The 72,089-nt window shown below is 37.8% G+C and overlaps 1 protein-coding gene across 1 annotated transcript; it reads right to left on the bottom strand.

Moving 5' to 3' along the window:
* Positions 1-26,383: 26,383 nt before the first annotated feature.
* Positions 26,384-69,370, bottom strand: AADACL2 (arylacetamide deacetylase like 2). Its single transcript, XM_066365883.1, has 5 exons — positions 69,233-69,370; positions 58,722-58,944; positions 52,547-52,616; positions 47,778-47,949; positions 26,384-28,050 (listed from the first exon to the last, which is right to left on the bottom strand). The coding sequence occupies exons 1-5, from the start codon at positions 69,368-69,370 to the stop codon at positions 27,448-27,450; spliced, it is 1,206 nt and encodes a 401-aa protein (XP_066221980.1). The 3' UTR covers positions 26,384-27,447.
* Positions 69,371-72,089: the final 2,719 nt, after the last annotated feature.

Raw genomic sequence — 72,089 nt, 5'->3', positions numbered from 1 at the left:
GAATTTTAAAACATTGATAAAAAAAAATTAAGGAAGATACAAACAAGTGGTGGCATATACATGTCTGTGAATAGGAAGAATAAACATCATTAAAATGTCCATATTACCCAAAGCAATTTATATATTCAATGCAATTTCTATCAAAATACTAATGACATACTTCAAAGATATAGAAAAAATATTCCAAAAATTTATATGAACAAAAAAAAAACCACACAAAAAAACCCACAGATATTCTCAGCAATGTTGAAAAATAAAAATAAAGTGGGTGGTGTCACACTTCCTGATATCAAGTTATACTACAAGGCCATTGTACTCAAAACAGCTTTGTACTGGGTTAAGATCAGGCATATAGATCAATGGAACAGTACAGAGAACCCAGAAATAAACTCGCACTTTTTTGGACAACTGATATTTAATAAAGGTGGTAATAGCATACAATGGAGTCAACACAGTCTCTTTAACAAGTGATGTTTGGAAAATTGGACAGCAACCTGCAAAAAAAATGAAACGAGACAATCAACTTACACCATGCACAAAAATAAACTCAAAATGGATAAAAAAATGGAATGAAAGTCATGAAACCATAAGCATCCTAGAGGAAAACATAGGCAATAAGCTCTCTGACATCAGTTGCAGCAATATATTTGCTGATTTATCTCCATGGGTAAGGGAAATAAAGGACAAGATGAACAAATGGGACTATATCAAACTAAAAAGTTTTTGCACAGCTAAAGACAATAAGAACAAAATAAAAAGGCAAACCACACAATGAAAGAACATATTCAACAATACATCTGATAAGGGATTAATAACCAAATTTATAAAAATCTTGTAAAACTCAACACCTGGAAGATAAACAATTCAATCAAAAAATGGGCAAAAGCAATGAATAGACAGTTCTCCAAAGAGGACATACAGATGGCCAATAGGCAGATAAAAAAAATGTTCAAAGCTCTGGTCAGTTGGCTCAGTGGTAGAGCATCGGCCTGGCGTGCAGGAGTCTCGGGATCGATTCCCGGCCAGGGCACACAGGAGAAGTGCCCATCTGCTTCTCTACCCCTCCCTCTCTCCTTCCTCTCTGTCTCTCTCTTCCCTTCCTGCAGCCAAGGCTCCATTGGAGCAAAGTTGGCCCAGATGCTGAGGATGGCTCTGTGGCCTCTGCCTCAGGTGCTAGAATGGCTCTGGTTGCAACAGAGCAATGCCCCAGATGTGCCGAGCCATCTGACTGCCTCCCCATTTTCAACTTCAGAAAAATACAAAAAAAAAATGTTCAACATCACTAATCATTAGAGAAATACAAATTAAAACCACAATGAGATACCACCTCACATCAGTCAGACTGGTGCTCATTAACAAAACAACACATAATAAGTGCTGGAGAGGATGTGGAGAAAAGGGAACCCCCTCCTGCATTGCTGGTGGGAATGCATACTGTTATAGCCACTGTGGAAAACAGTATGGAGATTCCTCAAAAAGTTAAAAATGTATCTGCCTTTGACCCAGCCATCCCACATTTAGGAATATATCACAAGAACACCACATCAATGATTTAAAAAGATAAATGCACTCCTATGTTTATGGCAGCATTGTTTACAATAGCCAAGATCTGGAAACAGCCCAAGTGTTTGTCAGTGGACGAGTGGATTAAAAAGCAGTGGTACATATACACAATGGAATATTATGGGGCCATGAAAAAGAAAGAAATCTACTTTTTGTGACAACATGGATGGACCTGGAAACTATTATGTTAAGTAAAATAAGCCAGGAAGAGAAATAAAAATACTATATAACTTCACTCATTTGAGGAATCCAATGAACAATATGAACTGAGGAACAGAATAGAGACAGAGGTGGGATCAAAGGGTCCAGAGGGAAAGTGGACAGAGGGAAAAGAGATGATAGGATGAGATGAGAACAGAAAAGCAAAACTGGGGGGAGGGTGTTGTGAGAAGGAGGGCAAGGGGGATGTGGTGAGGAACAAGGGGGAGGAGGAGAAGTATTCCAATGGACACTAGAATCTATGTACACCCAATAAATTAAAATAAAATTTATATAAAAAAAGATGCTAAAGCAAGGTTGCTTTTTGATGCCTTTACAAGCTAATGCCAATACCCCCTCATTTAATCCTCATACAATGCCCCCATTTATGACCCAGCTTTGTCACAGGGTCTTAGTTTTTCATTCTAGTGTGAGTTTATTCAGAATCTGATTTGGAAGGAATGTGTGCATGTGACATCCCTCCTCCTGCCAGGTATTTTTAATGTTTAATATACAATTAGAGTTGACTTTTTAATTCATCAATAAAGTAAATAAAGTTTCATAAAGTAAATAATAATAATAATAATAATAATAATAATAAATACAGGTATTTAATGAGTATATACTACATAATTCCATTTGTATGATAATCTAGAAAAGGTAAATTCACAGAGGTAAAAAACAGATCTGTAGCTCTCAAAGGTGAGGGGAAGGAGGTAGCTGTGGTTTTGAGTTCTGGAGCTGTTGTGTGCCTTCATTGTTGAGGAATTTACTTGATGGTATGCATTTTTCAAAACACATAGGATGTACACCAAATATAACAAACTTTATAGTATGTAAGTAAAAAAAGTGAATGTGAAGAAGACATTAGAAACAATATTAATCTGATTTTTAAAACCAACAAATAATGAACACCAGGAAAGAACATCAAGCATAGGTATAATGAAATTTTTCATAGAAGAAAAACTTGAACAAGGGAATGTGTTTTTACTTGCCCGCCGGGTGCAAGCTAGAATTAAAGATGACAGCCCATCTGCTTTTGGCTCCTTTGTTTCTTTACCGACTGTCCGAATCCAGTGCGAACCTGCATGAGCCAGGCTGCTGTGATAATGGCCCTAGCCCTGACTACTGGCTTTACATTTGGCGTAGTCTGTGGCAGGATTCGATACAGATTGGCAAGGAGCCTTTGAGCGGTGGAGTAGAGGACTGGCTAGTGTTAGGGTTCCCCATGGCTGTCCTTTTGGGGATTGTAGGCTGGCTGACTTTTACAGCCATTCATGAGGAAACTGAGAGCTCTGTGGAAGAGGCTGCCTGGGACCTGCAAACCGAGCAGTGGAAGGAGCTGGAGCAAATTTGGGAGAAACAGATGCTGACCCTGGAGCTGGAGGAAGCGCTGGAGGAGGAGGCCGACCAGGTTTGCGAGATTCGCCTGGAAATGGAGCAGCAGCTGGAGGAGGATTCAGAGGTTCGTGAGTTGCAGATTGCCCTGGATGTTGTAGAGAGCCAGCAGCAGCAGGAGGCCAGGGCTGAGGCTGAGGCTGAGGTTGAGGCTGGGTCCAGAGCTGCAAGGTCTGTGGAGCAGAAGGCTGCGGCAGCCCAGGACTCGAGCCCTGCAGTGGGAGCTGGTGTTTTCAGTTCCTCTTTGGAAGATGAGGAGAATCGGACTGGAGTTATGATCCGCAGTCTCCGGAAGGTGAAAGCCCAGCTGGAAGGATCACCTACTACGGCCCTGGTAGGTCTGCTATTTTGGGACATAGGGCTGGACATGTTCTCCGGAGCAGAGATGGAAATGCTGACTGCCATTGCCATGTGCCCCTCTTTGGGACAGTGTAAGACCTGCGAGGACGGCAGGGATGAAGGGGGTAGCTGACGCCCCATGTGCGTGGACTGATTTCCTGGACTACGACCGAAGTGGGCATTGACTCCTTTGTTGGATGGATTTACGGATTACGGATTTTGGACAATGTGAAATACCCTGATGGGGGTGGGGGGTGGCTTTGCTGGAAGCACTCCCCTGCCCCAGGAAGTTTTTCCCGTGGCTAGAAAGAAAGCCAAGGACATTTTGTGCTAAATGCTGAGAGACTGGTGAAATGTACCTTTGTAATTGTTGAAACTGTATGATTTTTGCTGTTGTAATCTGTGTAATATTCTAATTTCCTTGCACAGGAATGCTGGTGATATAAATTGTGGGTAGTAAAGTGAGCATAGGGGTGGATTGTTGGGCAGATAAAATGTATTATGCTCACTTTGTTAAAGATAACACGAGGAGGCCATTGCCCAGGTGATATTAATGTGTGTTGAGAATCCTTGTAGCCTGGGGCTTCGTTTTGGGATTAAGCCTTTCCCACCTGTTTTGATGTAGGGCGGTACAATCCAATCATGCCTCAGAGAAGTGATTTTGTATTAGAGACTTCCCTGTTTTGTATATTGGATTAAAGGTTTGGATTTCTACACTATAAAATAGGGGCAGAATAGGAGCTTGCCCTCTTGGTTCCTGAGATTATCATTAGAGGAGAGAACAGAGCAGAGAGCAGAAGGAGGCCACGTGGAGTAGGCCAGGAGAAGCAGCTAAGATGGTGGAGTGCTGAGTGAGATGCCAGTTTGTGTAGAGTTTGTATCTGGGATAAGGAAGGAGATGGGGAACTGAGGAGAATAGGCTGGTGAGCTGGAAATCTTTGATTCTAGGAAATTCGGATAAATCAGTAGCTTTGTGAGCACTGAATGTGAGTGGGTTTTGGAGCTCAGTGAGTGTTTTTACTTGCCTGCTGGGTGCAAGCTAGAATTTAAGATGACAGCCCATCTTCTTTTGGCTCCTTTGTTTCTTTACCGACTGTCCGAATCCAATGTGAACCTGCATGGGCCAGGCGGCTGCTGTGTTGGTAGCCCTGGCCTTGTATACTGGCTTTACAGAATGGAACAATTACTAAAGACCATAATTCAAGCATATGTACCTGAAATTAAAAATAAAAGATTTGAAACTAGATATTGATAAAGTATATGAGAATACTTTGAGAAAATCAGGCCAGAATAATCAATACTGAAACCCACTTTAGTAAAATGAATAGACTTTAAAGAAAAAAATTAAAATCTCTTATAAATGAAGAACATGACTGTAAAGCCAGTAGCCAGGGCTGCCATCACCGCAGCCTGGCCCATGCAGGTTTGCATTGGATTCAGACAGTCGGTAAAGAAACAATGGAGCCAAAAACTGGTGGGCCATCTTCTTTAATCCTAGCTTGCACCTGGCGGGCAAGTAAAAACACACACTGGGCTCCAAAACCCACTCACATTCAGTGCTCACAAAGCTACTGACTTATCCGAATTTCCTAGAATCAAAGGTTTCTAGCTCACCAGACTTATTCACCTCTGTTCTCCATCTTTTTCCTTCTCCCTGCACAAACTCTGCACAAACTGGCTTCTCACTCAACACTCCACCATCTTGGCTGCTTCTCCTGACCCCCTCCATGTGGCCTCTTCTGCTCTCCTCTCTGCTCTCTCCTCTACAGTTAATCTCAGGAACCAAGTGAGCAAGCTCCCGGGCTGCCCCCATTTTATAGTGTAAAAATCAAAACATTTAATCCAATATACAAAATAGGGAAGTCTCTAGTACAGTCACTTATCTGGGGCATAATGGGATTGCACCACCCCACATCAAAAAAGGTGGGAAAGGCTTAATCCCAAAACCAATCCCCAGACTCCAAGGATCCTGCCTGCCCACAGCCCGCCCCCAACACACATTAATATCACCTGGGCAACGGCTTCCATGTGGGCAGCACCATCTTTAATAAAGTGAGCATAATATATTTTATCTGCCCAACAATGACCAAATCACTTAGACCTTTCCTTCAATCTTTCTGAAAATATTTTACATATTGTGATAGATTTAATGCAAAAATATTCACATTAATGGAAGCAGGTAGTATGATAAGTAGCCCAAAAGGTGATGGAATATAAAACCATATACTTTGACCCTATTTTGCATTCTATGTTTTGTGACAATTTATGTGATAAAAACAAATAGGAAAGACTACATCACCAAATACTTTTTGGAAGTAATACAGCAGTTCAGCACTGAGTCTGAATACTGTCCCCCTATCCTGGGCAAGCTGGAAGGAAATGACTGAAAACAATGTGGTTTGCAATGAAGCAAAACCATCAAGCAAAAGCATGGTCCTACAATTGAAAACAGAATTTCTCACTGAGCTTGCATAAAATCTGAAGATACACTGACAGCAGTCACCTGGACTGTTTCAGATTCATAAATAGACTGGAAATATAGAAAAATGCTGCCCTTCTTGTAATTATCATGGTAGCCTGAAAAAAAAGAGATACCAATAGCTTTGTGGCTAAACTGTTATAAAGTACCACACCCCAGATTCTGAAAGGCACTGTTTCTCATTTCATCGAGTTCACGTGGAGACATACAGTCCAGATGAATTTTGAAGAGTTTTATTATAGGAGGAGAGTTATTAAATATGCTAGCCACATATGGCTGACACGGGGCATCAGACCCAAATTGTGCAGTGCCAAAAATAGTTCAGGGCCTGCTTATATACCCTTGATCACACACGGGTGGGGGAGAGCATGACATCATGGTATAGGCTGACAACATTTGTTTAGGAGATACACAGAAACATTAAGACTTTGAAGGTAACACAATCAAAGATGTTTACAAATCTTTCAGGTTTATCTTCCCTTCCCTCATTAGCCTAGAGGTATTTTACCCTCAAGATTTCAGGAAGGAGGAGGAACTACAATCAATGCAAGGTGATATGTAAATTTTGCCTCCTATTGAAAAAGAAGTTTCTCTGTTAACCTTTATTTTAGATTTAAAAATGAATGACCCATTGTTCTTGCAAGCCAGAAAATTCTACATTCTTCTCCCTCCCCTCCCCACAGGAGGAATAGGACAGGAAAGCCTGATAGGAAAGCCTGTCCTTTCCTCCCAGAATATCAATATCAATTTTCAGCTTTTTGGTACTGTAAAGCCAGGAGCCAAGGCCAGGGCCACTATCACAGCAGCCCGGCCTATGCAGGTTCCCATTGGATTCGGACAGTCGGTAAAGAAACAACGGAGCCACAAACTGGTGGGCCATAGTCTTTAATCCTAGCTTGCACCCAGTGGGCAAGTAAAAACACACACTGGGGGGCAAGTAAAAACACACACTGGGCTCCAAAACCCAATCACATTCAGTGCTCACAAAGCCACTGACTTATCCGAGTTTCCTAGAATCAAAGGTTTCTAGCTCACCAGCTTTATTCTCCTCAGTTCCCCATCTTCTTCCTTATCCCAGATACAAACTCTACACAAACTGGCATCTCACTCAGCACCCCACCATCTTGGCTGCTTCTCCTGGCCACATGGCCTCTTTCTGCTGCTCTCTGCTCTGCTCCCTCTGCTCTCTCATGCTAATCATCCCAGGAACCAAGAGCGCAAACTCTCGTTCCGCCCCCATTTTATATTGTAGCTTCACAACCTCTAATTCAATATACAAAATAGGGAAGTCTCTAATACAAAGTCACTTCTCTGAGGCATGATTGGATTGTACCACCCCACATCAAAACAGGTGGGAAAGGCTTAATCCCAAAACCAAGCCCCAGGCTACAAGGATTCTCAACACACATTAATATCACCTGGGCAATGGCCTCTTTAACAAAGTGAGCATAATACATTTTATCTGCCCAACAATCCACCCCTATGCTCACTTTACTACCCACCAATTTACATCACCAGCATCCCCGTGCAAGGAAATTAGGCACATTACACAAATTACAACATGACAAATCATACAGTTTCAACAATCACAAAGGTACACTTCACCAGTCTCTGAGCCCTTTGCCCAAAGCGCAAAATGTCCTCAGCCCTCCCTCCAGCCACGGGAAAAGCTTCCCGGGGCAGAGGAGTGCCTCCAGCAAAGCCACCCCCACCCCAACAGGTTACCTCACATTGTCCAAAATCCGTAATCCGTAAGTCCATCCAACAAAGGAGCCAATGCCCACTCCAGTCGTAGCCCAGGAAATCAGTCCACGCACATGGGGCGTCAGTCACCCCCCTCATCCCTGCTGTCCTGGCAGGTCTTACACTGTCCCAAAGAGGAGCACGTGGCAATGGCAGTCAGCATTTCCATCTCTGCTCCGAAAAGCATGTCCAGCCCTATGTCCCAAAATCGCAGACCTACCGGGGCCATAGTAGGTGCTCCTTCCAGCTGGGCTCCCATCTTATGGAGACTGCAGATTGCAACTCCAGCTCGATTCTCCTCATCTTCCAAAGAGGAACTGAAAACACCAGCTCGCACTGCCAGGCTCGAGTCCTGGGCCGCTGATGCCCTCTGCTCCGCAGACCCTGCAGCTCCAGACCTGGCCTCAGCTTCAGCCTCAGCCTCAGCCCCGGCCTCCTGCCGCTGCTGGCTCTCCGCAACATCCAGGGCAATCTGCAACTCACGAACCTCTGAATCCTCCTCCAGCTGCTGCTCCATTTCCAGGCGAATCTCGCAAACCTGGTCGGCCTCCTCCAGCTCCAGGGTAAGCATCTCTTTCTCCCACGTTTGCTCCAGCTCCTTCTGCGGCTCAGTTGGCAGGTCCTGGGCAGCCTCTTCCACGGAGCTCTCAGTTTCCTCATGCATGGCTGTAAAAGTCAGCCAGCCTACAATCCCCAAAAGGACAGCCATGGGGAACCCTAACAGCAGCCAGTCCTCTACTCCACCACTCAAAGGCTCCTTGCCGATCTGTATCGAATCCTGCCCACTACGCCAAATGTAAAGCCAGGAGCCAAGGCCAGGGCCACTATCACAGCAGCCCAGCCTATGCAGGTTCATATTGGATTCGGACAGTCGGTAAAGAAACAACAGAGCCACAAACTGGTGGGCCATAGTCTTTAATCCTAGCTTGCACCCTGCGGGCAAGTAAAAACACACACTGGGCTCCAAAACACAATCACATTCAGTGCTCACAAAGCCACTGACTTATCCGAGTTTCCTAGAATCAAAGGTTTCTAGCTCACCAGCCTTATTCTCCTCAGTTCCCCATCTCCTTCCTTATCCCAGATACAAACTCTACACAAACTGGCATCTCACTCAGTACTCCGCCATCTTGGCTGCTTCTCCTGGCCACATGGCCTCTTTCCGCTGCTCTCTGCTCTGCTCCCTCTGCTCTCTCATGCTAATCATCCCAGGAATCAAGAGCGCAAACTCTCGTTCCACCCCCATTTTATATTGTAGCTTCACAACCTCTAATTCAATATACAAAATAGGGAAGTCTCTAATACAAAGTCACTTCTCTGAGGCGTGATTGGATTGTACCACCCCACATCAAAATGGGTGGGAAAGGCTTAATCCCAAAACCAAGCCCCAGGCTACAAGGATTCTCAACACACATTAATATCACCTGGGCAATGGCCTCTTTAATAAAGTGAGCATAATACATTTTATCTGCCCAACAAGTACCTTAAAACAAAACAGGCCCCCATGCCCATTGCAAGAATCTTGCCCAGGTTGCCCACGCAGGTGGAAGGTAGGGCATGCTCAGTGTAGGATGGGGTCAGGCCTGGCCTGACCACCTTACCCCAGAAGTTGCACAAAGCTGAGGTTGAGGAGGCAACATTGCTGATAGCACCCTAGGATCATTGACCTTTGGTCCCTGTTATGAAGCTGATTTCTGATGCAAGTGAATTAAAAAAAAATTCAATGATAATATTTGTATATTTATATATATTTTCATGCCTCTTTATATATGTATATATAAATATACAAATTTTATATCTGAATTAAAATGCCATGAATAATTTGCATACTGAGAGTTGGACCCGGCCTCATTTATTTGGGTCTTCTTGGACACGCTGCTGCTGTTTTACAGGCAGAGAATACAACAAATGTGATGTGAAGGAGAGAAGATATCCTATTGGAATTGGTATCAAACAAAAGTGTATCCAGATAATCTTCCTACAAGTTTGGTGATTGGTTCTGATAGATATGTGAATTCCAAACTGCCCTCTTGATGTTCCGCTTATCTGTCAGACCTCACCCTTACTGGACTAATGACCCTGAGACAGAGGAATTCCAAAAAAAGCTGAGAAGCCACCCCAAGGAGGGGCTCTGGACATACCAGGACTATTGATTCAACACCCACATGCTCAAAGCCCCCCAAGGAGAAGCATTCCGGACATACCAGGACTTTTGCCTCAGTATCCCCTCAGGCTCTCCCAAACACTACATAACTTGCCCCTAGTCTGTAACTGGTGCTCTTCTCCCCCAGGAGAAGTGCCCAGCAGGGTTTCTTTCTTCCTTTCAATAAAGCCTGTTACTCTGGTCTTTCGGACTCCCATGGATTCCAACATTTGGTGCCGAAACCCGGGACAGGGTACTAACTGCCTGGACGATCCCTCTTTGCCGTTCAAACTTACAACCAGGGAAGCGATGGGCAGCGGCAGCTCGTCCCGGGCTTACTCCCTGATTCTGTATGGACATGTAATTGTGGGTTGATTGGCCGGCAGTCTAACCCTGTCCTGAACCCCTGCTGGACCAGAAGGTAAGGAGTTTCTCCCTTCCCCTTCCCCGGTTGGCCTCTAAATTTCTCTCTAAAAACACCCCTTTCTGGTCGGACGGTTTTCTCTGACACACCTCACGTTTTGAGGGGTTTGACTTTCAGTCTCAGTGGACTGCACGGAAGACTAGGCGCCTAGCCAAACCTCTCCACTCTCTCGGACTTCTCGTCCTCGGAGCTCCCTGACAGGTGGTGACGACCTCTATCAGGGATGACTCCCCCACATGGAGATTCTCTCCTCTTGGGACAGTGACAAAAGGTGAGGATGCCCCCTCTTGCTCACCTATCTCTATGATGGGCTCTTCAGAGTCTAAGCCTTTGGACCAGACCCCTCTAGGATGTCTCATAAAAATCCTCACCAAACTCGGTTTCTCAGACCTCAAACTGAAGAAATTAATCTTCTTCTCTAACATGGCATGGTCTCAGTACAGACTAGACAATGACTCCCATTGGCCTGAAAACAGGACATTCAATTACAATATCCTAAGACATCTTGACAATTTCTGCCACCGGACGGGGAGGGCATCAGAAATTCCTTACGTGCAGGCTTTCTTCTCCCTTCTCTTCTGTCCTTAATTTCTGTACCTTCTGTTCCACACTCAGGCCATTTTTAGCCAAAGAAACCTCCCTGAAACCTCTGCTCCTAATCTTTCCTTCTCCGCGGACTCCCAAACTCTCTCCTTCTCCTGCCTGACCCCCGGGGCACCCCTCTCTTGGGACCCCTCTCTAGTCTCTCAGAAAATCTTTTTGCTGGAGTCTCTTCCCTCCAGAAAGCCCTTCCCTTCACTAAATCCTGTTTTCTCATTTCACCAGTCTCTCTTTCTCCTCCCCTGCTGGCCAGGGGCCTCTCCCTTCTCCACTGTGTTCTTTGTCCCCTCCCCCCTCCTTAGAAGCTGTGCCTATCTCATCTCTGAAATCTCTTCCCTCCTTACAAACTGCAGTTCTGTCTGTCTCCTCTCCGACCCCTCCTCCTTCCTTACAAACTGTGATGTGCCTCTTTCCTCCTTGCCCTCTCCTCTCTCCTCAGAGCTCTAAATCCTTTTGACTCCTCTGACCATGTGGCACCACACCAATACTTTAACCTCCTTCTCTCCTCCTGCAGATTCTGACTTTCCTTCTTTCCATCCAGCTGCTCACACTGTCCATCCATCTGCTTTCTCTCTTCCTCCCCTCTTTGCTGGCAACTCCCTGCCATCTTGAAAAACTTAAAAAACAGAATTGTATATTAACCTATGTGAGTAAGTAATCTGTCTTGTTTCATTGTTTGTCAGAAAATATTTCTAGTGAATTGAAACAAGTAAAGCACACTCATTTAAATTCCTTTATTCATAATATGTGAAGTCTTTGTTTAATGTGTAACTGTGTCTGTTTCTAAGGCCTTAAACCAGTAATTACCCACCTCATAAACCAGGTTTACTCATCCCCATGGAATCTCCCTGCAATACCCCCATCTTTCCTGTTCGAAAACCTTCAGGAGCTTATCACCTTGTACAAGCCTTATACCTAATCAATGAGGCAGTAATCCCCCTCCATCCAGTAGTCCCTAATCTCTGTAAATTACTGTCACACATTTTCTCAAACACCACTCATTCACAATCCTAGCCCTCAAGAATGCCTTCTTTACCATTCCTCTACACCCTGACTCTTACTTTCTGTTTGCCTTTACCCAGACACTAATGCAGCCCAGCAATTTACATGGACTATTTTACCCCAGGGGATCAAAAACAGCCCACACCTGTTTCGGCAGGCACTAGCTCAGGATTTAACAGCACGCAATCTCAAAACTAGTACTCTCTTACAATATGTAGATAACCTACTCCTCTGCAGCCCCTCCCTGCCTGCCTCAAGGAGACTCACCACCACCCTTCTTAACTTCCTCGCTATGAAGTGTTATCCTGTCTTCTCTGCTAAGGCTCAACTTTATCCTCAGTCCCTAGTCTATCTAGGCATTACTTTAACCCCACCACCTGAAGTCTCACCCTAGATCAAACTCAGATCTCCACAGTCTCCAACCACCTACCACCACAGATCAAATCTTTCCTCAGTCTAATAGGCTCTTTAAACACTGAATTTCCAATTTTGCTCTTAGTCAAGCCCCTCAGTGAGATCTTCTGAGCATGGCTTTTAAGGTCTATAATGACCAAGGAAGTAACAGAAAAGGCAAATAAGGCCCAAAAGAAGTCAGGAAATACCAGCTTTTGGCTCCAGCGCCCTAAGGGGCTTCATAGCATTTCATCAAGGCCCTGCTCCAGAGTGGAAAGAGAGGTCATTGAACTGAATGAAGCCTGCCAGGCTTCCTGGCCCCACTGGTTGACACAACTGTGCTGTGGAAAGAGGGACATGAGAAGGTAAGCTGCCCCCTTGCTCCAAGGAGGGAGGGCTCAGTCTCTTCTAGCCCTGATCTAGCTACCTGTGACCTGACCTTGCCCAGCATGCTGGGAATTGCCACTGAAGGCCCAAAGGACATCATTCATGAACCTAAGGTATTTCTTCCAAGTAGCAGATAAAATGATCTCATTTCTTGTAAACAAAAGGGCCATCTACTATGCCTTGCCTGAATATTTAAGTTTTATTTATCCCTCAAATATCTCTACTGTGGTTATTGACAGTCTGATTTTATTGCTTTATTTAATGTTTAGTATCTCCTTTGTTCCTCTTATCTCAATGCCCAGCTAGAAGCAGTGGTCACTAGGACTTAAACTCTAACTGTAAAGTGTAGAAATGTAACACCCTTTCCCTAAGTACTTGCAGGTTTTATAGGTCACTCAGCAAACTGTTCAAACACTGTCCATGAGGCACTTCCAGCATTACATCACCCAAGGATTGACTTTCACATGGACAGGTCCACACACCATGATCCTGACAACTCACTCCCACTGCACCTTTCAACCTACCTCACCAATCAGGAACTTTCTACTCATGTGGGACCAACACCTATCTGCATCTCCATACTAATTAGACAAAAACCTATACCCTAATCTATCTCACCCTAAATATCAACCTAATCCCACCCCATGAGCCTCTTCCAGTTCCTAATACACTATCCATTAATGTAAGGACCAAACGAGCTATACAGGTAATCTCTCCTCTTATTGCTTTAGAAATCTCTACAAAAGTAGATCTAGGGACAGGAGGACTAGCCACACTACCCTGTCTTATTCCTATTCTCTCTTTCTCTCTCTCTCTCTCTCTCTCTGAAGCCCAGTGAATTCGTAAACATGGAATCAGTGGTTTCACACAAACTGGGCATCTTGACTATTACCTTTCATTGCTCCACTCACTCTCCTATTTATTTTTCTAACTTTTAGACCCTGCCTCTTATGTTTGTTCACTAGTTTCTTACAGAACCGCATGCAGACCTTCGCCAATCAGAAAACTGGAAAAATCTACCTAACCCTACACACCAACCCTGAAACCTGCCCTCGCGAAACAGAAATATCTGAAACCCTATATCAGCAAACCTCCTAAATCCTATCTTTCAACTCTTACAGGTCCCCTAACCCTAAAGCTCTCCCATATCCCTGAAGAACTAGGAGAATGAATAGCATTCACCTCTTAATGCTTTTCAGTCTTTTTACCCTTCACATAGTAAGAGGACAAGATCACTGGGTTTTCTTGGCTGAAGAAGAGCCTACAAACAGGCATGAAACATTTCTTTTAGCTCAAGCTAACTACTCTCTCCAGGGCTGCCAGGAAAAAATATCTCTAACTTTACCATGGAAGAACTTTCACATACACACCCCTATACAACCCTCCTTATCTCTGCATTGCTAATCTCCAAATACCTGCCTCTTTCTTTATTAAGTTCCTACAGGCCGGGATGAGAGAAATCTCTAGGATTACCTACAATCAAATGCTCCTACACTCCTATTCCCCAGTACCCCAAGGAGAACTTCATGAGGGAAATATCAAATAGGTAGGGATGACAGCAGGAAGAAGCCACCCCTCAGCCCAAGAAGTTTCCTCCTGAATGTTCTCCAAACCCTCTTCCTCTTTACCACACATATTCAATCCTTCTAAAAAAAACTTACACCAACAGGTTTTCTGTATCTTAAAATCTCCACATGTTCTCTCATTTGAGAGTGTAACCGTGAGTGGAAAAATTCTGCTTGACCTTTTGACTAAAATTAAAGAAAGCAGGAATTGACCGCTCCCTACCATAAACCACTGAGAAATTTGCTTAGAGCTAGTTCACAGGAGGCAGCTTGACCACAACCGAAACTGCTTACGCAAATAGGTATGTGTTCCTGATAAAGATAGGATAAGGGTTAACGACTAACTGCCAACTCAGCTTCTGTAAACGGTTGCTTGCTTGCCTACCAAAGTATAAAAGCCCTTGCAAAAGACTGAGAGGGCTCTTGGCTATCTCCTTGCCTTGAGCCCGCTCGCGAGTGTAATAAACTTTTTCTTCTGTTTTACCCACACACTTGGGTCTAGAGTCTTCGTGGTGCACCCTCGGTCAACAAGAGGAACCAGACCAGCACGTCTTATGAGGCTCATCCAGGAGACCATGCATCACCATGTCACTTTGTCCACTTGGCACTCACAGCAAGCAACTAACAATTATTACCTCACAAAATTTTTTTACTTCCTCACTCAGGTTTTTGGAGACATTCCTGGTTCAGACCTTACAGCATGGAAATTGATGACCTCCTTAACTGGATGAGGAACTTGGCTTGGCAAGGTTCCCTTCTCGAGTTCTCTCCAGAAGAAGCAATAATTTTCCAATTTTTTCTCCTCTTTCTCCTCATTACCCCTTACCATATATTATAAAATTAATAACTGCCTTTCTTTTATATGTAACCACAGAGTTGAGTAATGATAGATACGTGAATTACAAACTGCCCTCTTGATGTTCCGCTTATCTGTCAGACCTCACCCTTACTGGCCTAATGACCCTGAGACAGAGGAATTTCAAAAAAGCTGAGAAGCCGCCCCAAGGAGGGGCTCCGGACATACCAGGACTATTGATTCAACACCCACATGCTCAAAGCCCCCCAAGGAGAAGCATTCCAGACATACCAGGACTTTTGCCTCAGTATCCCCTCAGGCTCTCCCAAACACTATATAACTCGCCTCTAGTCTGTAACTGGTGCTCTTCTCCCCCAGGAGAAGTGCCCGGCAGGGTTCCTTTCTTCCTTTCAATAAAGCCTGTTACTCTGGTCTTTCGGACTCCCATGGATTCCAATAGGTTCCACAAAGAGGCTTGCTGCACCCTCCTGTGAGCTGTCCTGTCCACAGGGTTGTTACTCCCCAATGCATATAGTTAGTTAAGTCCCTGTGATTTTAATGCCCCTGGTACTTTTGGCAACTAGAATTAAATAATTTAATTTTTAATTAGGCCTTTGTTCACGTGTTAACTACTCTTCTTGCTCAATGCATTTTGTTCTCACTAATGCAGTAATAAGTTGCTGATGTCTCTTTGTCAAGCAGGATGAGATAACTTCAGGGTTGCAGAAAGATTTATGAGTTTGTTTTGCAGAAGGAAAGAATGTCTTCAGGTAGTTGCGACCAGCTGCTGACACCCAGGAGTCTGATAAGAATGTTAGATTAGCTATTATAAACAAAACAAGTAATAAGTGCTGGAGAGGCTGTGGAGAAAAAGGAACTCTCATTCACTGTTGGTGGGAATGTAAATTACTGCAACCATTATGGAAGAAAGTAGGGTGGTTCTTCAAAAAAATTAAGAATAGAACTACCATATGACCCAGAAATCCCTCTACTGGGAATATATTCACAAAACTTGAAAACATGGTGTTGGGCAGATAAAATATATTATGCTCACTTTGTTAAAGATGACGCTGCCCACTTGAGGCCATCACCCAGGTGATATTAATGTGTGTTGGGGATCGTTGTAGCCTGGGGCTTGGTTTTGGGATTAAGCCTTTCCCACCCTTTTTGATGTGGGGCAGTACAATCCTATCATGCCTCAGAAGTTGACTTTGTAGTAGAGACTTCCCTATTTTGTATATTGGATTAAAGGTTTGGATTTCCACACTATAAAATAGGGGCAGAACGGGAGCTTGCTCTCTTGGTTCCTGGATGATTAGCATGAGAGAGCAGAGGGAGCAGAGCAGAGAGCAGAAAGAGGTCGTGTGGCCAGGAGAAGCAGCCAAGATGGTGGAGTGCTGAGTGAGATGCCAGTTTGTGCAGTTTGTATCTGGGATAAGGAAGGAGATGGGGAACTGAGGAGAATAAGCCTGGTGAGCTAGAAACCTTTGATTCTAGGAAACTTGGATAAGTCAGTGGCTTTGTGAGCACTGAATGTGAGTGGATTTTGGAGCCCAGTGTGTATTTTTTACTTGCTGCTGGGTGCAAGCTAGGATTAAAGACTATGGCCCACCAGTTTGTGGCTCCATTGTTTCTTTACCGACTGTCCGAATCCAATGCGAACCTGCATGGGCCAGGAGGCGGCTGTGATGGTGGCCTTGGCTACTGGCTTTACATTTGGCGTAGTCTGTGGCAGGATTCAATACAGATCGGCAAGGAGTCTTTGAGTGGTGGAGTAGAGGACTGGCTGCTATGGTTCCCTATGGCTGTCCTTTTGGGGACCGTAGGCTGGCTGACTTTTACAGTCATGCACGAGGAAACTGAGAGCTCTGTGGAAGAGGCTGCCCGAGACCTGCAAACGGAGCAGTGGAAGGAGCTGGAGCAAACGCCGGAGAAACAGATGCTGACCCTGGAGCTGGAGGAAGCGCTGGAGGAGGAGGCCGACCAGGTTTGCAAGATTCGCCTGGAAATGGAGCAGCTGCTGGAGGAGGATTCAGAGGTTCGTGAGTTGCAGATTGCCCTGGATGTTGTGGAGAGCCAGCAGCAGCAGGAGGCCGGGGCTGAGGCTGAAGCTGAGGCTGGGGCTGAGGCCTGGGCTGAGGCTGGGCCCAGGGCTGCGAGCCCAGCAGTGGGAGCTGGTGTTTGCAGTTCCTTTTTGGAGGATGAGCAGAATTGGGCTGGAGTTGTGATCTGCAGTCTCCAGAAGATGGAAGCCCAGCTGGAAGGAGCACCTACTACGGCCCTGGTAGGTCTGCAATTTTGGGACATAGGGCTGGACAAGCTTGCTGGAGCAGAGATGGAAATGCTGACTGCCATTGCCACATGCTCCTTTTTGGGACAGTGTAAGACCTGCCAGGACGGCAGGGATGAGGGGGGTGGCTGATGCCCCATATGCGTGGACTGATTTCCCAGACTACAACCGGAGCGGGCATTGGCTCCTTTGTTGGATGAACTTATGGATTATGGATTTTGGACAATGTGAAATACCCTGATGAGGGTGGGGGGTGGATTTGCTGGAGGCCCTTCCCTTGCCCCGGGAATCTTTTCCCGTGGCTAGAAAGAAGGCCGAGGACATTTTGCGCTTTGGGCAAAGTGCTCAGAGACTGGTGAAGTATACCTTTGTGATTGTTGAAACTGTATGATTTGTCATGTTGTAATTTGTGTAATGTGCCTAATTTCCTTGCACGGGGATGCTGGTGATGTAAATTGTGGGTAGTAAAGTGAGCATAGGGGTGGATTGTTGGGCAGATAAAATGTATTATGCTCACTTTGTTAAAGATGACGCTGCCCACTTGAGGCCATCGCCCAGGTGATATTAATGTGTGTTGGGGATTGTTGTAGCCTGGGGCTTGGTTTTGGGATTAAGCCTTTCCCACCCTTTTTGATGTGGGGCAGTACAATCCTATCATGCCTCAGAAGGTGACTTTGTAGTAGAGACTTCCCTATTTTGTATATTAGATTAAAAGTTTGGATTTCTACACTATAAAATAGGGGCAGAACGGGAGCTTGCTCTCTTGGTTCCTGGGATGATTAGCATGAGAGAGCAGAGGGAGCAGAGCAGAGAGCAGAAAGAGGTCGTGTGGCCAGGAGAAGCAGCCAAGATGGTGGAGTGCTGAGTGAGATGCCAGTTTGTGCAGTTTGTATCTGGGATAAGGAAGGAGATGGGGAACTGAGGAGAATAAGGCTGGTGAGCTAGAAACCTTTGATTCTAGGAAACTCGGATAAGTCAGTGGCTTTGTGAGCACTGAATGTGAATGGGTTTTGGAGCCCAGTGTGTATTTTTTACTTGCTGCTGGGTGCAAGCTAGGATTAAAGACTATGGCCCACCAGTTTGTGGCTCCATTGTTTCTTTACCGACTGTCCGAATCCAATGCAAACCTGCATGGGCCAGAAGGCGGCTGTGATGATGGCCTTGGCTACTGGCTTTACACATGGGTACGTAAAGACACAGGCACCCCCATATTCATTGCTACATTGCTCAATGTGGTCAAGACATGAAAACAGTCAAAATGCCCTTCAATAGAGGATTGGATAAAAGAGATGTGGTACATATATACAATGGAATACTATTCAGCCGTAAGAAATGATGACATCGGATCATTTACACAACATGGATGGACCTTGATAACATTATACTGAGTGAAATAAGTTGTAAAGCCAGTATCTAAGGCCAGGACCACCACCATCACAGCCGCCTGGCTCATGCAGGTTCGCATTGGATTCGGACAGTCGGTAAAGAAACAATGGAGGCACAAACTGATGGGCAACCATCTTCAATTCTAGCTTGCACCCGGCGGGCAAGTAAAAAATACACACTGGGCTCCAAAACCCACTCACATTCAGTGCTCACCAAGCTACTGACTTATCCGAGTTTCCTAGAATCAAAGGTTTCTAGCTCACCAGACTTATTCACCTCTGTTCCCCATCTCCTTCTTATCCCAGATACAAACTCTGCATGAACTGGCTTCTCACTCAACACTCTGCCATCTTGGCTGCTTCTTCTGGCCACATGGCCTTTTTCTGCTCTCCTCTCTGCTCTCTCCTCTCTCATGCTAATCATCCCAGGAACCAAGAGAGCAGGATCCCGTTCTGCCCCCATTTTATAGTGTAGATTCAAAACCTTTAATCCAATATACAAAATAGGGAAGTCTCTAATACAAAGTCACTTCTCTGAGGCATGATTGGATTGTACTGCCCCACATCAAAAAGGGTGGGAAAGGCTTAATCCCAAAACCAAGCCCCAGGCTACAATGATCCTGCCTGCCCCCAACACACATTAATATCACCTGGGCAACAGCCTCCACGTGAGCAGCGTTATCTTTTACAAAGTGAGCATAATACATTTTATCTGCCCAACATAAGTAAATCAGAGAAAGCTAAGAACTGTATGATTCCATATATAGGTGGGGCACAAAGTTGAGACTTTTGGATATAGATAGGGGTGCAGTGGTTACCAGGGGAAAGGGAGGGATGGAGAGGGAAGGGCATTGGAGGAAGGGGAGGTGCTTAAAGAGAAACAAAATATAGGGTGACAGAAGATGATTTGACTTTGGGTGATGGGTATACAGCATAATCGACTGTCCAAATGATGTGGAGAAGTTTTCTCTAAATCTATGTACTCTGATTGACCAATGTCACCCTGTTAAACTTAATTGTCAAAATAAAAAAAAAGTTATTTGTGACTTAAGAAACATAGACTTTTCTCTCAGTTCCCTGGAACTGCCCTACCTCCTTTATCCCCTAACTGCATAAAAACTCCTCACTTCTGCTTTCTGAGAGAGTTGAGAAATCTTGCTCTCTCATCCTGTTGCTTTGGCCAAATTAAATAAACCTTTCTCTATCTCCAAGCATCAGTGTCTCAATGCTTTGCTTTGCATGCATGATGGGTGCATGAACAATTTCTTCTAGTATATGCCTGTTGTAGAATAAACTACCAAAATTCAGGCACAGACTAGAAGGTACTGCCCTGGTAACTGATGTCAACAAGAGACATTTTAAAAAGACTTCTTGAGAGTTAGGTGAAAAAAACTAAAAATATTATTTATGTAGCCTGATGGAATAATGTTTTAGATTGATCACAGCTAGTTTAAAAAAGAAGCTATTGTGTCTGAAAGTAAGTGATCATCTTCATGTTGTGAGTGTTCAATGGGGTGTAAAAAGTCTCCTTAACCCAAACGTGACAAGAGAGCAAGTGTATATCTAATCACTGATGTGATCATTAAGGATACTTTCTGAGTACATGGCCATCTATAATGTAACCTCTGGTGTATTCAAGTGCAAATTCAATTCTTGTTGATACTCTTATTCCCCAAAGAAAAAAAAAGTAAAGGAATACTCATGGAAGCTTTCCTGTCAGAACGTCATCAATAGCAGGAAGCCTTTTTCAATAAACAGAAATAACCTTTAAGAAATTGCCACAGTCGCAGAGCTCCAGGGAAAAGCAACCTGGTCTCATCTCTCCAGGCAGAGGAGAACAGAAACTCCATCTCCACACATGCAGATGGCTTTTCCAGTCTACCTGAATCATTACCAGCTGGAAGCAGCGGTCATTGGGACTTGGACGTGAGCTGCAAAGTATAGAATTGTGACAACAATTCCAGTGCCATGTGGACTTTTCCTGGATGTGGACTTTTCCTGGACTCCTGCTCCTTGGGGCAGCTCCTAACAGACTGAACTGGGGTTGGGTTGCATTTATCAGGGACTTGGCATGGTGTTGGGGCAAACTTGGACTTGGTGAACTTGTTAAGGACACTACTCTTTTATGGATTCTTGCTGTATTGGCCAAGAGTTTGCTTAAAGGCTTTAATCACTGTAAAAAAAAAATTAGAAGACTGGATAAAGGAGATGTGGCACATATACACCATGGTATACTATTCAGCCATAAGAAATGATGACATCGGATCACTTACAACAAAATGGTGGGATCTTGATAACATTATACGGAGTGAAATAAGTAAATCAGAAAAAAACAAGAACTGCAGGATTCCACACATTGGTGGGACATAAAAACGAGACTAAGAGACATGGACAAGAGTGTGGTGATTATGGGGAGCAGGGGGAGGGAAGGAGGGAGAGGGGGAGGGGCACAAAGAAAACTAGATAGAAGGTGACAGAGGACAATCGGACTTTGGTTGATGGGTATGCAACATAATTGAATGACAAGATAACCTGGATATGTTTTCTTTAAATATATGTACCCTGATTTATTGATGTCACCCCATTAAAATTAATAAAAATTTATTTATTAAAAAAATAAATAGAAATATATGATGTTTTTGCTATGTGTTTAATAAATCCCCCTCAAAAAAGATACATTACTAGTTCCCAGTAAATAAGTTGTGACTATTTGGAGATAGTTAAAAAATGAGATCATTAGGCTGGGCCCTAATACAATGTGACTGGTATCTTTATAAAAAGGGAAAATTTTAGACATGTACAAAGGAAAATACCATGTGATGATTGGAGCTATGCTGCCACAAGCCAGACAACTATCAGAGGCTAGAAGAGAAGCCTGGAACAGATTCCTCTCTAGTGCCAACAGAAGGAGCATGTCCCTGCACACATCTTTTAAAATATATATTTTATTAAATTTATTGGGGTGACATTATTGGGGTGACAAAATTATGTAGGTTTCAAGTGTATAATTCTATAATACATCATCTGTATATTGCACTGTGTACTCACCACCCAAAGTCAAATAAATCTCTTTCTGCCATCACAGAGACCCCCTTTACCCATTATTATTCCTGCTGCTCCCCTTTCCCATTGGTAACCACTATGCTGTTGTCTGTGTCTGTAAGTTTATATTTGTTTATTTGCCTTGTTCCTTTGCCACTTTCTGTTTTATAAACCACATATGGTGAAATCACATGGCTTTTTACTTTTTTTGTCTGAATTATTTTGTTTAGCATAATATTCTCAAAATCCATCTATGTGTCATATATGGCAGTGTTTTATCTTTCCTTATAGTTGAGTAATACTTCACTGTATATATATGCACCATATTTTTTTATTCAATCATTTATAAAATGACACTTCAGTCATTTCCATGTCTTGGCCACATAAATTATGCTGCAATAAACTTAGGGGTACATATATCTTTATGAATGTGTTTTCAATTTTTTTTTGGTTTGATATTCAGAAAAAGAGTTGTTGGATTATATGGTAGCTCTATTAATTTTTTGAGGAATATCTATGCTGTTTTTCCATAGTAGCTGCACCAATTTATGTTTCTACCAGCAGTATATGAGGGTTTCTTTTTCTCCACAACCTCTCCAACATTTGTTATTTCTTTATTTTATGGATAAAGGCCATTCTAACTGGTGTAAGGTTTTTATTTGCATTTACCTAATACTTGGTGAAGTTGAGCATCTTTTCATATATCTGTTGGCCATTATTATGTCTACTTAGGAGAGGTGTCTACTCATGTCTTCTGCCCATTTTATAATTGAATTAGTTGTTGTTGTTGTTGAGTTGTATGAGTTCTTTATATATTTGGATAGTATCCCCTTATCGGAGGTATTGTTTTCAAAATATCTTTGCCCGTTCAGTGAGTTGCCTTTTTGATGATCCCTTTTTCTATGCAAAAGTTTTTTAGCTTCTTTCTTTTAACTCTTTACTTCTCTGAGATCAAATATATCAAATCTAAGACCAAGTTCCACAAGTTTAGCACCTATATTTTCTTCTTGTATTTTATTGTTTCAGGTCTTATATGTAGGTTTTTGATCCATTTTTAGTTAATTTTTGTGTATGGTGACAGCTGTATAGTTTTATTCTTTTGCATGTGGCTTTCTAATTTTTCCAGCACCATTAATTAAAGAGGTTTTCTTTTCTCTGTTGTATGTTTTTTGCTGCTGTGTTAAAAATAATTTGTCTATGCTTGTGTGAATTTATTTCTGGGCTCTTGATTTTATTTAATTATGTCTATTTTTCTGCCAATATCATGTTATTTTAATTATTGTTGCTTTATTGTATAATTTGACGTCAAGGTGTGTGATACCTTTAGCTTTGTGTTTTTTTCTTAGGATTGATTTGGTTGTTTGGGGTCTCTTGTGGTTTCATACAAATCTGATGTGTTTTTAGTTTTTGGGTGTTTTTTTTTTGATAGAGACAGAGAGAGGGACAGATAGGGACAGAGAGAGAAAAAGGGAGAGAGATGAGAAGCAGTAATTCTTTGTTGTAGCACCTTAGTTGTTCATTGACTGTTTTCTCATATGTATATTGACCAGGGTACTACAGCAAAGTGAGTAACCCCTTGCTAAAGCCAGCAACCTTGGGCTCAAGCCAGTTACCTTGGGCTTCAAGCTAGTGACCTTTGGGCTCAAAAGAGTGACCAGGAGGTCATGTCTATGATACCACACTCAAATCAGCAACCCTGCACTCAAGCTGGTGAACCCATGTTCAAGCCAGTGACCTCCGCGTCCCAGTCTAATGCTCTATCCACTGCACCACTGCCTTGTGAGGCAAATCTGAGGTGTTTTTGTTGTTGTTCTATTTAATTGAATAATGCCACTGAGATTTTGATGAGGATTTTACTAGATCTGTATATTGCTTTAAATAATATGGCTATTGTAACTATGTTGATTCTTTCAATCCATGAACATGGAATATATTTCCATTTTTTGTGTGTGTCTTCTTCAATTACTTTTAATAATGTTTTGTAGTTTTCAGAGTGTAGGTCATTCACACCCTTTGTTATGTTTACTCCTAGGTATTTTATTTTTTTGTTGTTGCAGTTGCAAAGAAATTATTTGTATTTATATTTCTGAAATTTTATTGTGAGTAACACAATGAATTTTTGTACATTGATATTGTATTTTTGCAACTTTGCTGTGGTTGTTTATTGTTTTCAAATTTTTTGGTAGAATGTTTAGGTAGAGTTTTTTACATAAAGAATTGTGTCATCTGCAAAAAGTGACAATTTTCATTCTTCATTTCCAATTGGGATGCCTTGATCCAATCATAGCTTGCTGTTAATATCCACATATTTGTGGGGTTTTTGTTTCCATTTTTATTTTGCAGTTGTTTTTCGATTTCACAGCATTGTGGTTGGAGAATATGCTTAGTATAATTTCAATTGTTGAATCTAGTTTTGTGTCTCAACATATGATCTTTCCTTGAGAATACTCCATGTGCATTAGAGAAAAATGTATAAAATGGTGTTCTGGAATGAATGTTTCTGTAAATATTATGTCATTTAAGATCAATATTTTCTTATTAATTTTCATTTTAGATTATCTTTCCATAGCTGTCAATAGGTTATTTAAGTTCCTACTACAACTGCACTTTTTCAAGTTCTCTCTTTAGTTCTGTTAGTAGTTGTTGTATATTTTTGTTGCTCCTAGATTGAGTAAATATATGTTGATAGATTTTATGTCCTTTTTTTCATATTTTTCTGAAGTGAGAAGTGGGGAGACAGAGAGACAGACTCTTACATGCACCTGAATGGGATCCATCTGGCATGCATGCCCACCAGAGGCTATGCTCTGCCGATCTGGGCCATTGCTCCACTGTAATCGAAGCCAATCTAGCTCCTGAGGTGGAAGCCATGGAGCCATCCTCAGCACCTGGGCTAACTTTGTTCCAATGGAGCCTTGTTTGGGGGAGGCGAAGAGAGAGACAGAGAGAAAGGAGAGGGGGGAGGGGGGAGAATCAAATGGGCGCTTCTCCTGTGTGTCCTGACTAGGAATCGAACCTGGGACTTCCACACACTGGGCCAATGCTCTACCACTGAGCCAATTGGCCAGAGCCAGTTTTATGTCTTTTTAATGTATTGTTCCTTTGACCATTTTAAAAATATATATATATATATATATGTACATATATATATATACACACACCTTTGTGTTTTGTTACTCTTTTTGTCTTAAAATCTTTCTTGTCATATATAAATACAGCTACACCCACTTTTCTTTGAATGCCCTGTGGACATCTTGATTGCAGACTTCTATTCTTCAGAACCATAAGACAATAAATTCATATTGTATGAGCCATTTAATTTTTTATGGCCATAGTACTTTGTTTTGACAATTCTAGCAAACTGATAATGGTAGAATTGATATTTGAGGAGGAAAAAAACCTAGAAGTTGTTTTGTGTTGAGTACTGTCATCATACTTTTGAAAATAATACTTGTTTACATGTTAGTTATGTTTTTTAAAAATCTATACTTTTTATATTTCTGAGGCACAAGAAAGATTATCAATAAAAATAACAGATTATTTACAGAAGTTTGGATAAATGAAAGTACAGAATTTCTTATTCTGTATAATTTTCCAAAGTGTTATGAAGGTAAATGATGAAGAAAAATCAACAAGTGAGTACCCCCTATGCTCAAGCCAGCAACCTTGGGCTCAAGCCAGTGACCTTGGGCTTCAAGCTAGCAACCTTTGGGCACAAAAGAGTGACCATGAGCCCACTTGGCCTAAGACAGAAACTACAATGCAAATTTTTCTCTTGATACATAAAGAATATTTATCCTGATTCTCAAATACTGTATTATTATTTATTTTGGGGAGAGATACACAATGTAGAAACTAATCAATATCTGTATAAGATAACCATAAAAGTGAATTAAAATTTTGGAATTTTTAACTGTATAGTTTTGGGCAATAATCAGGTCTTTTCTTATATTGTCAATTAAGAGAACAGATGACAGTAGGACAATCAATAAAATGTGTTTTAGGGAGAGCCATGCCTTTATGATTTGCTTGTACATCAGTTATTTCTGCTGAACATGCTGTCATAATTGAAGAAATTTTCAAGAGGAATTTATCTTTTTCCTGATTAGAACTGGTAACCAGTATCTTAAATTATAAAAATGAACTAAAATCAGATTCACTGTCTTGAAAAAATATTTTTATAGATTAAAAATATATTTTAAAAGAATTAAAAAAATAATCTAAACTATGACAATATAATTTGTTATAGTATCAAATTTCTGCATAGATTTTATAAACCTCTTGGCAAAACTGACTGATTCCAATGTCATTCATTTTGTTTTCATTTGTGATCATCATGGATGCTTCTTTTATCTTTTCAGTGCTGATACTGAGCTAAAGAAAAATAGCTTTTTGCATATATTCAATAGTTTCTTTCTACATTAAAAAAATGTGTGGTTAATTAACTATTAAAATTGTCATTTTTAATTGCCTTCTTTAAAAGGTAGGTATAATATAATGTCTGGTTGCAACTGAACAAGTTAGAATCTCAGTTGTTCTTAGGTCAACTAGCTTACAGATTTTCACCCACTACCCCCACTCACAAATAAAACACACATACACATATTTCTTGCCACATTTTTATTTTTAACTTCACTTGATTCAACTGATTATTCTTAATGTCCAAGAGTCATACTACTGTACTACACATTTTATTTTTCACAGCAATAAATCATCAATTATAGTATATTATCATACTCAACAAAAAGTGGTCAGAAGTGATTTACTATTTGGGTGTTTCAAGATGATATCTTTGAGGACATTTGTAGAAAACCTTTTTTAGTACATACTCAGATGGACTACATTGCCAAATGCTTATTTAGATTAGATTGAACTATAATGTTGATATGTTGTTTTTTAAAAAAATTAAATCTGATTGAGAATATAAAAAAAGCCTCTCTAAAATATTTAAATCCTAATTCCTGTGAATGTTACTTTATATAGAGATAAAGGAGGGGTATTTGCAATTCAATTAAGACTTTCAAAATGGGGAGATTATTCTGAATTATTTAGATAGATCTTGAATGTAAACACTTATCTTTCTAAGATGAGGCAGAGGAATAGAGCATATAAAGCTGAAGTGGAGAGAGATTTGAAGATGCTGACCTTTTAGATTAAGGTAATCAGGCTAAAGCAATGAATCCTGGCAGCCACCAGATGGAAGAAGCAAGGGGCTCAGCATCTAGTACCTCCAGAGTGAGTGTTTTCTCCTACCCAATACCTTATTTTAGCCCAGTGATACTAATATTGAACTTCAGGCCCAGAAGTTCTGAGAAAATAGATTTCTATTGTTTTAAGCCACAAAATAGTAATTTTTATAACAGCCACAAGAAACTAATACAATTATCCTGCAACATTTTCCCTTTCTTTTTCTTCTTCTCACTTACTACTACAATTTTTGTGCCTGTTTGGAAGTTGTCCTTTTTAATTTTCTAGTTTTATTTTCATTTCTAAACTTTAATAAGCATTAGTCTCCACTAGGATAAATATAATAATGGTAAGTAATGAGAAAATAGGATTATATACATTTTACATTTGCAGTTTTTATGAGTCAAAAAATTACTAGTTCAAAGATATGCAGTAATTATTATAACTTATTCAAATCTAGATTTAGACAATACAAATGACATTGTTAGTGATAACAACTTATTATATATATATTTATAAATTTTTATCCAGCCAACTAATATACATGTCTCTTATCCTGAGACCTAGATGTAAATACAGGGGTGATGCCATATATGATAAAGCTGCATGGAATCCATCTTCAATGTGTTCATGAGCAACTTGAACTCCAACATTCTGAAGTCTTGAGACATACATAAGTCCATCATCTCTCAGGATATCATATTGACAGGTGAGAATATAGGTTGATGGCAAATTTTGTAACTGGGAATCATTGGCCAACAAGGGTGATAGTCTGATATCCATAAGTTCTGGTAATGAATAACTAGTTGTTCCAAGAATGGGTTCAATATAAACATGGTTCTTTCTATACTTCTTGGGTAAGAGAGTACTCCAGTTAACAAACTGGAACAAATGTCCTGATTCCAGAGGCATATGTTGGTTTTTTCTCAGCGCCTTGGGAAAGGTTTCATCCTCGCTGAGATATAAACCCACGAGTTTTATAGCCATATCCCTGGTGAGAACCACACCGTGTTCATTTTCTCTGAGAGATGGCAAATAAGAATCAAATATCTGTAAGTGAGGGTAAAGTAAAGCTTGCACCTTGATTTTATGTTTTATTTCAAGATCATTCTGCACCTGAAAAAAAAAAAAATCTTGTAAGGCAAAGACTGCCAAAACACCAGGAGAAGAAATTTAATTTTATTAGTTTAAACAATCTTGAGCTAAACAAGTTTACATAAATTAATGTGATATTATATAAATAGTTATTTTCACAATATGTATAATACCTTTCAATGGCATGGAAAAAATGTCAAGTTTATTTTAATGGTAAAGTTTCTAGAACTTTAGCTGTTTGTGTGAGGAAGAGAATTAGATACAAACCAGTTATAAGATACATGAGTTCTGGGGACATAATATATAGCATGATGACTATAGTTAATAATGCTGCCTTGTATATTTGAAGTTGCTAAGATAATATATCTTAAAAGCTCTCATCACATGAAAAACTATTGTAACTATGTGAGGTAATGGGGGTTAACTAGACTTTTTGTGGGAATCATCCATAATACTACACATACAGAATCATTATGTTGTACACCTGAAACCACTATAATGTTATATGTCAATTATATCTCAATTAAAAAGAAATTTAAGACATATAGCAGGATTTTAAGCACTATTAGGCTGTACTCAAAAGTGATTTAAGAGATTGGGAGCAGCAACCACAGTGACTTCCTCATCTGAGGTAATGACAGAAGTAGCCGCCACTGGGCATGCTGATCACAGTAACATCACAATCTGTTACAAGTTGGCTGCCTTCTCATCAATTGAGTTAGCACACAAAATGAGCTCAGTAGACTAGACAAGAGGGAGAGAAGAAGGAGAGAAACAGACATATAATAATGTTTTTGTCAAATATCACCAATGGGGAAAAACTAAATACTGTATTCTTAGGGGAAAAAGAGATTATATATAGCTTTGTAAAAATTCTTGATTGATTAAAAAAAAAAAAAAGAACTTCCAGTCAAGATAGCAGAGTAAGAGAGTAGGTAAACTCTAAGACTGCATCCTCCAATGATTACTTCAAAATCACAGCTAAATTATAGAACACCCATTGCTGAGAACTACATGAGACTAGCTGAACAGAATTCTCATAACTAATAATATGAAGAAGTCAGTTCGAGATGTGTAGGAGGGGTAGAGATGCAGACAGGGCAGGTCCCACACCCATACATGGTGAGCAAGAAACAAGAGAGGTATTTCTGTCCCACTTTTACTCTGGGCTCTGAGGGGTGGTTCTGGGAAGAGAAATTCCTGTGACATCTGACTGTGAAAAGCAGTGGGGATTGCATGCCAGACAGACAAAAGCCTGTGGGGTCCAAGACATGCTGCTCTTAAAGAGCCAGTGCTAAATTTGTTTGCTCAAGCTCCAGCACAGAGACAGCAGCTCAGAAAGAGCCAGGAACATGTGGGGAGGAACTAAGTGGACTAACTTCTGGTGAGGCTGTAGTGGTAAGGATTAGGGTGTTCTTTTCAAGGACAGACTCTCTAGCAGGTAACACTGCTCCTTTGGGGAGCACTCCTTCCAGCAGCTGGCCTAGCACTCTCCATTAACCCAGCAAACATAGTTTTCCCCACCCTAGTGAATCCCTGAGATCCCACCCAACCAAACTCTGCCTGGTCTAAGCCTCTTCCAGGAGTTCCTCTAGGAGCAGCCTGCCTTAACTCATGCTGCAGACACACTCAGAGGACTGCCAACTTCCCAGAAGTGGTGGAGCCCCTAGCCTTGTGCTGCAGACTTTTTCAAAAGTCTACAAATCCTATGCGAGTAGTTGTTCTTGGCTCCTGCTACAGACTTTCTCAAAGGTCCAAAAACCACACACAAGCACACAGGCCTTGGCTTAAATTGTAGCTTCTATTAAATGGCTACAATCTTAGCACAAATGATGACCTGTCTCAGTTTGCATGTTACTCCCTTCAGGTGACCCCAAACGTGGCTTAAATGTCAGCTAGTCTTGGCCTGTAACATAGCTGCAACTAATCAGTCATAATCCCAGATCAAATGATGGCTGGCCTCAGATGATATCATTGCACCCAAGAAAGGGTCTCAAGCCCAGCACAAGTGGCAGCCGGTTTTAGATTGCAATGTAGCCTCTCCCAAGCACCTCTAAGTACAACACAAGTGGCAACTGTAGGCCACTTTGTGACTCCTACCAAGCAGCCCCAAGTTCCTAACCAGCAATGGTCAGTGTTGACCTACACCAGAGCTCCTTCCAAGTGGTTTCAGACCCAACAAACCCAGGGGCAGCCTTCAGACTGCACCAGGGTTCCACCCAATGAACTTCACAATTGATACATGAGAGCCCCTGATAAAGTGACTCACACTCCATGGGTTCAGCCCCTGCACAATAACTCATTTATCATAGTCATGGCCCATCCTCACAGCCAGCAGTTCTGAGTATTAACCTCACCCACTGATGTGCACAGAGGGGGGTGTATGAACTAAACAAATATCTCAACATCCCTGAATAAAACATAGCTCAGACTGCAGAGCCTTCTGAATAACATATCTTCCCACTCAATCCTACTCAAATATTATTGTACAAGATTTGTCATGCATTGCTTCTTCTTACCATGTCAATCACTTGCTTAATCAGGTCTGTTACCTAATTCTCCTCCTATTTTCATTTACCTTACTGCTCTTGAATAGTTTTTTTTTTACCAGTCCTACTTCTGCTTTCAAACATAAGCTTATCTCCCAGAAGTTCACTTAGTGTCAGAATCAATTTACTTTTTGTGAAATCATAATTAATACTCAATGAGCAGTTGCTATTAGCGAGACAATCTAGTTAGTATGCTATATTGAATTTCTTCTTCTCTATTTCACAAAACATTCAGACACACTTCTCATTGCCCTTACTTGACTCTTTACTCACTAGTCCCCAAGTCCAATAGGCCTGTTGATTCTACCCCCCTTTTTCTTTTTCATTGTATTTTTCCAAAGTGAGAAGCGGGGAGGCAGTCAGACAGACTCCCACATGTGCCCAACCGGGATCCACCTGGCATGCCCACCACGGGGCAATGCTCTGCCCATCTGAGCCATTGCTTTTTTGCAACTGGAGCCATTCTAGTGCCTGAGGCAGAGGCTGTGCGCCTGGGCGAACTTTGCTCTAATGGAGCCTTGGCTGCGGGAGGGGAAGAGAGAGACAGAGAGGAAGGAGAAGGGGAAGGGTGGAGAAGCAGATGGGCTCTTCTCCTGTGTGCCCTGACCAGGAATTGAACCTGGGACTTCCATATGCGGGGCCAACACTCTACCACTGAGCCAATTCTATTCCTTTTTATTTTACTAATCTATCCACTTTTCTCCATTCCTACTGCCACTATCCTAATACAACACTCTCTGTGTTGCCTAAAGTACCACAATTCTTTCCTTATGTTCTCCTTTTTACTCTCTCCTCACTTTTAACCTACCATCCACTTGTTGACAGAATGTGATTAAAACTTTTCAGCCCTGGCCAGTTGGCTCAGCAGTAGAGCATCGGCCTGGCATGTGGAAATCTGGTGTTCAATTTTGGCCAGGGCACACAGGAGAAATGACCATCTGCTTCTCCACCCATCTCCTTTCTTTTTCTCCCCCTCTATCTCTCTTCACTTCCCACAGCCATGGCTCGAATAGCTCAAGAAAGTTGGCCCTAAGTGCTGAGGATGGGCCCATGACCTCTGCCTCAGGCACTAAAATAACTTGGTTGCTGTGTAAAGGAGTAAGACCCAGATGAGCAGAGCATTGCCCAATAGAGGGCTTGCCAGGTGGATTCTGATTGGGCACATGTGGGAGTCTGTCTCTCTGCCTCTCCACCTCCCACTTAATACAAAAAGAAAACAAACAAATAAAAAATTTTTCAATGTGTTCACAATGCTCTTGGAATTCAATAAAAAATAAATGAATGAATCACAAGGCCCTTCGATGATTTACCCTGAATAAACTTTCTAACCTTATTGCTTACCATCCTTTTCTCCTTTCCTCCAATCTAACATTTATAGACTTCCTTTTTTTTTCCTACCAAGAACCAAGGGAAAAAATAGTGACTACATATGCAGAGAAGGGACAAAATGAATCTACTCATGCTCTTCTCAAGCAAATAGCAAAACCAACCTAATTCCAAAGAAGAGTAATCCGTTGTTCATTCAGTGGTGTTCAGGGCCAGTGTCTTCATTTAATTTCTACCTTTTTCTCACAAAGACACATTGAAGATAGATTATGAAATGGTGTGTGGTTGCATGTAGGACAGGTTATAGAAAGTAGCTAATCAGGTAAAACAGGTTGAAGAAAGGTATAAGTCAAACCCTGAGGTATTCTGAAAGGTGGAGAAAGAAGATGGGAGGTGTACAGGTATGATGTCAAGGTTTGGAAATATAAATATTAAAACATATACATTGTCTTAGATTTCAAAAAACTTAAAGAGTAGTTGAGGACTTCACGTACAACACATAAAATGATAATCAGTTTACTGTAACTGTGTGTATAAACTGTTGCAGGTAATAGAGAAGTTTCTGGAGCTCATGGAACATGCAGATGGAGGAATCTCTTTGGGTATATGGGTTTTGAGCTCAGGACAGTGATGTCAGTGGAAGACAAAGATTTAGGAGCCTTTAGCAGATAAATCAGAGCTGAGCCATGGGACCATGGAAAGAGTAGGATAAAAGGCAGAACCACCAGAATTGAGTCCTGGGAAATACCAGGAAATGTACAAAGGAGTTTGTGTCACATAAAACTGAATGGCAGAGAAGTAAGAGGAGAACAAAGAGAGAGTGCTGTTATCAACTATGTGGGAAAATATTTTTCTAAGACAAAAGTTGGTAAGAATTTTAAATGATGAAGTTATATAAAAAGTACAAAAAGTGTCCATAGATTTAGTGAGTAAAAAGAGATGATTGACAAAATAGTCACAGTTAAAAGTAATTGCTAAGGCAGAACACAAAGTGACGAACTGAGGGTAGTATATATGTAGAGAAAGAGAGTAACAGTTGCTTTTAATTGAAGTTGGTCACAAAAAGACCGAGTGATAGGGAAGTGAATTGGAAGGTTTAATAAAGCTTGCTAACTGTTCCTATGTTTTTTTGTTTTGATTTTAACATAAGAAAGCTTAGATATGATTATATGCTAAAATAAAAGTAAATAATGTTAGAAATTTTGAAGATACTGAAAAGAAAGTAACTTTTAGAGAAAAATCCCTAAGGAGATGGGAAGTGAGAAGCAATTGCACAGAGGTAGTGTGATCATTTTAGATGGGAAAAGAAAAAATGGGTGAAAAGACAGTAACATACACAAAGAAATTTTGTTTGATTGTTAATTATGGAAGATATAATATAAGATTCAAAAAAAAGTTTATAACTAGTGGCCATTTGCTCATTCTCTTTTTAAGAAAATATATCTCAATTCATAGACAATATACTTAAAAATAAGCTTGTGAATCAAAACTAATTTCAAGTTGGAGGTCTCCTGGAGGAGAAGGGAAGACCAGGAAAAGAGAGACAGAGATAGAGAAATAGGGAGAAAGTATATATTATTCTTTATCATGCTAACGTAAATGTCTCTTTACCCTTAAAGTTCTATTTAAAAAACTTGCTACTTAAGAAAAACAATACTTCATTAAAAGCATCTTCAACGTAATATTAATCAACTGGAATCTAAAATTCTCTAACATTGAAACATGTAGTTCCTTCATGTCTTTGAGTTCACATTAAAGAGTAAGCATGTAAGTTAGTGGTAAATTAATTACATAATTGTGAACTATTGATCCATTGATAAAGGAGAAAATCTTTTTTAAATTATGATGGTTGAATTTTTTATGTCAAGCTGGAGCAAAACAACTTTTAGTTTACCTACCAATTGACCTTAATCACAATATATAAAGTAAACAACTTCCCAAAGTTAAAAGGTAACAATTTTAAAGCTATATAAATTTCAGGCTTAATAATCACTATTAATAAAGGTGTTTTAATTTTACAGACCTGAGAAAGTCAATTTTTAAAATTTTAAAATTTTACTGAGATGTTTCATGCTCAAAGCAGACACAGGAAAAGAAAGAGGTAATCAACTCATGATGGAAGAGTTCAAAAATCTCTCTCAGTCTTAGGGTTACTCAGTTCAAGACTTAACCATAAAAAAAGTGTTTTTAAATAAACTAATATATATATATATTAAATTACCACAAGAGATTATCCAAGGACTGTACCGTGGCTTCTGCAATTCATCTTGATTCTGTTAGCATAGATAAATAGAAGCTTCTAAAGCAATGGTGATGCAGGATTCAAAGTAACAGAAGGCAGGGTTTTTCCTTTCAATTGATTTCAGGTAGTCTGTGTAACCTTGAGATCTTGTTATTACATAGAGATAAACAAAAATGGTAGAAAGTAGCATATACACTACTGAAAATCATCCCTATTCAAAGGTGCTGAGTGTCAAATTTTCTTTAAAGCATAATCATTATTACAGTTTTTGATTAGTATCTACTAATAAAGCTATTGTGTAAAGAAAATTAAAAAAAATTTTTCAAACATGTAAGATCACATATAGCCATAGAAATGTGGCATAGAGAGGCCATAGAGCATTGTTACAAACCAGATCACAAGGCTCCATTACTACCTAAGACAAGTGATAAAATGACTGAGAATTCAATGTTATGAAAAGTCCAAACTACATATAAACTAACAATATAGTTATTTTATATTGCAGCTTCCTCTTTACCTATGTTGAAATTCATAGTTCTTAAAAATTGAAGAGTGAGACGAATTATTTCAAAGGATAAAATAATTTCATATTATTTTTATAAAGTTACAAAAATATTTAGAATCCTAAATTAATAAAAATCAATGCATAAATTACTTTTAAATAAAATTCAGTGAGACAGTTATGAATTTGGGGTTAAATACTATGTTTTCATTTATTTTTTTTGTTCTTTTTCATTGAATATTAAGGAATTATATCTAGAAAAGTTTTCTTAACTATAGTGATCACCTAGATCATGGTGAATGGCAAGTAGCACCAGTGATTTTAGGATGCAAAATGTGATAGTGTCAAAAAAGTCTCAGAATTACAGGCAAAAGCTTCATTTCCTTTTAAAAACAAGAATATAATTGAAAAATGGAGAAAGCCCACAAAATAAAATTACAGAATTTATTTGTCCTTCTAATCTATAAAACATCTTTTTATATTGTAAATTCTAAATAAAACATTGAGTCATTTTTTGTACATATATCAGAAAAATGAATCTAATAAATTTTCTCATAGTCTTCTCAGAGCATACAATATTATTGATCTCTCCCTGCTGCATTTTTATTAAAACTGAGTTTTTCAATCTATAATTCTATAACATACTATAAGCAACACAGTCATGAGACTTTATTTTTTTTAATTTAAAATTTTTTTAAAAATTTATTTTAGTTAGAGAAAAGGGAGAAAGAGACAGGAACATTGATCTACTCCTCTGTGTGCCCAAAGGATTGAACTGGCAACCTCTGAGCTTTGAGACAATGCTCTAACCAACTGAGCTATCTGGCCAGGGCTGTCATGAAACTTTGGAAAAAAGGTTGGCCCTGGTCAGTTTGCTCAGTGGTAGAGCATCAGCCCAGAATGTGGATATCTCCGGTTCAATTCCCAGTCAAGTCACATGGGAGAAGTGACCATCTGCTTCTTCCTGCCCTCTTCTCTTTTTCTCTCCCTCTTCCCACACCCCCCATAGCCATGACTTTGATTGAAACATGTTGGCCTGGGTGCTGAGGATGGCATCATGGAGCCTCCACCTCAGGTGCTAAAAATAGCTCAGTTGTGAGCATGGCTCCAGATGTACAGAGCATTGGATCCAGATAGGGGTTGCCAGGGGAATCCCAGTTGGGGCACATGTGGGAATCTGTCTCTCTATCTCCCCTCCTCTCACTTGGAAGAGAAAAAAAGAAAAAATGTTTATAATACTTACAAAGTAAAAGTTTATTCTGATGACCCAATTGAAAGTAAACTTAGTGAAGATAATAAAACTTTTTAATGAAATATAACTAATATAGAAAGTTTAATAGACCATGAAAAACAAGTAACTTAAAGTATGATCATAAAACTATTTCAGAAAGGGTAAAATAAATCACTTTTTTTTGTTATTGAAGTGCACTGTTTTTAATGCAGTATTTTCAGCTGTAACAATCTCTTTGAGCAGATCAGTCAGAAACTTAAATGTAAACTATGTTCTTGTATAATTACTTCAAAAAATAGTATAATGTCAACTTTTATTTATTTCAAGAGAACAATTTGTACTGGCTTACAAATTTTACTGAGAATAGCATGTATTTTTTGTGGCTGTGTTAATATTTAAAATTGCCCTGCTGAAAAGCTATAAAGTGGCTCTTTATATCTTCATAAACTTCTATAGCTACATCTAATCATCATTTCAAAAGCTTTCTTCACTTATAAAACTAAAAAGAGATTACATTATTTATGTAGAAATTATAGGTGTGGCAAGTGTTGCTTAATCATTATTGGGAACTGTTGGACAGTTTTCAGAGTCTCTATATCTGCAAAACCAGTTTTAGATAAAGATCAAGATCAGATTGCTATATTACTTGGCATAGCAACTAGTACAATAATCTGAAAATGGTAACAGTCTTCAATTATCACTCCTCATCACACTTCCCACCCCATACCAGCAAGATCCTTTAAATATTATAAGTGACATATTATTTCAAATACATAACAGATTAGTTCAGGTTGGAAGAGACCTCAGGAATGAATAAGTCTAATGGCTAGCAAATGTTTTGTTTTCTTCTAAGAAAATGTACATGTTATTCTAAAGATGAAAGACATTAAAGTGGAGCATCTTGGGTTAAAAGGAGGCCCAAGGTGCAGAGCTAAGGTGCAACTTTGCTACCACTGTCATACTGGCTCCACAATAGGGCTTTATATGTGTATGTGGTGTTACAGATTAGTATATATGATACATATAGATATAAGTACATATGCATATGTATATATAAATATTTGCATGGTTTATAGTATATATTAAAATATAAAATATAAATATTATGTATATGTCTTTGTGTGTGTAATCTTTTTCTAAGTGCTCCAAGCATGAGTAACTTATTTTGACATGTAAGGGAAAAAAAATTAAAGAAAATGGAATCAGATTGCTTGCCAAATGATTTAATAAGCTTTATATCAGTTTATGACATAGACATTTTTAAAAAATAGAAATCAATACTTCAACACTATATCTTTAATTTTAGCAAATGGAAATAAGCAACATGCAAAATTTTTATTCAGCATGACTAAATGAGGTTCTTTCCTCAAATTCGAACATCTGAATGTGAATTGACATTATTTACTATGTTAAAGACAATAAAGGTGAGAAATCACATGATCATCAGAATAGATGTATTAAAAATATTTAGGGATAACGTCAGAGTAATGGCAGGGTAGGAAGTGATACCGATAAATCTCCCCCAAAACTCAACAAGATCTTCAACCAGAAACAGAAAAACCTATCCTTGGAGCCTCCAGATGTTTCGCAATATACCCGAAGGTATGGTCGAGCGAAAAATTGGCTAAATATATAACCAAACCCCAAAGGAAATAGGGAGTAAGAAATGCTCTGCCTTCCTAACTAACCTCAACAGGGTGGTTTTCACTGGGAACTGAGAATATAGAAACTAAGGCGGGCAAAGGGGGTAAACAGATCCAGGCCGTGGCACAAACGGCCGAACCAGGCTGTGGCACGGAGATCCAAGCCGAGGAAAAACTGTTCCTGTGGCAATCCAGGCAATACAAGCTAACATTTGTGCCAAACCCAGACAAAGAAAGACAAGTGGGGCAGCCATTTTCCCCGATCCCCTGGTCGGCATGCACAGATAGTGGGTGAGAGATTCCTTCCAAAACCCCAGGAGTGGGCGCCCGTGTTACCAAACAGAGAGGCAGAGTCAGAGGCCTTTGTGTGGGCCAAAAGCGGAATCTCCGAGCTGCCCCAGCGCCCTGGGAAAGCCTTGCACAGGGAGGGAGCGAGAACTAATTCCAATGCTGGAACTTTTCCGTGTGGGTGGGGGTTTCACTCAGAGGATGAGGCGGCCGGCCTGATATCCTGGTCTGCGTGTGCAGATAGTGAGCGAGAGATTCCTCTGAGTACTTCGGCAGTAAGCGCCTGTGTTATCCCACAGAGGAGCACAGTCAGGGGTCTTTGTGTGGGCCAGAAGCAGAATCTCGGGTTGCCCCAGCCCCTTGCAAAAGCTGCACACAGGGACGGAGTGAAAGCCAATTCCAATGCTGGAACTTTTCCGTGCGGGCGAGGGTTTCACTCAGAGCGTGAGACTTCCAGCCTGATATCCTGGTCTGCCCACACAGATAGTGAATGAGAGTTTCCTCCAAGCACCCCGGGAGTGGGCGCCCGCCCATGTTACCGAAAAGAGTGGCAGAGCAAGAGCTCATTGAGTGGGCGGAAGCCCCGCCTGATTATGCTAACAGCTCTGACTGACTGAGCCTTACCTAGAGCCCTGTGCTGAGTGGAATAGAGTGGGGAGTTGCCAGCTTTTTGAGCCTCTTATTATCCAGGCAGAGGCAGGAGCAACCCCATAGCTGGATTATCAGGATTCTAATTGAGGAAGGAAAGACTAGGAGAAAGGCTCCAGGAACACAGACTCTCTCACTGGCAGAGCCTATAAATGCTAATGAGCCTCGACTGCCAACGAGACTAAAGCACAATACATGACATTGCCATAGAGACTTATCAACTGCAAACCTCTACCTGAGCGTGCCAAAGGGGCAGAACCCAGAGTACAGAATCACCAACCAGGAAAAGGGAGAGAAAAGAAAAAGCAAGAAGATAACCTCTCAAAATCAAGAATAATCTGCAGACTTTATAACCTATCCCATGTTATTATATTTGTTCGTTTGTTTCTCTTATCTTCATTCTTGATATTTCTTTTTCCTCCTCCAATTTGGTCATTTAACCTTCTGCCAGTATTACTCTCTCCTCTCCTTGAACTACACTACCCATAAGTGTTACATCTCCCATTATCTTTTCTTTCCTCTTCTTTTCTCTTTATGAAGGATGCACTCCAAAACCCTTAATTCTCTCTCTCTCTCTCTCCTCTTTTTTTTTTCATCTTTTAGTGGTTCCCTCTTTTTTTTCTCTCTCTCTCTCTTTCTTTTCTCCCTCTATATTAGTTTCTTCCTTTCTTCTTTACGTCTCCCCTCATTCAAACCTCAATAACGAACAAATTATCTTATCTGGGATTCAAACTTATATTTGTGGCATTTTGGGGGTTTTTACTTCACCTTTTTAACTCACTAGAATTGCTCCCATCCCTGGCTCTCCATTTTATCTAGTTCTTGTTCCACTAAATACAATAGTAATTTTTTAATTTGTCCCCCCATTTTCCTGTTTCCCTCTTATTCCTCTCATCATAACTCTTAGTCAACCAACACCTGAAAGCAAATCATTTTATTCTTGACCCAAGTTGTTTCCTTATTTGCTTTTTGTGGTCCATACCCCCTTTTTTTTTCTCTCTTTTTTTTTTTTTTTTGCCCCTTTATTACTTTTCCCCAATTCACGCCCTCCATTACAGGCACTGTTTGTTCTATTTAATACAATATAATTCACAGTTCACCACAAGATTTTCTCAAGAAAGAAGGGAGAGGAGAGGAGAGGAAAAAGGAGGGGGGGAATAATTTCCATTTTTTTAATTTTAATTTTATTTTTCTTTATTTCATTATTAATTTTTTAAGAAAAAGCACAACTTTTTTCAATTTTTATTTTTTAAACTTTTTATTCTTCATTAAATCTCATTAATACTATCAACAAAACCACCCTCAGATGCCATTAAGAAAGAGAAAATCGAATATCATGGATACAAAAGAAAGACAGGTAACACAGCTAGATGAGAAAAAATCTATGGAGAAAAAATTTAATATATTGGAAACTTGGGAGTTAAATGACAGAGAATTCAAGATACAAATCCTAAAAACCCTCCAAGTTATACAAGAAAACACAGAAAGGCAATTTAGGGAGCTCAGAAAACAACTCAATGAACACAAAGAATATATTTCCAAGGAAATTGAAATTATAAAAACAACTCAAGCAGAGATGAAAAACTCAATTCACGAGCTGAAAAATGAGGTAAAAAGCTTAGCTAATAGAACAGGCCAGATAAAAGAGAGGATTAGTGAAATAGAAGACAAGCAAGTTGAGACACAACAGAGAAAAGAAGAAAGAGACTCAAAAATTTAAAAAAATGAGATAGCCCTACAAGAATTATCTGACTCCATCAAAAAGAATAACATAAGAATAATACGTATATCAGAGGGAGAAGAGAGAGAAAATGGAATGGAGAACATACTCAAACAAATAATAGATGAGAACTTCCCAAGCCTGTGGAAAGAACTAAAGACTCAAATTCAAGAAGCAAACAGAACTCTGACTTTTCTTAACCCCAACAAACCTACTCCAAGGCACATCATAATGAAATTGGCACAAATCAACGGCAAACAAAAAATTCTCAAGGCAGCCAGGGAAAAGAAGAATACAACATATAAAGGAAGGCCCATTAGATTATCATCAGATTTCTCAGCAGAAACTCTACAAGCTAGAAGAGAATGGACCCCAATATTTAAAGTCCTGAAAGAGAGGAACTTTCAGCCACGAATACTATACCCATCAAAGCTATTCTTCAAATATGAAGGAGAAATAAAAACATTCACAGATACAGAAAAGATGAGGGAATTTATCATCAGAAAAAACCCACTCCAGAAATTACTAAAGGAGGTTCTCAAATCAGATAAAAAGAACAAAAAAAACAAAAACAAAAAAAAAAAACAAAGCCACAAGTAAAAGCTCCAAGATGAACACAATAAAACCAAATTTAAACTGTGACAACAACAAAAAAAAAGGGGGGGAGAGGATGGAGATTAACAGTAGCAAAGGACAATGTAGTGCAAAAGTACTCACAAAATAGTGCACTACAATGAACAGGGTAGAAACCCTTTTCATTACTTAAAGGTAACCACCATTGAAAAAACCACCACAGAAGCACATGAGATAAAAAAGATAGCAAAAGAGGAAAGATGTATGGAACACAACCAAATAAAAACAAAAGATAGAAAAACGAAAGAGAAAGATCAAATAAGACACAAAACTAACAAAAAGCAATATATAAAATCGCAATAGGGAACTCACAAGTGTCAATAATTACACTAAATGTAAATGGATTAAACTCACCAATAAAAAGGCACAGAGTAGCAGAATGGATTAAAAAAGAAAATCCAACTGTATGTTGCCTACAGGAAACTCATCTAAGTTACAAGGATAAAAACAAATTCAAAGTGAAAGGCTGGAAAACAATACTCCAAGCAAATAACATCCAAATAAAAGCAGGCGTAGCAATACTCATATCGGATAATGCTGACTACAAGACAGCAAAAGTACTCAGAGACAAAAATGGCCATTTCATAATGGCTATGGGGACACTGAATCAAGAAGACATAAAAATTCTTAATATATATGCACCAAACGAAGGAGCACCAAAATATATAAGACAGCTACTTATTAACCTTAAAACAAAAACTGACAAACATACAATCATACTTAAAGACCTCAATACACTGCTGACGGCTCTAGATCAGTCATCCAAACAGAGAATCTACAAAGATATAGTGGCCTTAAATGAAACACTAGAGCACCTGGATATGATAGACATCTACAGGACATTTCATCCCAAAGAGACTGAGTATACATTTTTCTCCAGTGTACATAGATCATTTTCAAGAATTGACCATATGTTAGGCCACAAAAACAACATCAACAAATTCAGAAAAATCGAAGTTGAACCAAGCATATTTTCTGATCATAAAGCCTTGAAACTAGAATTCAACTGCAAAAAAGAGGGAAAAAATCCCACAGAAATGTGGAAACTAAACAACATACTTTAAAAAATGAATGGGTCAAAGAAGAAATAAGTGCAGAGATCAAAAGATATATAGACTAATGAAAATGACAATATGACATATCAGAACCTATGAGATGCAGCAAAAGCAGTGATAAGAGGGAAGTTCATATCACTTCAGGCATATATGAACAAACAAGAGAGAGCCCAAGTGAACCACTTAACTTCACACCTTAAGGAACTAGAAAAAGAAGAACAAAGACAACCCAAAACCAGCCGAAGAAAGGAGATAATAAAAATCAGAGCAGAAATAAATGAAATAGAGAACAGAAAAACTATAGAAAAAATTAATAGAACAAGGAGCTGGTTCTTTGAAAAGATCAACAAAATTGACAACACCTTGGCAAGATCTACCAAGGAAAAAAGAGAAAGAACTCATATAAACAAAATCCAAAATGAAAGAGGAGAAATCACCACGGACACCGTAGATATACAAGGAATTATTGTAGAATACTATGAAAAACTTTATGCCATTAAATTCAACAACCTATAAGAAATGATAAATTCCTAGAACAATACAACCTTCCTAGACTGAGTCAAGAAGAAGTAGAAAGCCTAAACAGATCTATTAGTAGAAAAGAAACAGAAAAAAACATTAAAAACCTCCCCAAAAATAAAATTCCAGGCCCTGACGGCTATACCAGCAAATTTTATCAAACATTCAAAGAAGACTTGGTTCCTATTCTACTCAAAGTCTTCCAAAAAATGAAGAAGAAGCAATACTTCCAAACACATTTTATGAGGCCAACATAACCCTCATACCAAAACCAGGCAAGGATGGCACAAAAAAAGAAAACTACAGACCAATATCTCTAATGAATACAGATGCTAAAATACTAAACAAAATACTAGCAAATTGAATACAACAACATACAACATATTAAAAAATCAATACATCATGATCAAGTGGGATTCATCCCAGAATCTCAAGAATGGTTCAACATACGTAAAACGGTTAACGTAATACACCATATGAACAAAACAAAAAACAAAAACCACATGATCTTATCAATAAATGCAGAAAAGGCTTTCGATAAAATACAACACTATTTTATGTTTAAGACTCTCAACAAAATGGGCATAGAAGGAAAATATCTCAACATGATAAAGGCCATATATGATAAACCATCAGCTAACATCATATTAAATGGCACTAAACTGAAGGCTTTCCCCCTTAAATCAGGAACAAGACAGGGTTGTCCACTCTCTCCACTGTTATTTAATGTGGTACTAGAGGTTCTAGCCAGAGCAATCAGACAAGACAAAGAAATAAAAGGTATCCATATCGGAAAAAAGAAGTAAAGGTATCACTTTTTGCAGATGATATGATCCTATGTCGGGAGCCGATCTACTAGTGCTGGCTAACAAGGTCACAGCAGAAGAAGATCCACAACTGCTGGTTGACAAAGTCACAGCAGAAGAAGACCAATGGCTGCTGGTTAATAAAGTCACTGCAGTGAAGACTAACAGCTGCAGGTTGAAAAAGTCACCGCAAAGGAAAGGCACAATGATACTTCCCCCTTTTGACCTTTTTGAATTAATCTGGCCTTATATCCCCCCTTTTCTGGGTGTGTGCTATCATTTATGGCACAGGGATAATAGTACCGTACTTTCCCTGTAGATTTGTAGTAATATCTTTGGAAATGAGACAGAGGGTGTGAGTTCCACAGAAAAGCCTGTAAGCTCCTTGAACTGGGCTCATAAACATAAGAGGCTGGCTATGATATCCCTCATAAAGGGTTAAGTTTGTAGGAGAATTTCTTCTTATTAATCATGTTAGAAAAAATAGATTGTGACTTATGAATAGGTAGGAAACAGTAACTATACACAGAGCACCTTTCAGCCTTCACTTAATTCATCACTTTTCCTCCCTAGCCTTTTCATGTGGTAGAGTAAAGAAACTTTCCATTCTTCTTGCATACCTGACCTGCAGGTGGTGGAACACTCTGAGAAAAGTAAAGTTAGAACTTAATTAGTGTATGAATATAGTAAATAAATAAAATTTGACTAGACAATAGTATCCTAGACAAGGTAGAGTTATTAATCAGTACTGACCTTTTGGAAGTTTGTATCAATATTGTTATTGCTGTTCAAGTTATTGTATAATTGTACTTTGAATGACTTACAGTTTATAGAAATGAATTAACTGTTACCTAGAAAATGTAACCATAGTGAAACAAAAACAATGATTAATCAATGTATTCTGAATACCATGTGATTGTAACAGTGTGTGTGCATAAAAGGAAAGCTAGACCAGCAATTGAGAGAGATGCCTGGCAGTAAATGCTAACCGGAGAATAAAGAGAAAGAAAAGAATTCGGCTCTCTCACTCGATTCGTGCCGATGCCGTCTCTTCCTGTGGGACCCCTGGATTCCCCCCGGGGCTGGACTCCGGCAATCCTATACATTGGAAACCCCAAAGAATCCACAAAAAGACTACTAGAAACAATAAGGCAATACAGAAAGGTCGCAGGATACAAAATTAACATACAGAAGTCAATAGCCTTTCTATATGCCAACAATGAAACAATTGAGAACAAACTCAAAAGAATAATCCCTTTCATGATTGCAAGAACAAAAAAATAAAATACTTAGGAATAAACATAACAAAGAATTTAAAGGACTTATATAATAAAAACTATAAACCATTGTTAAGAGAAATCGAAAAAGATATAATGAGATGGAAGAATATACCTTGTTCTTGGTTAGGAAGAATAAATATAATCAAGATGGCCATATTACCCAAAGCAATATACAAATTTAATGCAATTCCCATCAAAATTCCAATCACATTTTTTTAAAGAATTAGAGCAAAAAAAAAATCATCAGATTTATATAAAACTATAAAATCCCCCGAATAGCCAAAGCAATCCTAAAGAAAAAGAATGAAGCTGGGGGCATTACAATACCTGACTTCAAACTCTATTATAGGGCCACGACAATCAAAACAGCATGGTATTGGCAGAAAAATAGACACTCAGACCAATGGAACAGAATAGAAAGCCCAGAAATAAAACCACAATATATGGTCAAATAATCTTTGATAAAGGGGCCAACAACACACAATAGAGAAAAGAAAGCCTTTTCAAAAAATGGTGCTGGGAAAACTGGAAAGCCACATGCAAAAGAATGAAACTGGACTATAGTTTGTCCCCCTGTACTAAAATTAACTCAAAATGGATCAAAGATCTAAACATACGTCCTGAAACAATTAAGTATATAGAAGAAGACATAGGTACTAAACTCATGGACCTGGGTTTTAAAGAGCATTTTATGAATTTGACTCCAAAGGCAAGAGAAGTGAAGGCAAAAATTAATGAATGGGACTACATCAGACTAAGAAGTTTTTGCTCAGCAAGAGAAACTGATAACAAAATAAACAGAAAGCCAACTAAATGGGAAATGATATTTTCAAACAACAGCTCAGATAAGGGCCTAATATCCAAAATATACAAAGAACTCATAAAACTCAACAACAAACAAACAAACAATCCAATAAAAAAATGGGAAGAGGACATGAACAGACACTTCTCCCAGGAAGAAATACAAATGGCCAACAGATATATGAAAAGATGCTCATCTTCTTTAGTTATTAGAGAAATGCAAATCAAAACTGCAATGAGATACCACCTCACACATGTTAGATTAGCTATTATTAGCAAGACAGGTAGTAGCAAATGTTGGAGAGGCTGTGGAGAAAAAGGAACCCTCATCCACTGTTGGTGGGAATGTAAAGTAGTACAACCATTATAGAAGAAAGTATGGTGGTTCCTCAAAAAACTGCAAATAGAACTACCTTATGACCCAGCAATCCCTCTACTGGATATATACCCCCAAAACTCATAAACATTGATACGTAAAGACACATGCAGCCCCATGTTCATTGCAGCATTGTTCACAGTGGCCAGGACATGGAAACAACCAAAAAGCCCGTCAATAGATGACTGGATAAAGAAGATGTGGCACATATACACTATGGAATACTACTCAGCCATAAGAAATGATGCCATTGGATTATTTACAACAAAATTGTGGGATCTTGATAACATTATACAAAGTGAAATAAGTAAATCAGAAAAAACCAGGAACTGCATTATTTCATACGTAGGTGGGACATAAAAGTGAAACTAAGAGACATTGATAAGAGTGTGGTGGTTCCGGGGGGGAGGGGGGAAAGGGAGAGGGAAAAGGGGAAGGAGAGAGGCACAAAGAAAACTAGATAGATGGTGACAGAATACAATCTGACTTTGGGTGATGGGTATGCAACATAATTGAACGACAAGATAACCTGGACTTGTTATCTTTAAATATATGTATCTTGATTTATTGATGTCGCCTCATTTAAAAAATAAAATTATTAAAAAAAAAAAAAAGAAAGCTAGTCTTCAGAGAAAAAGTAGATATTATTTAGTCTAGAATAGGTCAAGAGAATACTTTTAGTTTATAACTTTCATGTTCCATGTCAAATCCCTTGGCATATGAATGCCATGTCAAGACCTGACTGTCTTGCCAGCTTTGCTTCCTAAAGATAGTCCTCTATCTTTTCAATAAACATCACTCCCTTGTGAAAAAAAAAAAAAATTTAGTGCCTGACCAGGCAGTGGTGCAGTGGATAGAGTGTCGGACTGTGATGCGGAGGACCCAGTTTCGAGACCCTGAGGTCGCCAGCTTAAGCACAAGCTTATCTGGCTTGAGAGGAAAAAAAAAAGGCTTACCAGCTTGGACCCAAGGTCACTGGCTTGAGCAAGGAATTACTCAGTCTGCTGAAGGCCCGCAGTCAAGTCACATATGAGAAAGCAATCAATGAACTAAGGTGTCGCAACCAAAAACTGATAATTGATTCTTCTCATCTCTCTCCATCCCTGTCTGTCCCTATCTATCCCTCTCTCTGACTCTCTCTCTGTCCCTGTAAAAACCAAATAAACAAAAAAACCCAAAATAAAAAAAATATTTAGCAAATTCAATATCCATTTATGCAAAAAGTATCAGTAAACCTGGAATAGAAGTTATTCTTCAGTCTTACAAAAGTTAACTATGAAAAGTTTTAACTTAACATCATATTTATTGGTGAAACGTTAATGATTTCCTCCTAAGATCTAGAACAAGATAATTATATTCAATAGTGCACTTGAAGCTTAGCCAGTACACTAATTAAAAAAATAATATAAAAACTGTAAAAAGAGAATAAAACTCTCTCTAGTTGCAGAAGATATGATTGTATAGAAAAGCCATAGGAAATGTAAAAATATCTACTTAAGTTTATAAGTAAATTTTTCAAGATTATAATTGTAAAGGCTAATTTAAAAAATCAAATGTTTTGCTCTATACTATCAATAAACATTTGGAAAATGTTATTTTAAATGAAGTTTTACAAAGTAACTCAGGAATAAATATGAGATAATATTTGTAATACTTCTACACTGAAAGAAAATATTGCTGAATAAACTGAAAAGGACATCAATAAAATATAAGATATACCATGTGTATTAATTAGTCTTATTATAAAGATGGCAATCCTTTCCAAGACTAATCCTTAATGCAATGTCAATGAAAATCTAATTAGCTTTCTTGGTTTTTAGACATTGACAGTTATTCTTTTATTTTGTTGGAAAAGTTATGGAACCTTGGAAACAAGTTAGAAAAAGAAACAAAGCTAAAGTCAGAATAGTATTGGCATAAAAACAGACGTACAGATCAATGGAACAGAAAAGAAAATTCAGAAGTAGTCATATTACTATGGTCAATTGATTTTAGATTTAACCATCGCTGTAATCCAATGAGAAAAGATGGACTTTTCAAGAAATGAATCTGAAAGAACTAGGTATCAGTAAGAGGGAGAAAATTCTTTTTGACCTCTATTTGTAAGTAGAATGATTAAAATAAGGTACCTGTTGAGTCAATGCTGCTGCTAATGTGCCCCCAGAACTGTCTCCTGAGATACAAATTCGGGTGGGATCCACTCCATAATCTGTAAGAATTTTATTCTGAAGAAAAAACTTGACTGCAGCCATGCCATCTTCAAACTGAGCTGGAAAGCGGTGTTGGGGAGCTAGTCTATAGCTTTAAAAAAAGAAAAAAAACTTATTTAAACTGTTTTAATAAGTACCATTATGTTTATATCCATCTATGTAGCATTCTAGTACCAAATAGATTTAATTTATGATTTGGGATTATTGTTTAATCTGCCAAAAATTAAACCTGAGTTTTCTACCAACACCTTATTAACTGAAAAAATAAAAACTGATTTAAAGATTTTCAACATCATAGCTAAGGTCCATGGATGGCATTGCTTGTGAGGAGTAAAAGAAGTGTTATGAACACCCTGATATTGTAGTTACAACTTTTAGTCCAATTCACTGGGGAACAATTTTTTTTTTCATTTTCTGTTGCATGAGAATTTAGAACTGTTTCTATGTATATTTGCATCGCTGATAATAAATCTGAAATTCGTTTTATGGTTCAATGCTCTAGTTTTTATGCAATTATAATTTCTTTTTGTTACAGTTAATGGCATGCATTGGTGTTTAAATTGGAGTTAAAGGGCAACAACTCTTGGATTGAACATAACCACAAGGCAATTAATGTTTTACAAACATCACTTTTACATAATTGTAGTTGTTTTTAAATGTAAAAAATTATTATCTTATAAAAACATTCTCTTATTTTGTTTTAAGATTGAATCATGGCTTCTTTGAGTAGGTGTAAATGTAAGAATAGTCCTGACATTTTCTGTTATATATGTGGCTGTTACACACTTCAACGTCAAAGGCGCAGTATTTTATCATTTGTGACATGTGCATATATTGCCTATTTTCAAGTTCCCTTTGGTGATCAATACAAGAATTGGGCTCCTCATATTGTGTGTCATAATTGTGAGGAAACACTTCGTGACTGGACAAAAAGAAAACACAAAGGAATGCCTTTTGGTATTCTCATGGTTTGGCGTGAACCTAAGGACCACAGCAGTGACTGTTATTTCTGTCTGATCCATACAAAGGGCATTGGCAAGGGAAAAATGGCATATGATCACATATCCTAATATTCCTTCAGCAATATGACCTATCCCACACTCTGAGACACTCCAGGTTCCAGTTTTCAATGGTTTTATTTCTTCTAAGGACAAAGAAAGTGAATATGGTGATCAAGTGTATTTTGATAAGATGCATGAGGAAATGGTTGTAGAATCTGAAGGGTCTTCTTCTGATGCCAAGCAGTCATTAACCCCTCAGCAGTTTAGCCAACCCAAATTGAATGACTTATTAAGAGATTTGGGCCTATCAAAGAATGCAGCTGAGTTATTTCCAGGCTTCCAGAAAATAATGTGTTTCACCAGTGAGCTAAAATATTCATTTCAGGAAGCATGAACAAATCTTTTTAGACTTTTTTCCTAAGATAAACACTTTGTTTACTGTCATGATATCAGTAGTCTTCTCAGCCAGCTAGATGTTACCACTTACAGTCCAACAGAATGGTGGCTATTTCTTGACAGCTTTAAATGGAGTCTGAAATGTGTTCTCCTACACAACAGCAATGTTTATGCAGCGGTTCCAACTGGTTATTCAACTCATCTGCGAGAAGATTATAATGACAAAAATTGTCCTTGACTTTCTGAAGTATGAGGAGCATAACTGGATCATTTGTGTAGATCTTAAAATGGTAAATTTCCCACTAGGACAATAGAGATTTTTCACAGTATCCTTGCTTTCTATGTTTGTGGGACAGCTGAGCTTGGAGCTTGGGAGAAACACTGGACACAGAAGGAGAAACCAAAACATGAAGCTCTGGAAGTAGAGATGCAAAACATTTTGAATGAACCTGTAGTTAATTGAGACAGGATCATTTTTTCCCCACTTCACATCAAACTTGGTTTAATGAAGCAGTTTGTTCAGGCTTTGAATAGAGAAAGTAAATGCTTTCAATGTATTATATCTGCTTTTCCTGCCTTGTCTTTTGAGGAGATAAAAGCAGGTGTATTTGATGGACCTCAAATTCGAACCCTCATATGTGACGAAGAATTTTCCAAGAAGATGGAGAAGGAGGAGAGAGCAGCATGGCAGTCTTTTGTGACAGTTACAAAGAACTTCCTTGGCAACAATAAAGCAGAAAACTATGAACTTCTGGTTCAAAGGATGCTGCTGGCTTTCCACGACATTGGATATAACATGGGCATTAAGATTCACTTCCTAAATAGTCAGCTTGATAAGTTTCCCAAAAATCTTGGAGCTGTTAGTGATGAGCAGACTACTGCTGGAGCATCAAACAAGATTGTCCTCAATAAGTACACAAACACAAGAGTTACAAATGCAAATTTTTGCCTGAATAGAATTTAAATAAGTTTTGCACAAATTTTGTGATTAAAATAAGTGTTTTGATATTCTATTTTGAAATTGTAGACCAATTCTGATGCAATCATATCTTTTAGTGTATTTACTACATTATATAAATTATTATATTTTCACAAAGATGATGCCCAAGAAGACATTCTACTTCTTTATGTTAAACTAAATGTTGAAAATTTTACAATAAGATGAAAACCTAAAATCTTCAATTGCAAAAAAACTGTAGCTTACAGAGAAAAACTAATGTCAGATTTGAGATCACCACACTCAAATTGGGTAAGAACAAGTGTTTTGTGGATGCAACAAAAATTTTGTTCTCCAGTGTTATATTTAAGATTGAAGATACTCTATAGCAGTGCTCCCCAACCTTTTTTGGGCCACGGACCGGTTTAATGTCAGAAATATTTTCAGGGACTTGCATTTAGGGTGGGACAAATAAATGTATCATGTGACCGAGACATGCGTCAAGAGTGAGTCTTAGATGGATGTAACAGAAGTAATCTGGTCATTTTTTAAAAATAAAACATCACTCAGACTTAAATATAAATAAAACGGAAATAATGTTAGTTATTTATTCTTTCTCTGCAGACCGTTACCAAATTGCCCACTGACTGGAACTGGTCCACGGCCCAGTTCCGGGGGTTGGGAACCACTGCTAGATAAAAATTTTGAAATATAAATAATATTTAAACATGCTAGAATTCTTGCTAGTTTCTGATAAATTCATTTGGAAGGCACACTGTCACAATTTTTTTAATAGATACAAATAGACTTTTTCCCAGAAATGTAGACCAGTAAAATCAAAACACCTTGATTAGTCTGTTCTCTAGCTAAACTTTTTCTTACTTTTTTTTTCAGAATATTAAAATATGTAGATATCTGCATTGAATATTAAATGTTCGTGAGATAATCCTTAAATATTTATTATAAACTGTGTTTAGAAAACCCTAAGTAAAGTGTAATTAAACATAAGTATATACACAAAAGATGTTGGTATCTATTTCTTTTAAAATACAGTAGATTTAGCCTGACCAGGCAGTGGTGCAGTGAATAGAGCATCGGACTGGGATGCGGGAGGACCCAGGTTTGAGACCCCGAGGTCACCAGTTTGAGCGTGGGCTCATCTGGCTTGAGCAAAGCTCACTAGCTTGGATCCAAGGTCACTGGCTCGAGCAAGGGGTTACTCGGTCTGCTGAAGGCCCGTGGTCAAGGCACATATGAGAAAGCAATCAATGAACAACTAAGATGTCACAATGAAAAACTGATGATTGATGCTTCTCATCTCTCTCTCCATTCCTGTTTGTCTGTCCCTATCTATCCCTCTCTCTGACTCTCTCTCTATGAAAAAAAAAATGCAGTAGGGCAAAACTTTTTAGGGTAAAGTATAACACAAGTCGTAAGAATTTGATAGACTATATAAACCTACTAAAAATATATTATTACATTAAAACAGATTTAAAATTACAAGATTTAGTTTACATTAAAAGCTATGGGAGTAAGAAGGAGAATGTCTTAATATTATAAATTAGAAGTATTTATGAAAACAGGAAGTTCTTCTAGATACTGTAAGAAACTATAACAACAACAATGGCAATCACGCTTTAGTGATGAAATTTCACTCTAGTTTTCTTTCTAAATTTCTATAGCTTCCTAGCTAAAAAAAAACAAACAAACAAACAAAAACATAACAGTATGTCACAATGTCTTAAGAGAACTAATAGATTAACAATCTCCATATTTTTGTTACTAGGGAAGAGACAGCAGGAAAAGAATTCCTCTTGATGATGTTGGCTTCAGAAATTCAGATTACACCAGTGTAAGAAAATATGAACTGATTTAATACATTATTGTATGTTCTAGTAAAATCCAGAATGTAAGATCACTTTTCGGGAGAATTTCTTAAAATTCTCAGCTGATCTCAACCTTTACTTTCTATATTACTACAAACAAGAGTTATTCTAAAATAAAACATACCAGCTGAAATACAACCTACGATCCCCAATGTGTAATTGTTTATTTCCTCCTGACTAGCCATGTTTCTTGGAGAGTAAGTAGGGCTTTATACAATCTGAATTTATAAATTTAGAAAACAATGTTTTCAAAAATACACATCCTAAGGTGTCGTTCAAAGATTCCCACATCAAAGAATAATAATGATAAACTCAACCCCTTTGATGACTGCTTTTATGTTGTAATAGTGACAAATAAAATATATTCATTTAAAAATATATTTGAGGCATAGCTGACTTGATTTGGAAATCAAAACTCTACATTGTGAAAGCAAAAATCACAGTGACGAAAGAAAGTCATTCTCTTACTCCACTCCCACAACAACAGCGTCGAGTTTGTTTGCCGTCCATCTATTGAGCATGTCAAAAGCCGTCTGCTCTGAAATAAAAAAAAAATAAATGTCAAAAGACTCCCTGTCATTAAAAAGCAGCAGAAAATTTATAGTTTAAAAACTTGGAAAGAAATGTGATTTGGCTATTACCATAAAGCTTTTTCCACATCCCATTTTTATGCAGGGAGACTTGTATCAGCAGGACACAGTGTACAGGAATGTCTTTTCAGTCACTTTCCATGGAGTAGGAGAACGACATGGCTAATTGGTGTTTGAGGGAGTTGAAACTAGGGTCAGCTCATTCTAATTTTCTCTTGTCATTTGCTGTTGGCAATGATCCTTCCAAGAACCTTTGCAGTCTGGTGCTTCTACTCTGCTCTGTTCCTCCAGGTTGCAAGTTTCATAGGGGGGAGGTCCAGTGGTCAGCAGGGCCAGCAACTACAGAAGGGTTCATCTTTCTGACCCAACAACACCTAAACACACATTCTACAAGCTTCACTGTAAATAATGGTTTTGTTTTGATTTTTATTCACTTGAATTCTGTGTATAATCTTTCAATTGGCTTAGAACTAAGAAAAACAAGAAAGTAACAGACTATCTAAAACTACAATACTTAATGATGTGGTTTCTTAAAACCTTCAAGTTATTTTCTCTGAATACACCACATTATGAAATGGTCCAATAAACTCGTCCTTTAAGACAGAGCCTAAGGAAAAGCTACTAGATTTTGAGAGAGCCTCAGGCAAGTCAGTGTGTGGACTTAGATGTACAGATCCACTTTGGCATGCTTGGCACCTAAGCTATTGCCTCTCCCTCCAACACACACACACTCACATACACACACACATATGCACACACACACACACACTACATCTGTCTCCACGTACTTGTAAATTCAATTTACCTGGTCACAAAATTATGGCAAATCTGTGACATCTGCTATTATATTTATCACAAGATTCTAGAAATTCAGAGAATTCTAGAGTTGTGATCCGATTTCTAAGGTGTCTGTTGCACATTAGCAAAACTTTAAATTAAATACTGGGTGTATAACACCTTGAAATCAGAAAAGTAAATTATCTAGTCTTTTAGGTAGAAAAAAATGATGTTTTAATTAAAGATGGAATTAATATTTGTGAGAAAATACAATGTACAGATGGAAGATCAAAATGTACAAGATATAAAAACCCTCTCATTCTCACATTTAAAGTGCCTCAATGATGTATTTCAAACATATATTTTTTTATTATCTTCTAATACTTTTTTATCTTACAACAAAAGTTAAGATTTTGTTTCCAATTTTGTATCTCACACTGTCCTAATTCACACACAATTTGTTGGCTTATATTTTCTTTCTTTTCTATGTCCATTTATTAAATTTATAGCACTTGTGGAACCCAGATAGAAGCAAGAACACCATTAGGAAAAGCAACAAACACAGAACTATGTAAAAAAGTCTATCAAGGGACTTTTAAAAATATTTCTTTGTTTTTAAAGCAACTTTAGCAAGTTTTAACAACAAAAGAGAAAAAACTAAGAATAAAAAGAAAAAGAAAATTTGCAAATATAGAGAATAGTTGTGTCTGTTCTGATTTGTCAAACAATAAAATGTATCTAAGTAATATATAGTCCTTTATGCATTCTGGGAGTTTCAAAAACAAATAATAGGTACATAAAAAACAAAGACAGAAAAAAAAGACACAACTGAAATTCAGCTGAGCAGAATATTAGAATGTTATGTCCAGAACATTCTCATATTTTTAGAAATTTTCAGTCACAATCATTGCCCTTGTCAATGAAGGGGAACTCAATATAATAAATCAGGAATACTTTTATTTTTTAAATTGTTATTTTCAAATTTCAAACTTCAAAGTGATATCCTTCCCTCTGTGGACATTTTAATTGTGCTTATGGACTCCCCAGTAATTTGAATATGAACACTTGGAAATTTCGGAGACCTTATAAAAAACTTTAGTGGAATTAATTCTTCTGTTTGGAGGCAAATGAGGCCAACTTGATATTTAATTTATCATAAAAGGAAGCAGAAATTCTAACTATCTTAATGCCTGATATAAATTGAATTACAGATGAAATCTAATTTACTAAAAACATTAAGGAGATGAAAAAAACATAAGAGAAAAGTATTGAGAAAAAATTTGAATAATTATCTCTCCAGAGATAAATAACAAAAGGTTGTTCATCATTCATTTTTTTTCCTCTAAGAGACTTTTGTTGAACATTTACTGTTTGGAAAGTGCTTTGCTAGATACTAACAGGTGATATCAATTACAGGGAGATGCTAAAACAAATATGTAACATAATTATGAAACAAAACAAGAAATGTTGATATCAAGCCTCTACCAGCTACAGTGGACACACAAGAATAATGATAAAATCTTTTAAAACAAGGAAAGATTATACACACACATGTACATACACACTCATATGTGTACATACATGCACATGTGCACAACACATGAAATAATACTTTACCTAAATATAAAAGGATGAGTAAGAGTTTTCTAGAGGTAAGATCTGGAAGACATTCTAGGAAAGCATAGTCGTAGAGAGATATGAGAATGTATGAAGCATTTGGGGGACTAAAAGCAGTTCAGCTTGGTTGATATAAAATTATGGAGGGAAGCGTTTTGTTGGCAAGGACAAAACAGTTAAAGAACATAAGAACCTGGAAATCTGAATGCTATGCTAAGGGATTTAGATTTATTCCATTATATGATAAGAGTCCATGAAGAATTTAGACAAAAAAAACGCCCAATATAACCATATTTGCATGTTAGAGAGATCCAGAGCACTAAATATATAACAGTAAATAAAGTTGAGTAAGAAAAAGGCAGAGACAACAAAAAGAAACATCTGTAAAAGACCTTGAAGTACTAACTTGTGTCCATAGGATCAAAATATTTGAAAGAGAAATGAATGGGATGTTGTAATTTAATGTGAGCACTAATGAACAGTAAAGGATTGACAATAATTGTTGTTTCCTGGGACTATTGAAGAGGATGAGATGTTGATTTAGATAAATGGTGCTTTTGTAATTTGTTTTCTAAGACTGTTTGGACATAAAACAATGAATTGTGCTTTGTCATACTGAGCTTGAGATGTCTGGTCTGTCCATTTGTAAATGTCTAATTGGTAGTTGTAAATAAATATCCAGAAGTTTGGAATAGTGTCAGAGAAGAATATTCAAACTGGTGTCAGTAGCCTGTGGGTATTTGAATAAAATAAGAGATTGGAAAGAGGGTGCATAGAGTTGAAATCAGAAAGTGGGGATTAAATTCTGGGTGACAAGAATATATACAAAGAGCAGATATGAAGAACCTGTGATTTTGTTTCTTGTGTTTAGAAATGAGAGATAAAAAAGAGAGAGATTGAGAAAACAATGAATAACAGAAAATTTAGGAGATATTTTGTTTTAGAAAACAAAGGGAGGATCAGTGAATATCAAAAAGGAGAAAAGAACGGTCTTCATCAAGTGCAGTTGATTATAGAGCTTGAGGAACTAATTAAAGGGGCAAAAGCAAGGAAATAGGGAAGGACAAGAGTCTATAGTATATGGAAATTAATTTGGAAGAGAGAAAATGGTAAGAAATGGTAAGTTATTAGAGAAAGGAATTCACAGTCAAGTAGGAACATTTCTTTTTTCAAAGTAACAATGACCATAAAATGTTTAGAAGAAGTCATTTAAAAATTAAAAACAAAAACTTTAAGACAGAGGATTGAGGAATATATTATATATTGATGTTGTCAAATAATAGGGTAGGAACCCTATGATATAAAGCAAACCTAGAATGACTAATTTTGTTAAAAGTGGCTTAGCCTCTTTTTCTGAGAGTATTAGAAAGAAGTGAACTACAAGATGGGTCTAGTTGATAACAAATTTATAGAAAGGGATTGAACTAGCAATAAAAGGTTCAAAAATTGAGGAAATACAATACCTTATATTCTTTATTTCATCTGAAATAGCAATAAGCTTGACCTTGCTGACTGGGAGGTTCTAAGAGGTTTAGAATGACACAGAACAGTCATAGACAAGAAAGAGAGATAGAACTGACTGGCTACAAGGGACAGAATGCCTGATCCACACTAGTATATAACATGTGGCACTGGTCACCAGAAACAGTCCAGCCCAGTGTGGTGCCCAGATCTATAGCATCAGCAGTAATGGAAAACCAATTTGAAATGCAGGGTCTCAGGCCCCACCATTGACTTACAAAATCCAAAATTCTACAGGTGGGGCCAAACAATCTCTAGCTGATTCTTAGGCACTAAAATTGGAGTACCACTGTCAATGTTTTATATCTTCCTAGCAGTAGAAAAGGATCATTCTTCCCTTCCTCGTCACAGTGCTTTAGAATTCACTTTACCAGGTTCTTTCAAAACCTTTAAGAAGACAATCTTTCTAAAATTTCCTAGAGGATAATACAGAACAGCTCCTTCACTAGATGCTGTAAAAATCACCGGTGGACCACATCCCCACGGAATCTGTACCTTTACTACATCTGATTACCGGCTCCTGGGTTTACTTTTTTTTAACTTATTATATGTCTGTAGTCACTCTCTCAGCATATATTTATAAGGATGATCATAAAAATCCATAGGTGCCTGTAAGAAGAGTTTGAAGATATTCATATAATAGAACATCTTTTTCTAAGGTGAAAAAGCTGGATTTTCATCTCCTTTTGGAAATTATCTAGTTTTATATTGTGTATGTTTTGTACTTTGTGGACTGTAAAAAGAATAAAATTAGCATGTGGCCCCTTTATTTTTACTGTATTGCAACCATCTTCCCTGCCCTTATGAACGTTGAGTATTTGATTAAGAATAAGGCTTGCAACAGCAACATTATTATGATGGTTTTCACAATTCTACCAACCAAAGCAAGCATGGGACACAAACATAAAACTTATCTACAACTAAGAATTTTAGTTCAAGTTGAATGTTGCTGCCTAAACTGATAAGGCAAGAGCCCATACTCAATTTTACCCAGTCTATAAAAAAACATAGTCCTTCTTCAACTAAGAAGCTATGTGTTCTTCAAATGCTCCTTGAGGTTCTTCAACTAAATAAAGTCTTGAACGTCTATTTGAATCACCTAAATTATTTCTTTTGACAAGTCACTGCATAATTTATAACTGATTATGCTCCACCCAATATGTTAGTTATAAAAAAGCTAGGGAGGAGAAAACTAGAAAGCCAAAATTGCAGCCTAACCATTTTAGTGGTTAGCCTATTAATCAAAGCCTTTGTGCTTCAGTGATGTTCCGTGCTTATTTTCTCTTTGACTAATCCTCATTACTAATATTTAGCTGTCACTTTCTATATTGCATATATTTTTATAAGATTCTCAAACTGCTTAGAACCAAGCGAGATCTAGAGAAAGACAAAAGGTAAAAAAAAAATCATTTATTACCTGTTTATTTATCCTCAATTCTATTCATTTATTTAATTTTATTATTTTAATTAAATAGAACACTGCTCCCCACCATATACAAGTACCATCCTATGATAGTTTCCCAGAGTTTTCAAAAAGGTAAATTAGTTTATGTATTTGTTTTGAATCTTTAATATTTTCCTCTTAGAATCATTACCAGACATAGTAAGAAACCCAGACTTCAGGGACAAGTTTACTATTATATAGTTCTATTTTGTGTTTTCCTTTTATAATCAAGACTAATAGCCATCTTAGGCTTTTCTATTGTTAACATTATTGTTATCAGTAACCACAAAAAATTCTTTTAGCAACCAACAACTTATACTTTTGATTTACTGTTTAAAATGTCTGTACCACTTCAATGTTTCTGTTCCTGAATATATTCTGATTCCAAAGAAAAAAGTTTGCTAACTGACTTGTTCATAAGTCCTACATTCATTTGATATAAGTTCACTCCATAAAGAAAGCTGAGAAAAAAACGTTTGCCAAAAACCTAAAACAAAACAAAAATAGAAAGAATAACCTCCATGATATATTCTGCCAGACACGCCTATTAGATACCTAATATTTATAGCTTTATTTATACTAATAGACACATATATATATATGTATTATGCATAAGTATGTATATTTATATAAAATAGTTCTTGTATCAAAAACATATAGCCAATCAGAATTTTAACTTATATGATGAACTTACTGAAACTTCCAAAGCAATAAGCACCGCCATGAAAATAGATCACAGCTCGTCTTGGGGTTTCCAACTTTCTTTTTGGCAAGTACAAATGTACAGGAATGTCAGTGAACACTGTGTCAGTCACCGTGACATATTCATCTGAAACTGGTTGAGTGTAATCCAGCCTGATTACAATAGAAATGAACTCTTCATATTTCATAATACCAATATTTTCAAGACATATACCCTGAAAGAGCAAAAGAGAAGTAAGCATTTTCATCTTTAAATAACATCAAATACACATAAAGGGGAAATAAAGAAAACATAAATGAAATAAGCAGAAATAGAATGTGTATAAAAATATTTCTCAATAACACTGTATAACTCTTATTGCAGAACTTGAATGTTTTGGAAATCACAAGTACTGTTTTTTATATTAATAACTTTCTTATTTAAAAGCTACAATTTACTGACAGTTTGTTTTATGCCTATCATAATTATTGCTTAATTATAAATTCTTATCTAAAAAATTTCCAGATCTTATAACATATTTTCTTTCTTTATTTCTTTTTTCTTTTTGATATATTATTATTTTTTCCTTTTTTATTACTTTAAAATTTTTAATCCAAATATTATTTTAAATAATTTTTTATTAATGTTAATGGGATGACATTAATAATTCAGGGTACATATATTCAAAGAAAACATGTGTAGGTTATTTTGTCATTAAATTATGTTGCATACCCCTCGCCCAGAGTCAGATTGTCCTCTGTCACCCTCTATCTAGTTTTTTCTGTGCCCCTCCCCGTCCCCCTAACTCTCTCCCTCCCTCCCTCCTGCGTCCTCCCTCCCCCCACCCCTGGTAACCACCACACTTTTGTCCATGTCTCTTAGTCTCGTTTTTATGTTCCACCAATGTATGGAATCATGTAGTTCTTGTTTTTTTCTGATTTATTTATTTCACTCTGTATAATGTTATCAAGATCCCACCATTTTGCTGTAAATGATCTGATGTCATCATTTCTTATGGCTGAGTAGTATTCCATAGTGTATATGTGCCACATCTTCTTTATCCAGTCATCTATTGACGGGCTTTTTGGTTGTTTCCATGTCTTGGCCACTGTGAACAGTGCTGCAATGAACATGGGGCTACATGTGTCTTTACGTATCAATGTTTCTGAGGTTTTGGGGTATATACCCAGTAGAGGAATTGCTGGGTCATAAGGTAGTTCTATTTGCAGTTTTTTGAGGAACCACCATACTTTCCTCCATTATGGTTGTACTACTTTACAGTCCCACCAACAGTGGATGTAAGTTCCCTTTTCTCCGCAGCCTCTCCAACATTTGCTATTACCCGTCTTGTTGATAATAGCTAATCTAACAGGGGTGAGGTGGTATCTCATTGTAGTTTTGATTTGCATTTCTCTAATAACTAATGAAGCTGAGCATCTTTTCATATATCTGTTGGCCATTTCTATTTCTTCCTGGGAGAAGTGTCTATTCATGTCCTCTTCCCATTTTTTAATTGAATTGTTTGTTTGTTGTTGTGTTTTATGAGTTCTTTGTATATTTTGGATATTAGGCCCTTATCTGAGCTGTTGTTTGAAAATAACACTTCCCATTTAGTTGGCTGTCTGTTTATTTTGATATCAGTTTTTCTTGCTGAGCAAAACCTTTTTATTCTGATGTAGTCCCATTCATTTATCTTTGCCTTCACTTCTCTTGCCATTGGAGTCAAGTTCATAAAATGTTCTTTAAAACCCAGGTCCATGAGTTTAGTACCTATGTCTTCTTCTATGTACTTTATTGTTTCAGGTCTTATATTTAGGTCTTTGATCCATTTTGAATTAATTTTAGTACATGGGACAAGCTGTAGTCGAGTTTCATTCTTTTGCATGTGGCTTTCCAGTTTTCCCAACACCATTTGTTGAAGAGGCTTTCTTTTCTCCATTGTGTGTTGTTGGCCCCTTTATCAAAGATTATTTTACCATATATATGTGGTTTTGTTTCTGGGCTTTCTATTCTGTTCCATTGGTCTGAGTGTCTATTTTTCTGCCAATACCATGCTGTTTTGATTGTCGTGGCCCTATAATAGAGTTTGAAGTCAGGTATTGTAATGCCCCCAGCTTCATTCTTTTTCTTTAGGATTGCTTTGGCTATTCGAGGTTTTTTATAGTTCCATGTAAATCTGATGATTTTTTGCTCTATTTCTTTAAAAAATGTCATAGGAATTTTGATGGGAATTCCATTAAATTTGTATATTGCTTTGGGTAATATGGCCATTTTAATTATATTTATTCTTCCTATCCAAGATCAAGAAATATTTTTCCATCTCATTGTGTCTTTTTCTATTTCTCTTAACAATGCCTTGTAGTTTTCGTTATACAGGTCCTTTACATTCTTTGTTATGTTTATTCTTAGGTATTTTATTTTTCTTGTTGCAATCGTGAAGGGGATTATTTTTTTGAGTTTGTTTTCTAATATTTCATTGTTGGCATATAGAAAGGCTATGGACTTTTGTATGTTAATTTTGTATCCTGCGACCTTACTGTATTGGTTTATTGTTTTTAGTAATCTTTTTGTGGAGTCCTCTGGGTTTTCGATGTATAGGATCATATCATCAGCAAAAAGTGATACCTTTACTTCTGCTTTTCCGATATGTATAACTTTTATTTCTTTGTCTTGTCTGATTGCTCTGGCCAGAAATTCTAGCACCACATTAAATAAGAGTGGAAAGAGTGGACAACCCTGTCTTGTTCCTGATTTAAGGGGGAAAGTCCTCAGTTTTACGCCATTTAATATGATGTTGGCTGATGGTTTATCATATCTGGCCTTTATCATGTTGAGATGTTTTCCTTCTATACCCATTTTGTTGAGAGTCTTAAACATAAAATTGTGTTGTATTTTATCAAAAGCCTCTTCTGCATCTATTGATAAGATCATGTGGTTTTTGTTCTTTGTTTTGTTGATATGGTATATTACATTAACCGTTTTATGTATGTTGAACCATTCTTGAGATTCTGGGATGAATCCCACTTGATCATGATGTATTGTTTTTTTACTATGTTGTTGTATTCGATTTGCTAGTATTTTGTTTAGTATTTTAGCATCTGTATTCATTAGAGATATTGGTATGTAATTTTCTTTCTTTGTGCCATCCTTGCCAGGTTTTGGTATGAGGGTTATGTTGGCCTCATAAAATGTGTTTGGAAGTATTGCTTCTTCTTCAATTTTTTGGAAGACTTTGAGGAGAATAGGAACCAAGTCTTCTTTGAATGTTTGATAGAATTCACTAGTATAACCGTCTGGGCCTGGACTTTTATTTTTGGGGAGGTTTTTAATAGTTTTTTCTATTTCCTCTCTGCTGATTGGCCTGTTTAGGCTTTCTGCTTCATGACTCAGTTTAGGAAGGTTGTATTGTTCTAGGAATTTATCCATTTCTTCTAGATTGTTGTATTTGGTGGCATATAGTTTTTCATAGTATTCTACAATAATTCTTTGTATATCTATGATGTCTGTGGTGATTTCTCTTCTTTCATTTTGGATTTTGTTTATTTGAGTCCTGTGTCTTTTTCCCTTGGTGAGTCTTGCCAAGGGTTTGTCAATTTTGTTGATCTTTTCAAAGAACCAGCTCCTTGTTTTATTGATTTTTTCTATACTTTTTCTGTTCTCTATTTCGTTTATTTCTGCTCTGATTTTTATTATCTCCTTTCTTCGGCTGGTTTTGGGTTGTCTTTGTTCTTCTTTTTCTAGTTCCTTAAGGTGTGAAGTTAAGTGGTTTACTTGGGCTCTCTCTTGTTTGTTCATATAGGCCTGAAGTGATATGAACTTTCCTCTTATTACAGCTTTTGCTGCATCCCAGAGATTCTGATATGTCGTATTGTCATTTTCATTAGTCTGTATATATCTTTTGATCTCTGCACTTATTTCTTCTATGACCCATTCATTTTTTTAGATGTATGTTGTTTAGTTTCCACATTTTTGGGGGTTTCTCCCCCTCTTTTTTGCAGTTGAATTCTAGTTTCAAGGCTTTATGATCAGAGAATATGCTTGGTACAATATCAATTTTTCTAAATTTGCTGATATTGTCTTTGTGGCCCAATATATGGTCAATTCTTGAGAATGTTCCATGTACATTAGAGAAAAATGTATACTCTGTCGCTTTTGGATGAAGTGTCCTGTAGATGTCTATCATATCCAGGTGTTCTAGTATTTTGTTTAAGGCCAATATATCTTTATGGCTTCTCTGTTTGGATGACCGATCTAGAGCTGTCAGTGGTGTATTGAGGTCTCCAAATATGATTGTATTTTAGTCAGTTTTTGTTTTAAGGTCAATAAGTAGCTGTCTTATATATTTTGGTGCTCCTTGGTTTGGTGCATATATATTAAGGATTGTTATGTCTTCTTGATTCAGTGTCCCCTTTATCATTATGAAATGACCGTTTTTGTCTCTGAGTACTTTTTCTGTCTTGTAGTCAGCATTACTAGATATGAGTATTGTTTTACACCTGCTTTTTTTTGGGTGTTGTTTGCTTGGAGTATTGTTTTCCAGCCTTTCACTCTGAATTTGTTTTTATCCTTGTTGCTTAGATGTGTTTCTTGTAGGCAGCATACAGTTGGATTTTCTTTTTTAATCCATTCTGCTACTCTGTGTCTTTTTATTGGTAAGTTTAATCCATTTACATTTAGTGTAATTATTGACACTGGTGGGTTCCCTATTGCCATTTTATAAATTGCTTTCTGTTAGTTTTCTATCTAGTTTGATTCTTCTCTTTTGTTTTTCTATCATTTGTTTTTGTTTGTTTGTATTCCATACTTCTTTCCTCTGTTGCTACCTTTTTTAAGTCAAGTGTTTTTGTGGTGGTTTTTTCAAGGGTGGTTACCATTAAGTAATGAAAAGGGTACCTACCATATTCATTGTAGTACCCTATCTTATGAGTATTTCTTCACTTCATCATCCTTTGCTACTATTAATCTCCATCTTCTCCCCCCTTTTTTTCTTTTGTTGTCACAGTATAAATTTGGTTTTATTCTGTTCTTGGTGGAGCTGTTACTTGTGGTTTTGTTTTGTTTTGTTCCTTGAATCTGGTTGGAAAACCCCCTTTAATATTTCCTGGAGTGGGGGCTTTATGATGATAAATTCTCTCATCTTTTCTGTATTTGTGAATGTTTTTATATCTCCTTCGTACTTGAAGGATAGCTTTGATGGATATAGTATTCTTGGCTGAAAGTTCCTCTCTTTCAGGGCTTTAAATATTGGGGTCCACTCTCTTCTAGCTTGTAGAGTTTCTCCTGAGAAATCTGATGATAATCTAATAGGCCTTCCTTTATATGTTGTACTCTTATTTTCCCTGGCTGCCTTGAGAATTTTTTCTTTGTCATTGGTTTGTGTCATCTTCATTATGATTTGCCTTGGAGTGGGTTTGTTGGGGTTAAGAAAAGTCAGTGTTCTGTTTGCTTCTTGAATTTGAGGCTTTAGTTCTTTCCACAGGCTTGGGAAGTTCTCATCTATTATTTGTTTGAGTATATTTTCCATTCCATTTTCTTTCTATTCTCCCTCTGATATAACTATTATTCTTATGTTATTCTTTTTGATGGAGTCAGACAATTTCTGTAGGGCTTTCTCATTTTTTATTATTTTTGAGTCTCTTTCTTCTTCTCTCTGTTGTGCCTCAAATTACTTGTCTTCTATTTCACTAATCCTATCTTCTGTCTGGGCTGTTCTATTAGCTAAGCTTGTTACCTTGTTTTTCAGCTCGGGAATTGAGTTTTTCATTTCTGTTTGATTTGTTTTTATAGTTTCAATTTCCTTTGTAATATATTCTTTGTGATCGTTGAGTTGTTTTCTGAGCTCCCTAAATTGCCTTTCTGTGTTTTCTTGTATATCTCTGAGTATTTTTAGGATTTCTATTTTAAATTCTCTGTCATTTAGCTCCAAGGTTTCCAATATGTTAAATGTTTTCTCTGTAGGTTTTTCCACATCTATTTGTGTTACCTTTCTATCTTTTGTATCCATAATATTCGATTTTGTTTTTCTTATTGGCATCTGAGGGTGGTCTTATTGATAGCTCTAATTAGAATTAATAAAGAATAAAAAGTAAAAAAATAAAAATAAAAAAAAGGAAAAAAGAAAAACACCCCACAAAAAAAACAGTAATAATTTATTATTTCCCCCTTTTTTCTTTCTTCTCTTCCCCTCCCTCACCCCTCCTTAGGGAAATATCGTGATGATCTGTGAATTATATTATGCTAAATGCAACAAAAACTGCCTATAACGGAGGACCTGATTTGGGGTGAAGAGTTCAAGGGGCAAAAAAGGGAGTAGGGACCTACTAAATGCAAAAAAAAGGAAAAAATCTTAGACAAGTATAAAATGATTTGCTTGTAAGTGATGGTCAACTAAGAGATATAATGAGAAGGATAATATGAAAACAGAAAAAAGGAGAAAAAAATAATAATTAAAGAAGAAAAAAAATAATAAGTAAAAATCTGTTGTATTAAATGGAACACAGACTAAATACAATGGAGACCTTGGGTTGGGAGGAATGCTAATGAGTTAAAAAGCAAATTAAAAAGTACCTAAAATGCTACAAAAATAAACAAAAGAAAACCAAAAACAAAAGCAAAAAAAAAAATCCAATAAACTTGAGTCCCAAATTAAATAATTTGTTCTTGATTGAGGATTGAGTGGGAGGAAAAGTAAGAGGAGAAAAGAAAAAATGAATAGAATGGAAAAAATAAGAAAAAGAGAAAAACAAGGGAAGAAAAAAAGGGAAAGAAAAAAAAAACAAAAGGGGAGAGAGTGAGAGTTAAGGGTTTTGAAGTGTAACCCTAAAGGAGAGTAAGGATGAAGAAAAGAAATAAAATGTAACACTCATGGGTAGTGCAGATCAAGAAAAGGGAAGCATAAGATGGGCAGAGAATAAAAGGACCAAGGTGGAGGAAATAGAAGTAATAATAATAAAGGCAATAAGATAGAAGAAACAAACAACAACAAAAAAATAGTGGAACAAGTTACAAAGTCTGTGGATTTTTCTTGATTTTGAGAGGTTAACTTCTTCCTTTTTCTTTTCTCTCCCTCTTCCTTGTCGGTGACTCTGTACCCCAGGCTCTGCCCCTGTGTCTCGCTTAGGTAGGGACTTGCAGTTGATGGGATTCTATGGCAATGTCATATAATTGGCTTTAGTCTCATTGGTAGTCAAGGCTTGTTGGCGTTTGCAGGGTCCAACAATGAGAGAGTTTGCTTTCCTGGAGTCTCTCTCCTAGTCTCACCTTCCTGAATTAGCAGCCTGGTGATCCAGCTATGAGGCTGCAACTGCTTCTGCCTGGGAGTAAGAGGCTTAAAGAGCTGGGAAATCCCTACTCTATCCCCACTCAGCGCAAGGCTCTGGGTAAGGCTCTGGCAGTCAGAACCTCCAACGTAATCAGGCGGGGCTGGGAGTCAATTGTTGTCAAGGTGACTGTTCAGTGCCTAGAATTCAGTTGGACCACTCAACCCAGGCTTTCCACACTTTGTAGCCTGTTTTGGCTGGGAAGAAGAGGCACTAGTCGCTGCTTGCTGTATAGATCTTAACATCTGCCAAGTCCCTCTTGTTAGCGTATATCCCTGAATATGAAGGCTCTGTCAATCAGAAGTTGCTCCCACCCCTTTAGTGAGAGGAACTAAAAAATATTAAGCCTCTTGTCTTGGATCGCTGAACTGAGAGATCTTATCAATTAGAGCCCCGTGGGTGCGCAGATTTTGTGGGTTAAGCTAATTTCAGTGATTGGATGCGCAGCTGTGCTCCAGAAAGTATTTCAAGCTGCCCACGCACCCCTCCCTCAATGCTTGATTTTTAGCTTGAGAGGCTGGGTGAGGTGCCCCTCCCACAGAGAGAATCTCCGAAGTAGGGAAGATAGCTTTGGCGCCCTTCCCGCTTGCCTTGCCGCTGGCGGCTGGGGTGCACTGGGCACGTGGGAGAATGGGGCACTCTGGGTGTGCGGGCGAGTGGGGTGCTCTGGGCGTGTGGACGAGTGGGACGTTCAGGGCACACGAGCGAATGGGGTGTTCTGGGCACGCCGGTGGCTGGGGACTCTCACTTGCAGTGCGCAGGCCGCTGGGGATGCTCGCGGTGCAAGGGAGCTTGCTCTGCGACCAGACCGCAGCACGGGGTGTGTGCACGCGGTTTCTCATGGCACGCCAGCAGCTGCTCGCAGCGCTCAGGCTGCTCCTCCCTGAGTGTGGGCGGGCAGTTGCACGCGTGGGTTGACTCACCACAGGCGTACACCCTCCTCAGCTTGAATGAACGTCCGTGCGGTAGTTAGCTTCTTCCACACCCTCAGCTCCGACCCATCTCTCAGATTCAAGTGATAACATTCCTTTTGCTTTCAGTATGTGTGGAACTCCAGAATGCTCTGAGGATAAATTTTTCTGTTTCTAGTTGATAAATTTGTTGAGATTTTGGGGAGATCTGTTGGACGCGCTGCTCACGGCGCCATTTTTGTGACGTCACTTAATCCAAATATTTAAATGTTTTATTGTTATTTAAGTGTTCTTCAATAAGATGTAACTTTGACTGTTTTAATGCTAATTGAATGCACTCACAGAATGTCTCTTAAAGCAAGTTTTTTGGTAAATGAATAAATTAGGTTAATTTTTCATTTGGTGAATTGTCTTTCAAAAATTAGATTTTTGGTAAATTGCCTTGTTTTAAATTTCTTATATATTTCCTGGTTTTCAATAGATACTTAGGTATTTTTGGAACAATAACAATAGCTACCATGTAAGAGATTATTCAATTCACTTCTAGTGTAAAGACCTCAAATTCTCAGAGTAATGTAGCAAAGTATCTATAATTAGTAACTTCTTTTAAAGGTAAAAAATTTACATGAAGAATTAAGAAAATTTTTCAGAGTTAGGAATATTTTCTTCTATCAAACGCTGTTTTCCAATTCAACATATAATTACATAGTAATGTGCTTACTTTCCAAGGCTTACCTTGGAAAGGTTCATTACCATGAACCTTAATATTTACTTCCTTTCATATATTAAAAAATTAATTTTTCTTACTGGCATCAGAACTTTTAGTTGCAAAATTTAGTACTGACAATAATAAAATTGGTTTCCCTACAACAGCTAAAGACTGTTAGTTTTACTAGAATAATCTTTAAAGTGATTAGTTTTTTGATTTTCTTAACATTTTGAAAAATAAAGGGCAACCCATCTATGGTATCAAATATATAATGTGCATTCTTTCATTACATATGGGTAAGGATAATGTGTAGCTAAGAAAGTAAAAGTAAAATTTTAGCATTGTTTATTCTGCTTATGTTGTAATTTTGATGATATCAGTATTAGTCACTGAGTTTTAAATACATATGAAATAGTCAAGTAAGACAATATCAGTTTCTCAGTGGAGCTGGCATTTGCTAACCTACATATTCTTTTATTTTATGTCAAGTAAAGGAGTGAGAGCATTGGAAAAAGTTATGGTGATAATGAGCCTCTGAAACTAGTTTGAAAGAAAAATATCAGTACTTAGCAGACACAGGTAAGAATTGGCTGTGGTTTCAGAAACTGTTATTCACTATACAAAGCTCCATGAGACAGCTTCTCCCTCAGCTACCATGGATTTCTCTCTCTTCTCTAATCATCTGCTGCTGTTGTTGACTCCACTTTTCAGCCTTCTGTTGTTACTATTATCAAAGGACCTTTCGGGGAGCCACCTGGTTTTGCAGAGAGAAAGTATGGGTTTTGAAATGAGGTAGTCCTGAGTTTCAAATTTTGAAATTGTCGAATACTAGTTGCATGATCTCTTCTGAGCCTCTATAAACTGGTAAAAATAATTGAAAGATAGTTGGGATGGCCAGAGGTATACATTACAGAAAGCCCAATTTTAAAAAAATTACAGAAAGCCTATACATTTTAAAAATCTCAAAAATGTTAGTTTATAACCATATCCCCTCCTTACCAAGGAGCTACTTTTGTTTGAACTCATGATCTACCCTGCGTATTCCAAGTCAGACAGTTTCTGAAACCCAGCAATTTAAAATTGAAGATGGGTGAGGATATTATATTGAGTGGGATACTTGAATCCATGTTAACACAATGAATTAAAATTTAAAAAATATATAAAACTGAAAATGGATAATAGAAGCTGCTGAAATAGTAAGAGCCCTGTATTAACATCAAACAGGTATAAACATCAGTAAAGCTTATCTCTTTGCTATGAGATACTAGGTTGTCTCTGAAAACTCAAATATAAGTCAAGTTATCAAATAAAATTCAAAGTATTTCTTTCAACAATACCATTCATTTCATGAACATCACAATATATGGATTCTTTACATTTAGACACACATTTTTTTGGAAGCAAGAATTCTATCCCTTTTTTGCACAGAAGCAGAAAGTTTTATTTACTTAATTTCATGTAGTTGATTCATTCTAACAAATAAACAATGGTTATTTAAAAACAGTAATTAATAAAAAAATTCATAAGTACTAAATTTAGTTAATAAGCCATCCCAATAGCCAAGAGAAAAACGGATAATCTTACCATAAATGTACAAGTTTTAATAGCTGCTTCCAAGGCCATTACTTTCCAGTGTTCTTCAATGTTTCCTGGTATGGGTATGTAAATCTGAGAGGCAAGGAGTGCACAAAACAGCCCCAAACAGAGTGCTTTGGACCCCATCGTATCTGTCTTTCCACCTTCTTTTAAAGGGCCTAGATTAAAACATTTCCATTAATACTGAATAATAAGTATCAGAACAAGTGTAGACAGGGAACTCTTTCAGGTAATATGATCATCTTAACAAGAATATCCAGTTAAATATTACACCATCTGTAGGAACTTGTATTTAGACTGACTCTGAGACAAATGTTATTTGTCAATTCATGCTGACATCATTAACAAATACTTAAACTCCCACAGTATTTCCTCATCCTGTAAAACCATCATCAGCTCAAAGCAAGTCTATTAGCTTAAATAAGAACTTTAAACAAGTCAAGAAGTACCATTTTGTGCTTGGTTGGTCACAATAGTTTAATAAGAGGTTTAAAAAAATTAGCTGATACTTAGTAAAAATCCAGGCTAATGAAATTCGCATGGATTACTAACCATGTTAGTAAACCCTGCTTGTTGTGGTGATCAAGCATTGGGCCAAAAGATTAGAGGCTATGTGGTCTTATCCAACTTCATTCATGAAGCTGAAACTTTTTAATAAATGCCACAAGCTCAGGACAAGTATCTCAAAAACATTTTGGTTTTTAAAGAATTGCATAGACTTTGTTCATATAGTTAAGTGGTATGTCTTTTTCTAAATTTTATTTATTGATTTTTAGAGAAAGAGAAAGGGGGGGACCAGTAAGCATCAACTCATAGTAATTGCTTCCTGTATGTGCCTTGACCAGGCAAACCCAGGGTTTCAAACTGGCGACCTCAGTGTTCCAGGTCAGCGCTCAACCACTGTGTCACCACAGGTCAGGCAAAGTGGTAAATCTGAAAAATTAATCCATATCAAAAATTTAGCCTGGTGTGTCAGGGAACAGGAAGTATAAATATTGGACTCATACCTGTTGCAACCTAGAACCGGACAGAAACCTGTCCATAAAGCTGATCCTTGGGAGGTTCCTCAGAGATGCAAGGACTAGACATTTCCTGTGTGATATGTCAGGACCATGAAAATAAATAAGGTCACAACACAATAAGTCCACAGTCTTCAAGCTCATCAACCAGGGATCAGTAATTATGGAAAGTAATGTTTATTGATAGACTTAAATCCAATCAAGGGTTTAAATACAAGTATGTATTAGAACTCTTGACAGCATTAATATTAATTGCAAGGCCATATCATAAAATTTATTAATTACATGTTTACTATTATTCATCTATGTTGCAGTCTTCCCTGAACCCCATAAACAAACCTTAGTAATATAATTTATCATTCAAACAAGAACATTATGAAAGTAAAAGAGAAAATATTAACAATAATGCACACAAATTGGACAAATTGGGACTAACGCTCTTACCCTAATTGTAATTCTTCTGCCAAGTTTAATTTAATTAGCATGCCTGGCTTTCCAAGTGGACTGTGAGGTTACTTGAAAAAAGATACCATATATACATATATATTCACTGAGTGTAAAGGCACTGATAAGGTTGATGTTAATTTGAACTAATAGAATGTAAAACATATTAAATATACCTAGGTCCCTGAGTAACATAAATTGCCTAGCTTGCCACCCAACAGGCAAGAACAACACTGTACTCCTTCTCTCTCTCTCTGGAATAGACTGTTCTTACTGCAGACATTAGTGCTATCCCCTCAAATTTAATAACTGGCAGCCCACTCAAATACAGAAGCCTTGCAACTCACCAGCTAGAGCTACCCAGTACTTTAATTCCATTCTGGTTTTTAGCTTTTAAAATTAGATATTAGTGTTAACAACTTATACAGACAACTTGTTTTATATGAACACATTCATCATTATATTTTTCAATAATTCTTATGTTCCAACTGTCATACTGTAATAAATTTGTTTTTTATTGAATTATATTAAAAGTTCCTTTACTTAAGGTAATAACATTCAAAAGTTTTGATTTCTAAAATGCCTGTACTTCAACCTTGTTCTAGCAATAAAGTTTGGCTGGATACACAATTCTTGGTTGGTATATATTATCTCTCAACACTTGACAGTCTTTGCACTGTTTTCTAACCTCCCTTTTAACTGTTGAAAATTCTGTCATTAATCCAACTGTCATCAATCTATCATGCTTTGTTGATATTTTCTTTTTTTCCCTCTGGTATTTTTAAGATTTTCTCTATTTGTTTGGTATTTGCATTTTCAGCACAATATTCCTATGTGTATATGTTTCTTATTGAAGACATATTGGGAGATGATTTTATACAAGCACTGAGGAACTCAGCTTCTTTATTTTTGTGTCTCAGTAATTTTCTTTTCATAACCATAGTCCAAATAATAGAAGGGGGAAAAGAAACTGCTGTGCAGACATTGTACTATTTTATACCTTTGGCTCAAAATGACATACATCAATCACTTCCACTAACTTTTTACTGGATGAACACTGGCAGCTGCTTCATAATCCATCTTTTTCTTTCCAAACATAGGACACAATTAACTTTTCTTTAAGGGAAACAGCTTAAAGTTATTCAACTGTTACATCCAGATGAAGTCAAAGCCTTTTAGGTGATGCTCAGTGTAGCAGGCTGAATCATGGCCACCTACAGGTATTAGGTCCTAATCCCTGGAAACTATATATGTTATTTTATAAATAAAATGTTCTTTTTTATAAATAAAATCTTCTTCAAAGTTCTTTGTCTATGTAGTTAAACTAAGAAAATTACAGTTTGGAGATCATTCTGAATTATCATGAGCTGTAGATGCAATTA

This window comes from Saccopteryx leptura, chromosome 2 (genome assembly GCF_036850995.1).
Source record: "Saccopteryx leptura isolate mSacLep1 chromosome 2, mSacLep1_pri_phased_curated, whole genome shotgun sequence".
In the NCBI taxonomy this organism is placed as follows: Eukaryota; Metazoa; Chordata; class Mammalia; order Chiroptera; family Emballonuridae; genus Saccopteryx; species Saccopteryx leptura.
The sequence above is the reverse complement of the archived record's forward strand: the minus strand, read 5'-3'. Positions and strand labels throughout refer to the sequence as shown.

Excerpts from the sequence above, each read along its gene's own strand:
- AADACL2 (XM_066365883.1), bottom strand. The coding sequence starts at position 69,370 with ATGGGGTCCAAAGCACTCTGTTTGGGGCTGTTTTGTGCACTCCTTGCC. Across the intron at positions 52,617-58,721 it reads TTATTGCTTTGGAAGTTTCA|AGCAGACGGCTTTTGACATG; the intron begins GTAAGTTCATCA and ends TTTTTATTTCAG. Across the intron at positions 47,950-52,546 it reads GCTGTTGTTGTGGGAGTGGA|CTATAGACTAGCTCCCCAAC; the intron begins GTAAGAGAATGA and ends CTTTTTTTAAAG.